Source organism: Zea mays, chromosome 7 (genome assembly GCF_902167145.1).
Source record: "Zea mays cultivar B73 chromosome 7, Zm-B73-REFERENCE-NAM-5.0, whole genome shotgun sequence".
NCBI lineage: Eukaryota > Viridiplantae > Streptophyta > Magnoliopsida > Poales > Poaceae > Zea > Zea mays.
The window spans coordinates 125,415,703-125,487,791 of record NC_050102.1 but is presented as its reverse complement, the minus strand read 5'-3'; the positions used below and the strand labels follow the sequence as shown (position 1 = coordinate 125,487,791).

The 72,089-nt window shown below is 46.7% G+C and overlaps 2 protein-coding genes across 2 annotated transcripts; one reads left to right on the top strand and one right to left on the bottom strand.

Moving 5' to 3' along the window:
- The first annotated feature begins 48,730 nt into the window (after positions 1–48,730).
- On the top strand, positions 48,731–56,727 carry LOC100279908 (uncharacterized). Its single transcript, NM_001358052.1, has 16 exons — positions 48,731–49,611; positions 49,697–49,949; positions 50,036–50,227; positions 50,759–50,812; positions 51,374–51,462; positions 51,543–51,795; positions 51,886–51,942; positions 53,099–53,130; positions 53,498–53,633; positions 53,710–53,880; positions 54,697–55,293; positions 55,389–55,526; positions 55,619–55,717; positions 55,807–55,907; positions 55,990–56,080; positions 56,161–56,727. The coding sequence occupies exons 2-16, from the start codon at positions 49,785–49,787 to the stop codon at positions 56,290–56,292; spliced, it is 2,307 nt and encodes a 768-aa protein (NP_001344981.1). The 5' UTR covers positions 48,731–49,611; positions 49,697–49,784; the 3' UTR covers positions 56,293–56,727.
- A 1,742-nt stretch (positions 56,728–58,469) lies between these two features.
- On the bottom strand, positions 58,470–59,441 carry gz27 (glutelin). The gene has a single exon (NM_001350323.1). It carries the CDS (start codon positions 59,285–59,287, stop codon positions 58,616–58,618), a length of 672 nt encoding a protein of 223 aa, NP_001337252.1. The 5' UTR covers positions 59,288–59,441; the 3' UTR covers positions 58,470–58,615.
- Between the last annotated feature and the right edge of the window lie 12,648 nt (positions 59,442–72,089).

Below are 72,089 nucleotides of genomic sequence, written 5' to 3'. Positions count from 1 at the left end.
CTGAGCAACTTTGTCGTAGAGGTGCTGAAAATATTCGAAGTCTATCTTCACCAACTTACCCCCGAAGCAATCATAAGGCTGAATATCTTCGTGTGGGCCGTGAGAAGCCAAGGTCTGGAACCTGATGCGAAAAGTTTCTGCAATATACACGAATTATCATACGAGACAAAACCTTGGGGTAAGGAACAATATCACAATAATTTTGGCTGCTACAGTTTCGTTTCTCGGTCTGGGTCAAGCTGTCCCGTGCCAACCTTTCGAAAGAGATGGCCCGGAGACTGGATGACAGAATGGTTTTATGTGAAGAATGACCTGAAAATACGGGAAGACATCAAAGGTATAATTATGCGCCCTATTTGGCAAAGCTTCGGCCTGCGGAGGCCGAAGGTTGAAATGAATGAAGCTGCCGAAGAATGCCAGAGAGCCTTCGGTGTTATTTGTTCTTTTATTGGAACGAGAGATTTGGTACAAGAGCATATTGCCTTCAGAGTATGGCCGCTCGCGGAGAAATGGGAAATGCCGCAAGAAACCATAAAGAAGGCTGACGAAAGTGGACTTATCAGGCTGAAGTATACTTTCAAATTCGGAGATAAATTCGTTGAGCCAGATGATGACTGGCTTAAGAGCATTGAAAATTTAAGTGATGAACTGCTTGGGGCTTACTCGAAGGCCGAAGATACTGCACTGTCAGCAGCCTTCGGAGGCCGAAAAAAGAAAAGACTGAACCGGGTGTTTGACGCAATCGGGTTCGTCTACCCTGATTATCGTTATCCTATTCGAGGGCAGAAAAGAAAAAACACATCCTCTGCGAAAGAAGGAGCTACAACTGCTCCTAGTGAGCCAGCACTGGAAAGAAAAAGGATAAAGGTCCTCACACATCGGCCACGCTATATTGAACCAGCCCCGGTGCCTGAGTTCACCGGAGAGACCTCTTCGGCCACCGAAGCTGAAAAGCCAACCAAGCCAACCTTGCTGCCAGAAGTCGCAGGAATGGCCGAAGCGCCAACAAGGATAGAATTGGAAAAACCAAAGATTTTGTTACCAGAAACCAAAGAAATGGCCGAAGCGCCATTAACAGAAAAAATGGAAGAAGTAAAAGGATCAACCGAGGGATAAAAAATATCAGAAACTTTAAGTCCTTCAGCAAATGTTGAGACAATAAAAAATCAAAAGGCGCCAGCGGTGACTCCGAAAAGAAAGAGAATGGTCAATGTGTTAGACGTTCTGGAAACAATTAAGTCCTCAAGCACAACTCCGAAGAAGACTGTTGCAACTTCCGAAGCAAAAACTGAAATTTCTGACACTAAGGCTCCAGAGCAAGAAACTGAAGCTGAAGCTGGGCCCTCAGAGCCCACGAAAGTAAAATCCTTGGATACCGAGGAAGAAAAAATAACGGGGCCGATTCTTGTTGAAGAAATCAGTGCTATTGCCCCCGAAGCATCCCCCAAAATCCTTGATTATATTGTTCGCCATGCTTCGGGGAAAAGATTATCAGAAAAAGAGAAGCAAGAGGCCCAGCATTACGCCCAAAAACTGAAGTATCCAAAGGGGGTGTTAATATTCAACGGCAGTGGAGAAGAAGACTTTTTGTATTGTCTTCCTGACAGCAAGGAGACTTCTGTTTGTCGGGAGATAAGCAAGAGCTTCGGATTCCCAACACTTGAAGACGGGCTCTCGGTGTTGTCAAAAAACGAACTGGCCGACAGCCTGGCATACAATAGCTTAAAGGTGCAGAAAATGAGATCTTTGTATTTTTTGTTGAAACCAAATTTTTCGTTTGCTTAAATCTATTGACGCACACACATTTCTCTTTGCAGGGCCTTATACTTAGCAATGCCCTCAGGGCTCAAAAAGATGCCGAAGACGAAGGGTGCGCTATAGCTCTGAGCAACCTTCGTTCCGAAGTGATTGAACTGAGGAACGAAGGTCTCGAAAAAGATAAAATATTGCATTCATTGATAAGCAGAATAAAAGAAGACGAAGCTATTTTTAAAGGTCAAGCTGAGGCTCAGAAGCGTGAAATTGAAGATCTTCGAAAACAACTGGCCAGAGCCAAAGAGGAGCGCATACTTGAAGAAACAAAGCGAGAACTTAGCGACTAATGGGCAAATCATTTAGAGGGAACTGTTGAAGAGCTTCGCTCATCCAGGAAAAAATGCTATAACAAATCTATGGAGTGTGTTAAGAAGTTGAAATCTAGCTTCGCCAGTGTCGGCGCGTTCTCGAGCGAAGAGAACTTTACAAGAGGCAACCCCGAAGGTCCCATCGAATGGATTACTCACGAAGCTGAGGCCTTCGAGGAAATTTTAAATAGCCGCGGAGACATATGTGCTTTCTCGGGTGCCAGGGGAATTGCCACCATTTTGGAGAAAAAGGGCTGCGAACATGTGAAGATTTTAGCGCAATCCGAAGCTACCTTGTCCTTTGAAGATGCAAGAGAGCCCTCGGCCGAAGCTAGCATGGTTGGTGGAAAATTTTTCACCGATGTCTGGGATAATGGTGGTCGAGAAATGGCTCGAGAAATTGTTCAAAAAAGCGAGAAAGGCATTCACGATGCTAGAGAAGTGGCTAAGGCTGCTGAGAAGAGCGCAGAGCCTGAAGGGCAAATAGGTATTAACTAATGGTTTTTATTGTGTTGTAATTTTTAGTTTTAAACTTCGTTCGCAATTTGTAACAGCAATGTAGTCGTATCCTGTCCTCCTTCAGATCCTGCTAAAGCGTCTCCGGGCCCTCAGCCGAAAGGAGACGACGAAATTAAAAAGATGGCTGAAGCTATCATGGATGAAGTTGTTGATCGGCTTCTGAACGAAGCTGCGGAAGTTGTTCTGAGAGAAGATTAAGTACTATTGTAAAAACTTCTGAAATGTAACATGTGTAACATCTTGTAGCTCTAAATATAATATACCTGTTTTTTTATTGTTCAATTCTTTACGATGCATGAAATTATACGTACCGTTTTTGAGTCTTTGACGAAAAAACACCTTCCCTTCTTTTCATGCTTCGTGAAGAAGAATTTTTATTTATCACAACAATATCCGTAGTGTTCTGATGAATAATATCCAAGCTTCGTGAAGATATTTTCCGAAGCTACACTTCCGAAGATCAATAGTGTATCTCCTTACGACTTAGCATGATTTTCTCCTTTTTCAAAACATTCTTCTGAAGATCAATGTTGTGTCCCTTCTTGTGCCATATGCAGCATGATGTATGATGCTTATGCTATGCGAAATGATGTAATGATGTTATGCTATGTAAAATGGTATTTATTCCGAAGACACACGCACATTCCGAAGACACACGCACATCTTTTTGAATCAGAGTTGACTTTTTGCTATAAGCCTCCCTTAGGAGCTTCTTCGCCTTTTACTTCAGCGGAATCAACGTTTATTTTTCGCTGTAAGCCTCCCTTAGGAGCTTCTTCGCCTTTTACTTTCAGCGGTATTCGTGTTGACTTTTCGCGCTTCGCCTTTTACTTTAGGCGGTATCAGCGTTGACTTTTCGCTGTAAGCTCTGCATTCCCTTTGGAACGACTTTGGAGCAGAAAACTTACACTGCGCTCCCTTTGGAACGGCTTTTTATGACTTCAGCAAACTTACTCTGCGTTCCTTAGAACGACTTTTTGTTGCTTCGAAGAATTTTTGATAACTCGAAGGTCCTCCTTGTTATCACAAATCTTTAAACTTTAACAACTTGGCCTGTGAAGAAAGTATATTTTCCTTGTGGCAAACAACGAAACTATTACATGAAATCTAAAAAATGTCCTTTATTACACAGAAAATAAAACTGAATGAAAAAGACTGCCATCAAGGTAGGATATTCGTCAATAGATGTGCTTTGACTCTGGCACAGTGCTGTTGACTGTGCGAGCTTCGGACTGTTCTCTGAAGTCCCTTTGGTGTGGAGCATATTGGCTCCCTTCTGGCTGTTGGCCTTGTTGCAGCGGTGGTGGAGGCGGAGGCTGTTGCCAGGAAGCTTGAGGTTGACTCGCCGAAGCAACAGAAACTGCAGGGTGGTTGCCTACATATTCTGGGATGTACGGCGAATGATACGAAGCAGTGTGCATGACCTGCTTTGGCTGGGCCTGTTGTGCTGCAGCTTCGGCTATTTCCTTTTGCTTCTGGATAGTAACATGGCACATCCTGGTGGTATGGCCTTTGTTCTCACCACAGAACAAGCAAAAAATTCTTCTTGGTTGGTCTCCAAATCTTCCGCCGAAGCCCCTGGCGCCTCTGCCTCTCGGAGCTGGTGGTCGGAAGGAGCCCTGTTGTTGCCCCGAAGCCTGTGAGGAGCACTGTGGCCTTTGCTGCTGGCTCCCCCTATCATCATTTTGAGTAGAGTTATGGATTGACCTGACGTGCCTCGGATAGAATCTTCCTCCGAAGCCCCTGGTCATTTCAGAAAACCTGAAAGCCTCCTCCCTTCTTTGACGAAAATCATTATCGGCCCGAATATACTCGTCCATCTTCTGGAGCAGCTTCTCCAAAGTTTGAGAAGGTTTCCTAGCGAAGTACTGAGCTGAAGGTCCTGGCCGAAGCCCCTTGATCATGGCCTCAATGACAATTTCGTTGGGCACTGTTGGAGATGTGCCCTCAAACGCAAGAACCTCCGGACGTACGCCTGAAGGTATTCTTCGTGATCCTGGGTACACTGGAATAGAGCTTGAGCAGTGACCGGCTTCGTCTGAAACCCTTGGAAGCTGGTTAACAACAAGTCCTTCAGCTTTTGCCATGAAGTGATCGTTCCTGGTCGAAGGGAGGAATACCAGGTTTGAGCAACACTCCTGACAGCCATAACAAAAGATTTGGCCATGACTGCAGCATTGCCACCATACGAAGATACTGTTGCTTCGTAGCTCATCAAAAACTGCTTTGGGTCTGAGTGGCCATCGAATATGGGAAGCTGAGGCGGCTTGTAGGACAGAGGCCAAGGTGTAGCCTGCAGCTCAGCGGACAGAGGAGAAGCATCATCAAAAACAAAATTCCCATGATGGAAATTGTCATACCAGTCATCTTCGTTGAGGAAACCCTCCTGATGAAGGTCTTGGTGCTGAGGCCTTCGGTGTTGCTCATCCTGAGTGAGATGACGAACTTCTTCAGAGGCTTCGTCTATCTGCCTTTGCAGTTCAGCTAGCCTGGCCATCTTTTCCTTCTTCCTCTGCACCTGTTGATGAAGCATCTCCATGTCTCTGATTTCTTGGTCTATCTCATCCTCTGGCGGTGTCGGGCTAACAGCCTTCCTTTTCTGACTTCGGGCCTCCCGAAGAGAGACGGTCTCCTGATTGTGGTCCAGTGGTTGCAGAGCTGCAGCCCCAGTTGCTGAAGCTTTCTTCGGCGCCATAGGAAAGTTTATGATCGCCGAAGGTGTTCAAAACTCAAAAAGTGGAAGTGAGTTCACCGGAGGTGGGCGCCAATGTTGGGGACTTGTTCTCAAATGCTATGAGTTAAGAACAAGGCAACACAGAAAATGTTAATCGATAAATTCCTTCGTCCTTCGAAGCATTGTTTCCCTTAGGATATAATGATTTTTGGACGAAGGTTATGAAGGGCACACCTTCATAAATGTAGCATACGATGACGAAGAATGAATTACGAGGAATATAAACGATAACATAGACAATTATATGTTATTGTTAACTTATTTTAGCATTTATTATTACGAAGAAACAAGAATGATACAGAATTACAAATGTACCTTCAGCTTGAAAGGAGATGAAAAGTACAGGTGTGACGCAAAAGCAGGTGCCAAATCAGTGTCTCCAGTACGGGGGTACTGTTCACCTATTTATAGGCACGGGACACATCTCATATAAAATTACATTCATGCCCTTTACATTTGGTAGTAATTCTATAGTAATCTACCGAGGCCTGAATAGCCTTTTCATCTTTAAGTCGGTTTCTTTTTCTGCTATTACGCTGAAGCTTTCCTGCTCACAGCTTCGGTGCTGTGTAGACCTTCGTATTCTTTGGGCTTCTCCCACTGAGGTACCGATTCGAGTCCGAAGATACCTATTCACACATTATACTCCAAAAACACTATTAAATCTTGTTTTTGAGGACCTTCGGAAGCCGAAGGCCCCCAACACCGGCTGACCTGGTCTTCTTTTCGAGCCAACTCTGCCTTTGTTCGCGCTGACACCGCTACCCCTGGCCTCGGCTCATCGAAGAGCGGCCGAGGGGTTCCTCTAACTAAAGCAAGGGAAGCCTCGGACAACAAGGCTGACCGAGCCGAGGGACTCCTACGCCTCCGGGATACGGATACCTCACTCGTCACCTTTACACGAGGCGACTCACGCTTGGTGAAGCGGTTCAGACAACCAACAGGCGAGTCTTAGTGCTCGAAAGTGAGGAAACAACACGGCTCCGTGCCGAAAATTACATACATGTTCAGGCCTCGACAGCCACAATGAACAAAAACACTGGCATTCGAAGTGCCATTACAAACGGAACTCTGGTTCCGTCCCCACGGGTATGAACAACCTCCACTCCGGGGAGCCTGCGGGGCGACGAGCTCCGGGTGACCCGCCAGCGACCTCTGCAGCAGCAGCCATGGCCCCAGGGCGGACGTGGCCGCCGGAAGGCTCTCGTTCGTGTTCCCGCTCAAGGGACGCAAACCAGCCATCAAAGCCAAAGAGCGGGCCGCTCCAAAGCGCACCGGCAGGTCCTCGTTCCCGTCCTCGCCACGAAAGCAAGGAAGAAGGCGGAATGTTGCATCCTAGCTGGGCAGCAACAGTTCGCCTTCCCCGGCATGGCTGGAGGACGCCTCCTACGCAGAGCTGGAGGATGGTCGCTGAAAGTCGCCTAGAGGGGGGGGGTGAATAGGGCGAAACTGAAATTTACAAATATAAACACAACTACAAGCCGGGTTAGCGTTAGAAATATAAACGAGTCCGCGAGAGAGGGAGCAAAACAAATCGCAAGCAAATGAAGAGTGTGACACGCGGATTTGTTTTACCGAGGTTCGGTTCTTGCAAACCTACTCCCCGTTGAGGAGGCCACAAAGGCCGGGTCTCTTTCAACCCTTCCCTCTCTCAAACGGTCCCTCGGACCGAGTGAGCTTTCTCTTCTCAATCACTTGGAACACAAAGTTCCCACAAGGACCACCACAAATTTGGTGTCTCTTGCCTCAGTTACAAATGAGTTTGATCGCAAGAAAGAATGAGAAAGAAAGCACGATTGCAAAAAGGCCAAGCGACAAGAGCGACAAATAACACACGGATCACTTTCTCTCTCAAGTCACTAATCACTAATGATCTCTTTTCTCAATTGTGAAACTTGGAGAGATGGAGGCTTTGAATGTGTCTTGGAATGGATTGCTAGCTCTTGTATTGAATGTTGAAGGTTGGAATGCTTGGATGTATTGAATGGAGGTGGTTGGGGTTGTATTTATAGCCACCAACCACTTCCTAGCCGTTGGGCCATTCTGCTGAGCGCGGACGGTCCGCCCTCCTGGTGCGGACGGTCCGCCCCTGTAGATCAACGGCTGAAAATGCAACGGTCACCAGTAACGGCTATATCAACGGCTATATTGCATTTAATGCGTTGTCAGATGTCAGACAGAGCCAGTCGCGGACGGTCCGGTCGTGTACCCCGGACGGTCCGCGAGGCCCCCTATAATTCATTTCTCCGAACCCGTTACCTTCGGGTTTTCGGTTTCTTACCGACCGGACGGTCCGCGCCTGAGGCCGGACGGTCCGCACGAGGGCTCGGACGGTCTTGCTTTTCCTCCGGACAGTCTGTAGTGGAAACTTGTGTTTTTGCATTGGTTCTGCCCGAAGGGTATCCCGGTGTCGCGGACGGTCCGCCGCAAGGGCCCGGACGGTCCGCGCTTGGCCTGTTTTTCCAAAAAACTTCTCCTGTCCGGAATAATCTACGGTATTCCGGACAGTCGATTTAGTATAGTTATAGATGAACCTTTGGCACCTGTAGAACATATAATCTAGAGCAAACTAGTTAGTCCAATTGTTTGTGTTGGGCGATTCAACCACCAAAACAATTTAGGAACTAGGTGTAAGCCTAATTCCCTTTCAATCTCCCCCTTTTTGGTGATTGATGCCAACACAAACCAAAGCAAATATAAAAATGCATAATTGAACTAGTTTGCATAATGTGAGTGCAAAGGTTGCTTGGAATTGAGCCAATATAAATACTTTACCAGATATGCATGGATTGTTTCTTTCTTATTTAACATTTTGGACCACGCTTGCACCACATGTTTTGTTTTTGCAAACTCTTTTGTAAATTCTTTTCAAAGTTCTTTTGCAAATAGTCAAGGGTAAATGAGTAAGATTTTGCAAAGCATTTTCAAGATTTGAAATTTTCTCCCCCTGTTTCGAATGCTTTTCCTTTGACTAAACAAAACTCCCCCTAAATGAAATCATCCTCTTAGTGTTCAAGAGGGTTTTGATGATTCAAATTGAAATACTATTTTCTCCCCTTTTTGGACACAATAGAATATCAATTGAAAAATACTCTTGGAAAACACCAAGTTTTTGAAATTGGTGGGGTGGTGCGGTCCTTTTGCTTTGGGCTCATAATCTCTCCCCCTTTGGCATGAATCGCCAAAAACGGAATCATTAGAGCCCTTTGAAGTGCTTTACTTCCCCTTTGGTCATAAATAAATGAGTTAAGATTATACCACAGATGAAGTCCTTTTGCTTTGAATTCTCCCCTAAAGATGGAGAGAAGCTTGGAGCGACGGTGAAGGGTGAGTTACGGAGTGGAAGCCTTTGTCTTTGCCGAAGACTCCAATTCCATTTCAATACACCTATGACTTGGTTTGAAATAGACTTGAAAACACATTAGTCATAGCATATAAAAGAGATATGATCAAAAGTATATAAATGAGCTATGTGTGCAATCTAGCAAAAGAAGTTGCGTGAATCAAGAATATTGAGCTCATGCCTAAGTTTGGTAAAAGTTTGTTCATCAAGAGGCTTGGTAAAGATATCGGCTAATTGATCTTTAGTGTTAATGTAAGAAATCTCGATATCCCCCTTTTGTTGGTGATCCCTAAGAAAATGATACCGGATGGCTATGTGTTTAGTGCGGCTATGCTCGACAGGATTGTCGGCCATTTTGATTGCACTCTCATTATCACATAGTAAAGGGACTTTGGTTAATTTGTAACCGTAGTCCCGCAGGGTTTGCCTCATCCAAAGTAGTTGCGCGCAACAATGACCTGCGGCAATGTACTCGGCTTCGGCGGTGGAAAGAGCGACCGAATTTTGCTTCTTTGAAGCCCAAGACACCAAAGACCTTCCCAAGAACTGGCAAGTCCCCGATGTGCTCTTTCTATTGATTTTGCACCCCGCCCAATCGGCATCCGAATAACCAATCAAATCAAATGTGGATCCCCGAGGGTACCAAAGCCCAAACTTAGGAGTATAAGCCAAATATCTCAAGATTCGTTTTACGGCCGTAAGGTGGGATTCCTTAGGGTCGGATTGGAATCTTGCACACATGCAAACGGAAAGCATAATGTCCGGTCGTGATGCACATAAATAAAGTAATGATCCTATCATCGACCGGTATACCTTTTGATCCACGGACTTACCTCCCGTGTCGAGGTCGAGATGCCCATTGGTTCCCATGGGTGTCTTGATGGGTTTGGCATCCTTCATTCCAAACTTGGTTAGAATGTCTTGAGTGTACTTCGTTTGGCTAATGAAGGTGCCCTCTTGGAGTTGCTTGACTTGGAATCCTAGAAAATACTTCAACTCCCCCATCATAGACATCTCGAATTTCTGTGTCATGATCCTACTAAATTCTTCACAAGTAGATTCGTTAGTAGACCCAAATATGATATCATCAACATAGATTTGGCATACAAACAAATCATTGTCAAGAGTTTTAGTGAATAAAGTAGGATCGGCCTTGCCGACTTTGAAGCCATTAGCAATAAGAAAATCTCTAAGGCATTCATACCATGCTCTTGGGGCTTGCTTGAGCCCATAAAGCGCCTTAGAGAGCTTATAGACATGGTTAGGGTACTCACTATCTTCAAAGCCGGGAGGTTGCTCAACATAGACCTCTTCCTTGATAGGTCCATTGAGGAAGGCACTTTTCACGTCCATTTGATAAAGCTTAAAACCATGGTAAGTAGCATAGGCCAATAATATGCGAATTGACTCAAGCCTAGCTACGGGTGCATAGGTTTCACCGAAATCCAAACCTTCGACTTGAGAGTATCCCTTGGCCACAAGTCGAGCTTTGTTCCTTGTCACCACACCATGCTCATCTTGCTTGTTGCGGAAGACCCATTTGGTTCCTACAACATTTTGGTTAGGACGTGGAACTAAATGCCATACCTCATTCCTAGTGAAGTTGTTGAGCTCCTCTTGCATTGCCACCACCCAATCCGAATCTTGAAGTGCTTCCTCTACCCTGTGTGGCTCAATAGAGGAAACAAAAGAGTAATGCTCACAAAAATGTGCAACACGAGATCTAGTGGTTACCCCCTTATGAATGTCGCCGAGGATGGTGTCGACGGGGTGATCTCGTTGAATTGCTTGGTGGACTCTTGGGTGTGGCGGCCTTTGTTCCTCATCCTCCTTGTCTTCCTCATTCGCATCTCCCCCTTGATCATTGCCATAGTCTTGAGGTGGCTCATTTGCTTGATCTTCTACTTCATCAACTTGAGCCTCATCCTCATTTTGAGTTGGTGGAGATGCTTGTGTGGAGGAGGATGGTTGATCTTGTGCATTTGGAGGCTCTTCGGATTCCTTAGGACACACATCCCCAATGGACATGTTCCTTAGCGCGATGCACGGAGCCTCTTCAATACCTATCTCATCAAGATCAACTTGCTCTACTTGAGAGCCGTTAGTCTCATCAAACACAACGTCACATGAGACTTCAACTAGTCCAGTGGACTTGTTAAAGACCCTATATGCCCTTGTGTTTGAGTCATAACCAAGTAAAAAACCTTCTATAGTTTTAGGAGCAAATTTTGATTTTCTACCTCTTTTAACAAGAATAAAGCATTTGCTACCAAAAACTCTAAAATATGAAATGTTGGGCTTTTTACCGGTTAGGAGTTCATAGGATGTCTTCTTGAGGATTCGGTGAAGATATAACCGGTTGATGGCGTAGCAAGCGGTGTTGACCGCCTCTGCCCAAAACTGATCCGAAGTCTTGTACTCATCAAGCATGGTCCTTGCCATGTCCAATAGAGTTCGATTCTTCCTCTCTACTACACCATTTTGTTGAGGGGTGTAGGGAGAAGAGAACTCATGCTTGATGCCCTCCTCCTCAAGAAAGCCTTCGATTTGAGAGTTCTTGAACTCCGTCCCGTTATCGCTTCTTATTTTCTTGATCCTTAAGCCGAACTCATTTTGAGCCTGTCTCAAGAATCCCTTTAAGGTCTCTTGGGTTTGAGATTTTTCCTGTAAAAAGAATACCCAAGTGAAGCGAGAATAATCATCCACAATAACTAGACAGTACTTACTCCCGCCGATGCTTATGTAAGCAATCGGGCCGAATAGATCCATGTGTAGGAGCTCCAGTGGCCTGTCGGTCGTCATGATGTTCTTGTGTGGATGATGGGTGCCAACTTGCTTCCCTGCCTGGCATGCGCTACAAATCCTGTCTTTCTCAAAATGAACATTTGTTAATCCTAAAATGTGTTCTCCCTTTAGAAGCTTATGAAGATTCTTCATTCCAACATGGGCTAGTCGGCGGTGCCAGAGCCAACCCAAGTTAGTCTTAGCGATTAAGCAAGTGTCGAGTTCAGCTCTATCAAAATCTACCAAGTATAGCTGACCCTCTAACACTCCCTTAAATGCTATTGAATCATCACTTCTTCTAAAGACAGTGACACCTACATCAGTGAATAGACAGTTGTAGCCCATTTGACATAATTGTGAAACGGAAAGCAAATTGTAATCTAAAGAATCTACAAGAAAAACATTGGAAATAGAATGGTCAGGAGATATAGCAATTTTACCAAGACCTTTGACCAAACCTTGATTTCCATCCCCAAATGTGATAGCTCGTTGGGAATCTTGGTTTTTCTCGTAGGAGGAGAACATTTTCTTCTCCCCTGTCATGTGGTTTGTGCACCCGCTGTCGAGTATCCAACTTGAGCCCCCGGATGCATAAACCTACAAAACAAGTTTAGTTCTTGATTTTAGGTACCCAAATGGTTTTGGGTCCTTTGGCATTAGACACAAGAACTTTGGGTACCCAAACACAAGTCTTTGACCCCTTGTGCTTGCCCCCAACATATTTGGCAACTACCTTGCCGGATTTGTTAGTAAGCACATAAGAAGCATCAAAAGTTTTAAATGAAATAGCATGATCATTTGATGCAATAGGAATTTTCTTCTTAGGCAACTTAGCATGGGTTGGTTGCCTAGAACTAGATGTCTCACTCTTATACATAAAAGCATGGTTAGAACCAGAGTGAGACTTCCTAGAATGAATTTTCCTAATTTTGTCCTCGGGATAACCGGCAGGGTATAAAATGTAACCCTCGTTATCCTGAGGCACGGGAGCCTTGCCCTTAACAAAATTTGACAATCTTTTAGGAGGGGCACTAATTTTGACATTGTCTCCCCTTTGGAAGCCAATGCCATCCTTAATGCCAGGGCGTCTCCCATTATAAAGCATGCTACGAGCAAATTTAAATTTCTCATTTTCTAAGTTGTGCTCGGCAATTTTAGCATCTAGTTTAGCTATATGATCATTTTGTTGCTTAATTAAAATCATGTGATCATGAATAGCATCAACATCAATATCTCTACATCTAGTACAAATAGTAACACGCTCAATGGTAGATGTAGAGGGTTTGCAAGAATTAAGTTCAACAATCTTAGCATGTAGTATGTCATTCATATCTCTAAGATCGGAAATAGTAATATTGCAAGCATCAAAATCTTTAGCCTTAGCAGTCAAATTTTCATTTTCTACTCTAAGGCTAGCAAGAGAAATGTTCAATTCTTCAATCCTAGCAAGCAAATCATCATTATTATCTCTAGGGTTGGGAATTGAAACATTGCAAACATGAGAATCAACCTTAGTATTTAAACTCGCATTTTCATTCCTAAGGTTGTCAATCATCTCATGACAAGTGCTTAGCTCACTAGATAATTTTTCACATTTCTTAATTTCTAGAGCATAAGCATTCTTAACCTTAACATGTTTCTTATTTTCCTTGATTAGGAAGTCCTCTTGGGAGTCCAAGAGATCATCCTTTTCATGGATGGCACTAATTAGCTCATTTAATTTTTCCTTTTGTTCCATGTTAAGATTGGCAAAAAGGATACGCAAATTATCTTCCTCACCACTAGCATTATCATCACTAGAAGATTCATATTTAGTGGAGGAGTTAGATTTGACCTTCTTCCTTTTGCCGTCCTTTGCCATGAGGCACTTGTGGCCGACGTTGGGGAAGAGGAGTCCCTTGGTGACGGCGATGTTGGCGGCGTCCTCGTCGTCGGAGGAGTCGCTTGAGCTTTCATTGGAGTCCCACTCCCGACAAACATGGGCATCGCCGCCCTTCTTCTTGTAGTACCTCTTCTTCTCCTTTCTTCTCCCCTTCTTGTCGTCGCCTCGGTCACTATCACTAGATATAGGACATTTAGCAATAAAGTGACCGGGCTTACCACACTTGTAGCAAACCTTCTTGGAGCGGGACTTGTAGTCTTTCCCTCTCCTTTGCTTGAGGATTTGGCGGAAGCTCTTGATGACGAGCGCCATTTCCTCATTGTCGAGTTTGGAGGCGTCTATTGGTTGTCGACTTGGTGTAGCCTCCTCTTTCTTTTCCTCCGTCGCCTTGAATGCGACGGGTTGAGCTTCGGAGGTGGTGGAATCATCGAGCTCGTTGATCTTCCTCGAGCCTTCGATCATGCACTCAAAACTTACAAAATTCCCGATAACTTCCTCGGGGGTCATTTTAGTATATCTAGGATTACCACGAATTAATTGAACTTGAGTGGGGTTAAGGAAAATAAGAGATCTTAGAATAACCTTAACCATCTCGTGGTCATCCCATTTTACGCTCCCGAGGTTACGTACTTGATTCACCAGGGTCTTGAGCCGGTTATACATGTGTTGTGGCTCCTCCCCTTTGCGAAGCCGGAACCGACCGAGCTCTCCCTCGATCGTTTCCCGCTTGGTGATCTTTGTGAGCTCATCTCCCTCGTGCGCGGTCTTGAGCACATCCCAAACCTCCTTGGCGCTCTTCAACCCTTGAACTTTGTTATACTCCTCTCTGCTCAAGGAGGCGAGGAGTATTGTTGTTGCTTGAGAGTTGAAGTGCTCGATTTGGGCCACCTCATCCTCATCATAGTCTTTATCCCCTATGGATGGTACCTGTGCACCAAACTCAACAACATCCCATATACTTTTGTGGAGTGAGGTTAGATGAAATTTCATTAAATCACTCCACCTAGCATAATCTTCACCGTCAAAGGTTGGCGGTTTGCCTAATGGAACGGAGAGCAATGGAGTATGTCTAGATCTACGAGGATAGTGTAAGGGGATCTTACTAAACTTCTTACGCTCTTGACATTTAGAAGTTACGGAGGGGGCATCGGAGTCGGAGGTAGAAGTTGATGAAGTGTCGGTCTCATAGTAGACCACCTTCCTCATCCTCTTGTGCTTGTCGCCTTTCTGATGCGGCTTGTGGGAAGAAGATTTTTCCTTCTTCTCTTTGTGGTGAGAAGAAGTTTTCTTCTCCTTCCCTTTGTTGGAGGAGCTCTTCTTCTTCTCCTTCCTCTTGGTGCGGGACTCTTCCGATGAAGTGCTCCCGTGGCTTGTAGTGGGCTTTTCGCCGGTCTCCATCTCCTTCTTGGCGTGATCTCCCGACATCACTTCGAGCGGTTAGGCTCTAATGAAGCACCGGGCTCCGATACCAATTGAAAGTCGCCTAGAGGGGGGGGTGAATAGGGCGAAACTGAAATTTACAAATATAAACACAACTACAAGCCGGGTTAGCGTTAGAAATATAAACGAGTCCGCGAGAGAGGGAGCAAAACAAATCGCAAGCAAATGAAGAGTGTGACACGCGGATTTGTTTTACCGAGGTTCGGTTCTTGCAAACCTACTCCCCGTTGAGGAGGCCACAAAGGCCGGGTCTCTTTCAACCCTTCCCTCTCTCAAACGGTCCCTCGGACCGAGTGAGCTTTCTCTTCTCAATCACTTAGAACACAAAGTTCCCACAAGGACCACCACAAATTTGGTGTCTCTTGCCTCAGTTACAAATGAGTTTGATCGCAAGAAAGAATGAGAAAGAAAGCACGATTGCAAAAAGGCCAAGCGACAAGAGCGACAAATAACACACGGATCACTTTCTCTCTCAAGTCACTAATCACTAATGATCTCTTTTCTCAATTGTGAAACTTGGAGAGATGGAGGCTTTGAATGTGTCTTGGAATGGATTGCTAGCTCTTGTATTGAATGTTGAAGGTTGGAATGCTTGGATGTATTGAATGGAGGTGGTTGGGGTTGTATTTATAGCCACCAACCACTTCCTAGCCGTTGGGCCATTCTGCTGAGCGCGGACGGTCCGCCCTCCTGGTGCGGACGGTCCGCCCCTGTAGATCAACGGCTGAAAATGCAACGGTCAGCAGTAACGGCTATATCAACGGCTATATTGCATTTAATGCGTTGTCAGATGTCAGACAGAGCCAGTCGCGGACGGTCCGGTCGTGTACCCCGGACGGTCCGCGAGGCCCCCTATAATTCATTTCTCCGAACCCGTTACCTTCGGGTTTTCGGTTTCTTACCGACCGGACGGTCCGCGCCTGAGGCCGGACGGTCCGCACGAGGGCTCGGACGGTCTTGCTTTTCCTCCGGACAGTCTGTAGTGGAAACTTGTGTTTTTGCATTGGTTCTGCCCGAAGGGTATCCCGGTGTCGCGGACGGTCCGCCGCAAGGGCCCGGACGGTCCGCGCTTGGCCTGTTTTTCCAAAAAACTTCTCCTGTCCGGAATAATCTACGGTATTCCGGACAGTCGATTTAGTATAGTTATAGATGAACCTTTGGCACCTGTAGAACATATAATCTAGAGCAAACTAGTTAGTCCAATTGTTTGTGTTGGGCGATTCAACCACCAAAACAATTTAGGAACTAGGTGTAAGCCTAATTCCCTTTCAGTCGCCACCACCAGAAGCTGGAAGAAGAGGTGGCCAGCCAGCCCACGCGGGAGGTAGAGCCCCGGCTCGCCTCGCTCCCCGCCCCAGCGAGGATGATGAACATCCTTGAGGCTGAGGGCGGGACCAAGATCGCAGCTCGGCTTGCCTCTCCCCATCCAGGGGCTGGAGGTCACCGTCTTGGGTGACCGCCGGCGGAGGGGTGCAGCCGGGCTGCATGATGAAAATCCTTGAAGCCGAACGACGGCTGAAAGGTACCAACTCCCGCAGAGTTGTGTTCCTCCAACGACGAAGCGGAAAGACGGCGGATATCCCCCATCCGGGGGCTTGGAAGGTGGAAAGACACGATGCATAAGGGAGCGCGAAGACACGGTCGCCTTCCAAGAGGGTTACCCTCCTTTTAAAGGCGACTCTCCCTACTTGCGTCCCCAGCCGTCATGGGCTGAGTCTTCTCCAACACGCTCCAAGGTCCTCCCCCTACGGCGCGGGGGCTGGGTCCCACACGTCATGCAAGCCGGCCCAGAGCAGAAGAAGCCAAACCGCCGTGCGCGGTGCGTGCAACCGCCCAGCGGTTACAAGCGGCTCTCCACTTTTGCCTAGACCAGCGGGCAAAAGGGCGGACAGCCGTGCAGGCGGCATGCAACCACGCCAAGTGGGCGCGCTTCTCCGACTCCCAACACGCCTGGCATGGAGGCCCAGACCCACGCGTCACGTAACCGGCGCGCCGAATGCTTCGTGCCTGCAGCTGCACCGCCACCTGCGCCACCACCGCGCCTCCTCGACTGCGGAACCAATACCGCGACTCGAGGCGACCCAGCGCACGACCCAACTGCTCCGGCCTGGCGCGACGGTCAATGCAGCCGAAAACGGGCCGACAGTAATGGCGGTGGCAGGCGGGCAGGAGCAGCGGTCACGTCGTCAGCCAAGCTTACGTCCCATCCGGGGGCAGCGAGAGAACCCTCTCTCACGGCGTGAAGACAACGCGCCCGTGTTCCGTTCCTCGAACGGCTCGCGCACGCGCAACGGCTGCCCTGCGAACCACTCGCCCCGTCGCATTAACTCCACGGCAGGACAGGCGGTGCCTCTGGCAGGAGAAGCGAGCGACGCTTCGCCTTCGCCATAATGACCGCGTCAAAAAAGGTACGCCGCGTCGTTCGATTTCATATCCTTTTCCTTTTTTCCTCTTTCTCCCTCTTGCAACAGGGACCGGGAAAGGGGGATACCCCGAAAAGGACCCTTCCCCATGAAGGAACCAGGCTCCGAGCCTCCCTACTGATTAGAGGTTCGAAGGCTGGCCCCTCGGAAGGGTTCAACAGCCGCCTCAGAGCACGTGGGCTCCACACCCACTACTGGTCAGAGGTTCGAAGGCCGGCCCCTCGGAAGGGTTCAACGGCCGCCTCAGGCTACTCGGGCTCCGCGCCCACTACTGATCAGGGGTTCGAAGGCTGGCCCCCTGAAAGGGAATTAGGCTTACACCTAGTTCCTAAATTGTTTTGGTGGTTGAATCGCCCAACACAAACAATTGGACTAACTAGTTTGCTCTAGATTATATGTTCTACAGGTGCCAAAGGTTCATCTATAACTATACTAAATCGACTGTCCAGAATACCGTAGATTATTCCGGACAGGAGAAGTTTTTTGGAAAAACAGGCCAAGCGCGGACCGTCCGGGCCCTTGCGGCGGACCGTCCGCGACACCGGGATACCCTTCGGGCAGAACCAATGCAAAAACACAAGTTTCCACTATAGACTGTCCGGAGGAAAAGCAAGACCGTCCGAGCCCTCGTGCGGACCATCCGGTTTCAGGCGCGGACCGTCCGATCGGTAAGAAACCGAAAACCCGAAGGTAACGGGTTCGGAGAAATGAATTATAGGGGGCCTCGCGGACCGTCCGGGGTACACGACCGGACCGTCCGCGACTGGCTCTATTTGACATCTGACAACGCATTAAATGCAATATAGCCGTTGATATAGCCGTTACTGCTGACCGTTGCATTTTCAGCCGTTGATCTACAGGGGCGGACCGTCCGCACCAGGAGGGCGGACCGTCCGCGCTCAGCAGAATGGCCCAACGGCTAGGAAGTGGTTGGTGGCTATAAATACAACCCCAACCACCTCCATTCAATACATCCAAGCATTCCAACCTTCAACATTCAATACAAGAGCTAGCAATCCATTCCAAGACACATTCAAAGCCTCCATCTCTCCAAGTTTCACAATTGAGAAAAGAGATCATTAGTGATTAGTGACTTGAGAGAGAAAGTGATCCGTGTGTTATTTGTCGCTCTTGTCGCTTGGCTTTTTGCAATCGTGCTTTCTTTCTCATTCTTTCTTGCGATCAAACTCATTTGTAACTGAGGCAAGAGACACCAAATTTGTGGTGGTCCTTGTGGGAACTTTGTGTTCCAAGTGATTGAGAAGAGAAAGCTCACTCGGTCCGAGGGACCGTTTGAGAGAGGGAAGGGTTGAAAGAGACCCGGCCTTTGTGGCCTCCTCAACGGGGAGTAGGTTTGCAAGAACCGAACCTCGGTAAAACAAATCCGCGTGTCACACTCTTCATTTGCTTGCGATTTGTTTTGCTCCCTCTCTCGCGGACTCGTTTATATTTCTAACGCTAACCCGACTTGTAGTTGTGTTTATATTTGTAAATTTCAGTTTCGCCCTATTCACCCCCCCTCTAGGCGACTTTCAATTGGTATCGGAGCCCGGTGCTTCATTAGAGCCTAACCGCTCGAAGTGATGTCGGGAGATCACGCCAAGAAGGAGATGGAGACCGGCGAAAAGCCCACTACAAGCCACGGGAGCACTTCATCGGAAGAGTCCCACACCAAGAGGAAGGAGAAGAAGAAGAGCTCCTCCAACAAAGGGAAGGAGAAGAAATCTTCTTCTCATCACAAAGAGAAGAAGGAAAAATCTTCTTCCCACAAGTCGCATCGGAAAGGCGACAAGCACAAGAGGATGAGGAAGGTGGTCTACTACGAGACCGACACTTCATCAACTTCTACCTCCGACTCCGATGCGCCCTCCGTAACTTCTAAACGCCAAGAGCGTAAGAAGTTTAGTAAGATCCCCTTACACTATCCTCGTACATCTAGACATACTCCATTGCTTTCCGTTCCATTAGGCAAACCGCCAACCTTTGACGGTGAAGATTATGCTAGGTGGAGTGATTTAATGAAATTTCATCTAACCTCACTCCACAAAAGTATATGGAATGTTGTTGAGTTTGGAGCACAGGTACCATCAATAGGGGATAAGGATTATGATGAGGATGAGGTGGCCCAAATCGAGCACTTCAACTCTCAAGCAACAACAATACTCCTCGCCTCTTTAAGTAGAGAGGAGTATAACAAAGTTCAAGGGTTGAAGAGCGCCAAGGAGGTTTGGGATGTGCTCAAAACCGCTCACGAAGGAGATGAGCTCACCAAGATCACCAAGCGGGAAACGATCGAGGGGGAGCTCGGTCGGTTTCGGCTTCGCAAAGGGGAGGAGCCACAACACATGTACAACCGGCTCAAGACCTTGGTGAATCAAGTGCGCAACCTCGGGAGCGTAAAGTGGGATGACCACGAGATGGTTAAGGTTATTCTAAGATCTCTTATTTTCCTTAACCCCACTCAAGTTCAATTAATTCGTGGTAATCCTAGATATACTAAAATGACCCCCGAGGAAGTTATCGGGAATTTTGTAAGTTTTGAGTGCATGATCGAAGGCTCGAGGAAAATCAACGAGCTCGATGATTCCACCACCTCCGAAGCTCAACCCGTCGCATTCAAGGCGACGGAGGAAAAGAAAGAGGAGGCTACACCAAGTCGACAACCAATAGACGCCTCCAAGCTCGACAATGAGGAAATGGCGCTCGTCATCAAGAGCTTCCGCCAAATCCTCAAGCAAAGGAGAGGGAAAGACTACAAGTCCCGCTCCAAGAAGGTTTGCTACAAGTGTGGTAAGCCCGGTCACTTTATTGCTAAATGTCCATTATCAAGTGATAGTGACAGGGGCGACGACAAGAAGGGGAGAAGAAAGGAGAAGAAGAGGTACTACAAGAAGAAGGGCGGCGATGCCCATGTTTGTTGGGAGTGGGACTCCGACGAAAGCTCAAGCGACTCCTCCGACGACGAGGACGCCGCCAACATCGCCGTCACCAAGGGACTCCTCTTCCCCAACGTCGGCCACAAGTGCCTCATGGCAAAGGACGGCAAAAGGAAGAAGGTCAAATCTAACTCCTCCACTAAATATGAATCTTCTAGTGATGATAATGCTAGTGGTGAGGAAGATAATTTGCGTATCCTTTTTGCCAATCTTAACATGGAACAAAAGGAAAAATTAAATGAGCTAATTAGTGCCATCCATGAAAAGGATGATCTCTTGGACTCCCAAGAGGACTTCCTAATCAAGGAAAATAAGAAACATGTTAAGGTTAAGAATGCTTATGCTCTAGAAATTAAGAAATGTGAAAAATTATCTAGTGAGCTAAGCACTTGTCGTGAGATGATTGACAACCTTAGGAATGAAAATGCGAGTTTAAATACTAAGGTTGATTCTCATGTTTGCAATGTTTCAATTCCCAACCCTAGAGATAATAATGATGATTTGCTTGCTAGGATTGAAGAATTGAACATTTCTCTTGCTAACCTTAGAGTAGAAAATGAAAATTTGACTGCTAAGGCTAAAGATTTTGATGCTTGCAATATTACTATTTCCGATCTTAGAGATATGAATGACATACTACATGCTAAGATTGTTGAACTTAATTCTTGCAAACCCTCTACATCTACCATTGAGCGTGTTACTATTTGTACTAGATGTAGAGATATTGATGTTGATGCTATTCATGATCACATGATTTTAATTAAGCAACAAAATGATCATATAGCTAAACTAGATGCTAAAATTGCCGAGCACAACTTAGAAAATGAGAAATTTAAATTTGCTCGTAGCATGCTTTATAATGGGAGACGCCCTGGCATTAAGGATGGCATTGGCTTCCAAAGGGGAGACAATATCAAAATTAGTGCCCCTCCTAAAAGATTGTCAAATTTTGTTAAGGGCAAGGCTCCCATGCCTCAGGATAACGAGGGTTACATTTTATACCCTGCCGGTTATCCCGAGGACAAAATTAGGAAAATTCATTCTAGGAAGTCTCACTCTGGCCCTAATCATGCTTTTATGTATAAGGGTGAGACATCTAGCTCTAGGCAACCAACCCGTGCTAAGTTGCCTAAGAAGAAAGTTCCTAATGCATCAAATGAACATGCCATTTCATTTAAGACTTTTGATGCATCTTATGTACTTACTAACAAATCCGGCAAGGTAGTTGCCAAATATGTTGGGGGCAAGCACAAGGGGTCAAAGACTTGTGTTTGGGTACCCAAAGTTCTTGTGTCTAATGCCAAAGGACCCAAAACCATTTGGGTACCTAAAATCAAGAACTAAACTTGTTTTGTAGGTTTATGCATCCGGGGGCTCAAGTTGGATACTCGACAGCGGGTGCACAAACCACATGACAGGGGAGAAGAAAATGTTCTCCTCCTACGAGAAAAACCAAGATTCCCAACGAGCTATCACATTTGGGGATGGAAATCAAGGTTTGGTCAAAGGTCTTGGTAAAATTGCTATATCTCCTGACCATTCTATTTCCAATGTTTTTCTTGTAGATTCTTTAGATTACAATTTGCTTTCCGTTTCACAATTATGTCAAATGGGCTACAACTGTCTATTCACTGATGTAGGTGTCACTGTCTTTAGAAGAAGTGATGATTCAATAGCATTTAAGGGAGTGTTAGAGGGTCAGCTATACTTGGTAGATTTTGATAGAGCTGAACTCGACACTTGCTTAATCGCTAAGACTAACTTGGGTTGGCTCTGGCACCGCCGACTAGCCCATGTTGGAATGAAGAATCTTCATAAGCTTCTAAAGGGAGAACACATTTTAGGATTAACAAATGTTCATTTTGAGAAAGATAGGATTTGTAGCGCATGCCAGGCAGGGAAGCAAGTTGGCACCCATCATCCACACAAGAACATCATGACGACCGACAGGCCACTAGAGCTCCTACACATGGATCTATTCGGCTCGATTGCTTACATAAGCATCGGCGGGAGTAAGTACTGTCTAGTTATTGTGGATGATTATTCTCGCTTCACTTGGGTATTCTTTTTACAGGAAAAATCTCAAACCCAAGAGACCTTAAAGGGATTCTTGAGACTGAAAGGGAAATGTGCCCTTGGGCCATTTCTAAGTATTTTGGTGATTGAGTGCCAACACAAGTGCTTAAATGTGAATCTATGCCCATGAATGGACAAAGTGCAAATCAAGAGCAAAGGTATGTTTCTATGTCTTAGTACATTGGTTTTGTGTACTAATATACTTGTCTAAGTATCAGAAACAGGAAGAAGAAGAAAAGAGGGGAGTTGGCTGTGTTCAGCCAAGAGGCTGTTTCGGTCTGGAGCACCGGACTGTCCGGTGGTGCACCGGACAGTGTCCGGTGCGCCAGGCTGCCTCGAGCGAAGTGGTCGCTCTCGGGAATTCACCGACGGCGTACGGCTAAAATTCACCGGACTGTCCGGTGTGCACCGGACTGTCCGGTGAGCCAACGGTCGGCCGGGCCAACGGTCGGCCGCGGAATCCGTGCGCGACACGTGGCCGAGCCAACGGTCGGAAGGGGGCACCGGACTGTCCGGTGTGCACCGGACATGTCTGGTGCGCCAACGGCTCCTAGATCTGCAACGGTCGACTGCGTTGTTTAAGGAAGGAAATCGGGCACCGGACAGTGTCCGGTGTGCACCGGACTGTCCGGTGCGCCCGATGACAGAAGGCAAGATCAGCCTTCCAGAATTGCTCTCAACGGCTCCTAGCTGCCTTGGGGCTATAAAAGGGACCCCTAGGCGCATGGAGGAGAACACCAAGCATTCCTACAACATTCCTAAGCACCAAGACATCGATCTCGCGCATTCGTTTCATTGTGATAGCATATAGAGCTCTTGTGGAGTTGTGAACTCTTTGAGTTGTGTTGCGAGCTCTTGTTGCGACTTGTGTGCGTGTTGTTGCTCTGATCTTTTGAAGTCTTGTGTGCGTTGCTCATTCCCCCTTGCTCTGTGTTTCTTTGTGAACTTCAATTGTAAGGGCGAGAGGCTCCAAGTTGTGGAGATTCCTCGCAAACGGGATTGAGAAAAAGCAAGCAAAACACCATGGTATTCAAGTGGGTCTTTGGACCGCTTGAGAGGGGTTGATTGCAACCCTCGTCCGTTGGGACGCCACAACGTGGAGTAGGCAAGCGTTGGTCTTGGCCGAACCACGGGATAAACCACTGTGTCATCTCTGTGTTTGATTTCTTGGGGTATTGTGTTTTGTTGAGACTCCTCTCTAGCCACTTAGCGATTATTGTGCTAACACTTAACAAGTTTTTGTGGCGATAAGTTTAAGTTTCACAGGATCACCTATTCACCCCCCCTCTAGGTGCTCTCAATTGGTATCAGAGCCGTTCTCCTCAAGAAAGGGACTAACCGCCCGAAGAGATGGATCCTAAGGGGAAGGGAATCGTGATCAACGATAAGGAGAAGGAGTCCTTCGTCAACGAGCCCAAAGATGACAAGCCTACCGACACCGGCTCGGGCCATAGACGGAAGGAAGGGAAGAAGAAGAAGACAAGGCGCATCAAGGAGATCGTCTACTACGACGACAGCGACGAATCTTCCTCTTCCCAAAAGGACAACGACGACAACGACTATGATAAACAAAAGACGGTTAACTCAAACTTTTCTTTTGATTATTCGCGCATTCCGCATAGCTCAAATGCTCATTTGCTCCCCATTCCACTTGGCAAGCCTCCTCACTTTGATGGAGAGGACTACGGATTTTGGAGTCACAAAATGCGTACTCACCTATTTTCTCTCCATCCAAGCATTTGGGAGATTGTGGAAAGTGGAATGAAATTTGATAGCTCAGATAGCCCTTTGTTTATTAATGAACAGATCCATAAAAATGCACAAGCTACTACTGTGTTGCTAGCCTCTTTGTGCAGGGACGAGTATCACAAGGTGAGCGGCTTGGACAATGCCAAGCAGATTTGGGACACCCTCAAGATCTCTCATGAGGGGAATGATGTCACCTTACTCACCAAGATGGAGTTGGTGGAGGGCGAGCTCGGACGATTCGCGATGATAAGGGGCGAGGAGCCGACACAAACATACAACCGGCTCAAGATCCTTATCAACACAATAAGGAGCTACGGAAGCACGCGATGGACGGATCACGACGTCGTCCGCCTAATGCTAAGGTCATTTACCGTTCTTGATCCTCACTTGGTAAACAATATTCGTGAAAATCCTAGGTACATCAAGATGTCGCCCGAAGAAATTCTTGGAAAATTTGTAAGCGGGCGAATGATGATCAAAGAAGCAAGGTACGTGGACGACGCGTTGAATGGCCCAATCCATGAGCCTCAACCCATTGCTCTCAAGGCAACAAGGAGCAGGGAGGCGCTACCCAGCAAGGTGGCGCAAATTGAGGCGGGCGGTCTTAATGATGAAGAGATGGCCCTCATCATCAAAAGATTCAAGACGGCGCTAAAGGGTCGCAAGGGACAGCCAAGCAAGACTAAGACCAAGGGAAAGCGATCATGCTTCAAATGCGGTAAGCTTGGTCATTTTATTGCTAACTGTCCCGACAATGATAGTGACCAGGAACACGGGAGCAAGAGGGAAAAGAAGAAGCATTACAAGAAGGCCAAGGGCGAGGCACATATCGGAAAGGAGTGGGATTCGGATTGCTCCTCCTCCGACTCCGACAATGAAGGACTCGCCGCCACTGCCTTCAACAAGTCATCTCTCTTCCCCAACGAGCGTCACACATGCCTTATGGCAAGGGAGAAGAAGGTATGTAATCAAAACAATGTCACTTATGATTCTTCCAGTGATGATGAGTCTAGTGATGATGAAATAGATTACTCTAGTTTGTTCAAAGGATTGGATAGAACTAAAATAGATAAAATTAATGAATTGATTGATGCCTTGAATGAAAAAGATAGACTCTTAGAAAAACAAGAGGACCTTTTGTATGAAGAGCATGACAAATTTGTAGAGGCACAAAAATCTTATGCTTTAGAAGTTAAAAGAAATGAAGTGCTTTCTAGTGAACTATCTTCTTGTCATGAAACCATTGCTACTTTAAAGAATGTTAATGATGACTTAAATGCTAAACTAGAAGTAGCCAGTAAATCTAATTCTTGTGTAGAACATGTTGAGATTTGCACTAGGTGTAAAGATTTCGCTGTTGATGCTTGTAGCGATCATTTAGTTTCAATTTCCAAATTAACTGAGGAATTGGCTAGTCTTAATGCCCAACTTAAGACTAGCAAGAATGAATTTGATAAACTAAAATTTGCAAGGGATGCCTACACGATCGGTAGACACCCCTCAATTAAGGATGGACTTGGCTTCAAGAGGGAAGCCAAGAACTTAACAAGCCATAAGGCTCCCATTCCCGCTAAAGAGAAAGGGAAGGCCCCTATGGCTACTAGTGCTAAAAAGAACCATGCCTTTTTGTATCATGATAGGAGACAAACTAGAAATGCCTATAGGAGTTATAATGCTTACGATGATTTTTCTCATGCTATGTTTGCTCCTAGTTCTTCATATGTGCATGATAGAAATGTTGTTAGAAGGAATGTTGTTCATAATATGCCTAGGAGAGATGTTGTTAATGTTCCTAGGAAAGTAAATGAACCTTCTACAATATATCATGCTTTGAATGCTTCCTTTGCAATTTGTAGAAAGGATAGAAAGGTGATTGCTAGGAAGTTAGGGGCAAAATGCAAGGGTGATAAAACTTGCATTTGGATCCCTAAGGAAATTGTGACTAACCTTGTAGGACCCAACAAGAGTTGGGTACCTAAGTCCCAAGCCTAAATTTGCCTTGCAGGTTTATGCATCCGGGGGTTCAAGCTGGATTATTGATAGCGGATGCACAAACCATATGACGGGGGAGAAGAAGATGTTCACCTCCTACGTCAAGAATAAGGATTCCCATGATTCAATTATATTCGGTGATGGGAATCAAGGCAAGGTAAAAGGGTTAGGTAAAATTGCAATTTCTAATGAGCACTCTATCTCTAATGTGTTTTTAGTAGAGTCTCTTGGATATAATTTGCTATCTGTTAGTCAATTATGCAACATGGGGTATAACTGTCTATTTACAAATGTAGATGTGTCTGTCTTTAGAAGAAGTGATGGTTCACTAGCTTTTAAGGGTGTATTAGACGGCAAACTTTATTTAGTTGATTTTGCAAAAGAAGAGGCCGGTCTAGATGCATGCTTAATAGCTAAGACTAGCATGGGCTGGCTGTGGCATCGCCGCTTAGCACATGTGGGGATGAAGAACCTTCACAAGCTTCTAAAGGGAGAACACGTGATAGGTTTGACTAACGTGCAATTCGAAAAAGATAGACCTTGTGCAGCTTGTCAGGCAGGTAAACAGGTGGGAGGAACGCATCACAGCAAGAATGTGATGACCACATCAAGACCCCTGGAGCTGCTACATATGGATCTCTTCGGACCCGTCGCCTATCTAAGCATAGGGGGAAGTAAGTATGGTTTAGTTATTGTTGATGACTTTTCCCGCTTCACTTGGGTATTCTTTTTGCAGGATAAGTCTGAAACCCAAGGGACCCTCAAGCGCTTCCTCAGGAGAGCTCAAAATGAGTTTGAGCTCAAGGTGAAGAAGATAAGGAGCGACAACGGGTCCGAGTTCAAGAACCTTCAAGTGGAGGAGTTCCTTGAAGAGGAAGGGATCAAGCATGAGCTCTCCGCTCCCTACACACCACAGCAAAATGGTGTGGTAGAGAGGAAGAACAGGATGCTCATCGACATGGCGAGGACGATGCTAGGAGAGTTCAAGACCCCCGAGTACTTTTGGACGGAAGCCGTGAATACGGCTTGCCACGCCATCAACAGGGTCTACCTTCATCGCCTCCTCAAGAAGACGTCGTATGAGCTACTAACCGGTAACAAACCCAATGTATCTTACTTTCGTGTATTTGGGAGCAAGTGCTACATTCTAGTGAAGAAGGGTAGAAATTCTAAATTTGCTCCCAAAGCTGTAGAAGGGTTTTTGTTAGGTTATGACTCAAATACAAAGGCGTATAGAGTCTTCAACAAATCATCAGGTTTGGTTGAAGTCTCTAGCGACGTTGTATTTGATGAGACTAATGGCTCTCCAAGAGAGCAAGTTTTTGATTGTGATGATGTAGATGAAGAAGATGTTCCGACGGCCGCTATACGAACCATGGCGATTGGAGAAGTACGGCCACAGGAACAAGATGAACGAGATCACCCTTCTTCCTCAACTATGGTGCATCCCCCAACTCAAGACGATGAACAGGTTCATCAACAGGAGACGTGTGATCAAGGGGGAGCACAAGATGATCATGTGATGGAGGAAGAATCGGAACCGGCACCTCCAACCCAAGTTCGAGCGATGATTCAAAGGGATCATCCCGTCGACCAAATTCTGGGTGATATTAGCAAGGGAGTAACTACTCGGTCTAGATTAGTTAATTTTTGTGAACATTACTCCTTTGTCTCTTCTATTGAGCCTTTCAGGGTAGAGGAGGCCTTGCTAGATCCGGACTGGGTGTTGGCCATGCAGGAGGAGCTCAACAACTTCAAGAGGAATGAAGTTTGGACGTTGGTGCCTCGTCCTAAGCAAAATGTTGTGGGAACCAAGTGGGTGTTCCGCAACAAACAAGACGAGCACGGAGTGGTGACAAGGAACAAGGCTCGACTTGTGGCAAAAGGTTATGCCCAAGTCGCAGGTTTGGACTTTGAGGAGACTTTTGCTCCTGTGGCTAGGCTAGAGTCCATTCGTATCTTGCTAGCATATGCCGCTCACCATTCTTTCAGGTTGTACCAAATGGATGTGAAGAGCGCTTTCCTCAACGGGCCAATAAAGGAGGAGGTGTACGTGGAGCAACCCCCTGGCTTCGAGGATGAACGGTACCCCGACCACGTGTGTAAGCTCTCTAAGGCGCTCTATGGACTTAAGCAAGCCCCAAGAGCATGGTATGAATGCCTTAGAGATTTCTTAATTGCTAATGCTTTCAAGGTTGGGAAAGCCGATCCAACTCTTTTCACTAAGACATGTGATGGTGATTTGTTTGTGTGCCAAATTTATGTCGATGACATAATATTTGGTTCTACTAATAAAAAGTCTTGTGAAGAGTTTAGCAGGGTGATGACGCAGAAATTCGAGATGTCAATGATGGGCGAGTTGAACTACTTCCTTGGGTTCCAAGTGAAGCAACTCAAGGATGGCACCTTCATCTCCCAAACGAAGTACACTCAAGATCTGCTAAAGCGGTTTGGGATGAAGGACGCCAAGCCCGCAAAGACTCCAATGGGAACCGACGGACACACCGACCTCAACAAAGGAGGTAAGTCCGTTGATCAAAAAGCATACCGGTCCATGATAGGTTCTTTGCTTTATTTATGTGCTAGTAGACCGGATATTATGCTTAGCGTATGCATGTGTGCTAGATTTCAATCCGATCCTAAGGAGTGTCACTTAGTGGCGGTGAAGCGAATCCTTAGATATCTAGTTGCTACGCCTTGCTTCGGGCTCTGGTATCCAAAGGGGTCTACCTTTGACACTATTGGATATTCAGATTCCGATTATGCTGGATGTAAGGTCGATAGGAAGAGTACATCGGGGACGTGCCAATTCTTAGGAAGGTCCCTGGTGTCGTGGAAATCTAAGAAACAAACCTCCGTTGCCCTATCCACCGTTGAGGCCGAGTATGTTGCCGCAGGACAGTGTTGCGCGCAACTACTTTGGATGAGGCAAACCCTCAGGGACTTTGGCTACAATCTGAGCAAAGTCCCACTCCTATGTGATAATGAGAGTGCTATCCGCATGGCGGAAAATCCTGTTGAACACAGCCGCACAAAGCACATAGACATCCGGCATCACTTTTTGAGAGACCACCAGCAAAAGGGGGATATCGAAGTGTTTCATGTTAGCACCGAGAACCAGCTAGCCGATATCTTTACCAAGCCTCTAGATGAGAAGACCTTTTGCAGGTTGCGTAGTGAGCTAAATGTCTTAGATTCGCGGAACTTGGATTGAATTGTAGCATACATGTGTTTATGCCTTTGATCATGTTCATTCTGCATTTTGTTGCTTATTGTGGTGCTCAAGTTGTACAAACACTCCCTGGACCTCACAAGTCCGTTGCAAAGTGATGCACATATTAAGGGGGAGATGTGTTACAACTTGACCCTTTGAGACTAACCATATGCTTGAGGTTGCTTGATTTAGTCTCGAAGGAGATTTGAAAGGGAAAAAGTGGACTTGGACCATGAAAGACTTCCACTGCACTCCGATGAGAGGGTAACTTATTCCAAGTTCATCTCATGAACTCTTATTGCCATTTGCTCTTAATTGAAGATTTTGGTGAGGCAATGGGGTTAAAGGGCCAAGATTGATCCCATTTTGGTGCTTGATGCCAAAGGGGGAGAAAATAAAGGCGGCCAAAGCAATAGATGGATCAGCTACCACTTGAGAAACTTTGAAAATAGTAGAATAGAGCTTTTGGTTTGTCAAAACTCTTGCATTGTCTCTTTTGTCAAAAGTTGGTTTCTTGTGGGGAGAAGTAGTGATTATGGGAAAAAAGGGGGAGTTTTTGAAATCTTTGATCTCAATCTCTTTTGGAATGACTCTCTTTATGCTTCAACATGTGTGTTTGACTTAGAGATAGAGATTTGAGTTTGATTTGCAAAAACAAACCAAGTGGTGGCAAAGGATGATCCATATATGCCAAAATCAAATAAAACTCAAATTTATTTTTATTTGAAGTGATATTGCACTTGTTCTAGTTGCTTTGTGTTGTGTTGGCATAAATCACCAAAAAGGGGGAGATTGAAAGGGAAATGTGCCCTTGGGCCATTTCTAAGTATTTTGGTGATTGAGTGCCAACACAAGTGCTTAAATGTGAATCTATGCCCATGAATGGACAAAGTGCAAATCAAGAGCAAAGGTATGTTTCTATGTCTTAGTACATTGGTTTTGGGTACTAATATACTTGTCTAAGTATCAGAAACAGGAAGAAGAAGAAAAAAGGGGAGTTGGCTGTGTTCAGCCAAGAGGCTGTTTCGGTCTGGAGCACCGGACTGTCCGGTGGTGCACCGGACAGTGTCCGGTGCGCCAGGCTGCCTCGAGCGAAGTGGTCGCTCTCGGGAATTCACCGACGGCGTACGGCTAAAATTCACCGGACTGTCCGGTGTGCACCGGACTGTCCGGTGAGCCAACGGTCGGCCGGGCCAACGGTCGGCCGCAGAATCCGTGCGCGACACGTGGCCGAGCCAACGGTCGGAAGGGGGCACCAGACTGTCCGGTGTGCACCGGACATGTCCGGTGCGCCAACGGCTCCTAGATCTGCAACGGTCGACTGCGTTGTTTAAGGAAGGAAATCGGGCACCGGACAGTGTCCGGTGTGCACCGGACTGTCCGGTGCGCCCGATGACAGAAGGCAAGATCAGCCTTCCAGAATTGCTCTCAACGGCTCCTAGCTGCCTTGGGGCTATAAAAGGGACCCCTAGGCGCATGGAGGAGAACACCAAGCATTCCTACAACATTCCTAAGCACCAAGACATCGATCTCGCGCATTCGTTTCATTGTGATAGCATATAGAGCTCTTGTGGAGTTGTGAACTCTTTGAGTTGTGTTGCGAGCTCTTGTTGCGACTTGTGTGCGTGTTGTTGCTCTGATCTTTTGAAGTCTTGTGTGTGTTGCTCATTCCCCCTTGCTCTGTGTTTCTTTGTGAACTTCAATTGTAAGGGCGAGAGGCTCCAAGTTGTGGAGATTCCTCGCAAACGGGATTGAGAAAAAGCAAGCAAAACACAGTGGTATTCAAGTGGGTCTTTGGACCGCTTGAGAGGGGTTGATTGCAACCCTCGTCCGTTGGGACGCCACAACGTGGAGTAGGCAAGCGTTGGTCTTGGCCGAACCACGGGATAAACCACTGTGTCATCTCTGTGTTTGATTTCTTGGGGTATTGTGTTTTGTTGAGACTCCTCTCTAGCCACTTAGCGATTATTGTGCTAACACTTAACAAGTTTTTGTGGCGATAAGTTTAAGTTTCACAGGATCACCTATTCACCCCCCCTCTAGGTGCTCTCAGAGACAGGCTCAAAATGAGTTCGGCTTAAGGATCAAGAAAATAAGAAGCGATAACGGGATGGAGTTCAAGAACTCTCAAATCGAAGGCTTTCTTGAGGAGGAGGGCATCAAGCATGAGTTCTCTTCTCCCTACACCCCCTCAACAAAATGGTGTAGTAGAGAGGAAGAATCGAACTCTATTGGACATGGCAAGGACCATGCTTGATGAGTACAAGACTTCGGATCGGTTTTGGGCAGAGGCGGTCAACACCGCTTGCTACGCCATCAACCGGGTATATCTTCACCGAATCCTCAAGAAGACATCCTATGAACTCCTAACCGGTAAAAAGCCCAACATTTCATATTTTAGAGTTTTTGGTAGCAAATGCTTTATTCTTGTTAAAAGAGGTAGAAAATCAAAATTTGCTCCTAAAACTGTAGAAGGTTTTTTACTTGGTTATGACTCAAACACAAGGGCATATAGGGTCTTTAACAAGTCCACTGGACTAGTTGAAGTCTCATGTGACGTTGTGTTTGATGAGACTAACGGCTCTCAAGTAGAGCAAGTTGATCTTGATGAGATAGGTATTGAAGAGGCTCCGTGCATCGCGCTAAGGAACATGTCCATTGGGGATGTGTGTCCTAAGGAATCCGAAGAGCCTCCAAATGCACAAGATCAACCATCCTCCTCCACACAAGCATCTCCACCAACTCAAAATGAGGATGAGGCTCAAGTTGATGAAGTAGAAGATCAAGCAAATGAGCCACCTCAAGACTATGGCAATGATCAAGGGGGAGATGTGAATGAGGAAGACAAGGAGGATGAGGAACAAAGGCCGCCACACCCAAGAGTCCACCAAGCAATTCAACGAGATCACCCCGTCGACACCATCCTCGGCGACATTCATAAGGGGGTAACCACTAGATCTCGTGTTGCACATTTTTGTGAGCATTACTCTTTTGTTTCCTCTATTGAGCCACACAGGGTAGAGGAAGCACTTCAAGATTCGGATTGGGTGGTGGCAATGCAAGAGGAGCTCAACAACTTCACTAGGAATGAGGTATGGCATTTAGTTCCACGTCCTAACCAAAATGTTGTAGGAACCAAATGGGTCTTCCGCAACAAGCAAGATGAGCATGGTGTGGTGACAAGGAACAAAGCTCGACTTGTGGCCAAGGGATACTCTCAAGTCGAAGGTTTGGATTTCGGTGAAACCTATGCACCCGTAGCTAGGCTTGAGTCAATTCGCATATTATTGGCCTATGCTACTTACCATGGTTTTAAGCTTTATCAAATGGACGTGAAAAGTGCCTTCCTCAATGGACCTATCAAGGAAGAGGTCTATGTTGAGCAACCTCCCGGCTTTGAAGATAGTGAGTACCCTAACCATGTCTATAAGCTCTCTAAGGCGCTTTATGGGCTCAAGCAAGCCCCAAGAGCATGGTATGAATGCCTTAGAGATTTTCTTATTGCTAATGGCTTCAAAGTCGGCAAGGCCGATCCTACTTTATTCACTAAAACTCTTGACAATGATTTGTTTGTATGCCAAATCTATGTTGATGATATCATATTTGGGTCTACTAACGAATCTACTTGTGAAGAATTTAGTAGGATCATGACACAGAAATTCGAGATGTCTATGATGGGGGAGTTGAAGTATTTTCTAGGATTCCAAGTCAAGCAACTCCAAGAGGGCACCTTCATTAGCCAAACGAAGTACACTCAAGACATTCTAACCAAGTTTGGAATGAAGGATGCCAAACCCATCAAGACACCCATGGGAACCAATGGGCATCTCGACCTCGACACGGGAGGTAAGTCCGTGGATCAAAAGGTATACCGGTCGATGATAGGATCATTACTTTATTTATGTGCATCACGACCGGACATTATGCTTTCCGTTTGCATGTGTGCAAGATTCCAATCCGACCCTAAGGAATCCCACCTTACGGCCGTAAAACGAATCTTGAGATATTTGGCTTATACTCCTAAGTTTGGGCTTTGGTACCCTCGAGGATCCACATTAGATTTGATTGGTTATTCGGATGCCGATTGGGCGGGGTGCAAAATCAATAGAAAGAGCACATCGGGGACTTGCCAGTTCTTGGGAAGGTCTTTGGTGTCTTGGGCTTCAAAGAAGCAAAATTCGGTCGCTCTTTCCACCGCCGAAGCCGAGTACATTGCCGCAGGTCATTGTTGCGCGCAACTACTTTGGATGAGGCAAACCCTGCGGGACTACGGTTACAAATTAACCAAAGTCCCTTTACTATGTGATAATGAGAGTGCAATCAAAATGGCCGACAATCCTGTCGAGCATAGCCGCACTAAACACATAGCCATCTGGTATCATTTTCTTAGGGATCACCAACAAAAGGGGGATATCGAGATTTCTTACATTAACACTAAAGATCAATTAGCCGATATCTTTACCAAGCCTCTTGATGAACAAACTTTTACCAAACTTAGGCATGAGCTCAATATTCTTGATTCACGCAACTTCTTTTGCTAGATTGCACACATAGCTCATTTATATACTTTTGATCATATCTCTTTTATATGCTATGACTAATGTGTTTTCAAGTCTATTTCAAACCAAGTCATAGGTGTATTGAAATGGAATTGGAGTCTTCGGCAAAGACAAAGGCTTCCACTCCGTAACTCACCCTTCGCCGTCGCTCCAAGCTTCTCTCCATCTTTAGGGGAGAATTCAAAGCAAAAGGACTTCATCTGTGGTATAATCTTAACTCATTTATTTGTGACCAAAGGGGAAGTAAAGCACTTCAAAGGGCTCTAATGATTCCGTTTTTGGCGATTCATGCCAAAGGGGGAGAGATTATGAGCCCAAAGCAAAAGGACCGCACCACCCCACCAATTTCAAAAACTTAGTGTTTTCCAAGAGTATTTTTCAATTGATATCCTATTGTGTCCAAAAAGGGGAGAAAATAGTATTTCAATTTGAATCATCAAAACCCTCTTGAACACTAAGAGGATGATTTCATTTAGGGGGAGTTTTGTTTAGTCAAAGGAAAAGCATTCGAAACAGGGGGAGAAAATTTCAAATCTTGAAAATGCTTTGCAAAATCTTACTCATTTACCCTTGACTATTTGCAAAAGAACTTTGAAAAGAATTTACAAAAGAGTTTGCAAAAACAAAACATGTGGTGCAAGCGTGGTCCAAAATGTTAAATAAGAAAGAAACAATCCATGCATATCTGGTAAAGTATTTATATTGGCTCAATTCCAAGCAACCTTTGCACTCACATTATGCAAACTAGTTCAATTATGCATTTTTATATTTGCTTTGGTTTGTGTTGGCATCAATCACCAAAAAGGGGGAGATTGAAAGGGAATTAGGCTTACACCTAGTTCCTAAATTGTTTTGGTGGTTGAATCGCCCAACACAAACAATTGGACTAACTAGTTTGCTCTAGATTATATGTTCTACAGGTGCCAAAGGTTCATCTATAACTATACTAAATCGACTGTCCGGAATACCGTAGATTATTCCGGACAGGAGAAGTTTTTTGGAAAAACAGGCCAAGCGCGGACCGTCCGGGCCCTTGCGGCGGACCGTCCGCGACACCGGGATACCCTTCGGGCAGAACCAATGCAAAAACACAAGTTTCCACTACAGACTGTCCGGAGGAAAAGCAAGACCGTCCGAGCCCTCGTGCGGACCGTCCGGCCTCAGGCGCGGACCGTCCGGTCGGTAAGAAACTGAAAACCCGAAGGTAACGGGTTCAGAGAAATGAATTATAGGGGGCCTCGCGGACCGTCCGGGGTACACGACCGGACCGTCCGCGACTGGCTCTGTCTGACATCTGACAACGCATTAAATGCAATATAGCCGTTGATATAGCCGTTACTGCTGACCGTTGCATTTTCAGCCGTTGATCTACAGGGGCGGACCGTCCGCACCAGGAGGGCGGACCGTCCGCGCTCAGCAGAATGGCCCAACGGCTAGGAAGTGGTTGGTGGCTATAAATACAACCCCAACCACCTCCATTCAATACATCCAAGCATTCCAACCTTCAACATTCAATACAAGAGCTAGCAATCCATTCCAAGACACATTCAAAGCCTCCATCTCTCCAAGTTTCACAATTGAGAAAAGAGATCATTAGTGATTAGTGACTTGAGAGAGAAAGTGATCCGTGTGTTATTTGTCGCTCTTGTCGCTTGGCTTTTTGCAATCGTGCTTTCTTTCTCATTCTTTCTTGCGATCAAACTCATTTGTAACTGAGGCAAGAGACACCAAATTTGTGGTGGTCCTTGTGGGAACTTTGTGTTCCAAGTGATTGAGAAGAGAAAGCTCACTCGGTCCGAGGGACCGTTTGAGAGAGGGAAGGGTTGAAAGAGACCCGACCTTTGTGGCCTCCTCAACGGGGAGTAGGTTTGCAAGAACCGAACCTCGGTAAAACAAATCCGCGTGTCACACTCTTCATTTGCTTGCGATTTGTTTTGCTCCCTCTCTCGCGGACTCGTTTATATTTCTAACGCTAACCCGGCTTGTAGTTGTGTTTATATTTGTAAATTTCAGTTTCGCCCTATTCACCCCCCCTCTAGGCGACTTTCACCCCCGAAGGGTTCACAACCGCCTCAGACACAGAGCGAGGGATGACCATGGGTACGTTCGATACATAACCAAGGCTCGGGCTGCGCTCCCGAGGTACCCTAGGACATTTCCGAGACCAACGGGAACGATCTTGTAACGGAATCCCATCAGAGGGAGGCATCGAGCCCTCGGACCCCGTCGCCAGGGGACTAGGTCCGGCAGATCACCCGCAGGTACTTTTGGGCGCGCCTTTGGGCCTCTAGCCGACCCCTAACGAATGGGGCACGGACGTCCGCTCGGATCACCCGCCTGCAGCTCACCGGAGACACCATGTTCGGCGCCCACCGAGGGCAACATGGCGCTCTCCCCCCCTCCTCCTTGCGGAAAGGCGACGCAGGGGCGTATGTAAAAAAGTCGAGTCTGTCCCTGATCGCCCTCTCGCCCTGTGCAGAGGCTCGGGGGCTGCTCTCGCAAACCCGGCTCCGGCCAAACCGTTGATAGCGTCAACATACTAGCCCGAGAACTTGGGTCCCGACCATACACCCGGGCTACGGCCAGCTCGCATGAGGGAACGACCAGACCAGCCGAAGCATTGCGCGAGGCATTAAGACCTCGGAGGAGTCAAACCACTCCTCCGAGGCTTCGGGGGCTACACCCGGCGGGTGCGCTCGCGCGCACCCACCGGAACAAAACGCAACCGAGAAAGGCTGGTCCCCTTGCAAAAAAGTGCGACGAAAGCCTCCAAGCGAGTGCTAACACTCCCTTTGAGGCTCGGGGGCTACTGTCGGGGGCCATAATTAGGGGTACCCTCAAGGCTCCTAATTCTCAGCTGGTAACCCCCATCAGCATAAAGCTGCAAAGGCCTGATGGGTGCGATCAAGTCAGGGATCAGTCCATTCGAGGGACTCGATCACGCCTCGCCCGAGCCTAGCCTCGGACAAGGGCAGCCGACCCCGGAGGATCTCCGCCTCGCCCGAGGCCCCCCTCCAGCGGCGAACACGTTCCCGGCTCGCCCGAGGCCCTGTCTTCGCCAAGAAGCAACCCCGACCAAATCGCAGGAGCATTTAATGCAAAGGTGGCCTGACACCTTTATCCTGACGCGCGCCCCTCAGCTGACAGAGCTGAAGTGACCGCCGTCACTTCGCCGCTCCACTGACCGGTCTGACAGAAAGACAGTGCCGCCTGCGCCGCTCCGACTGCGGTGCCACTTGACAGAGTGAGGCTGACAGGCAGTCAGGCCCGGTCGCCCGCACCATAGGAAACTCCGCTCCGCTCGACCCAGGGCTCGGACTCGGGCTAAGCCCCGGAAGACGGCGAACTCCGCTCTGCCTGACCCAGGGCTCGGACTCGGGCTAAGCCCCGGAAGACGGCGAACTCCGCTCCGCCCGACCTAGGGCTCGGACTCGGGCTCAGCCCCGGAAGACGGCGAACTCCGCTCTGCCCGACCCAGGGCTCGGACTCGGGCTAAGCCCCGGAAGACGGCGAACTCCGCTCCGCCCGACCCAGGGCTCGGACTTGGGCTCAGCCCCGGAAGACGGCGAACTCCGCTCCGCCCAACCCAGGGCTCGGACTTGGGCTCAGCCCCAGAAGACGACGAACTCTGCTTCACCCGACCCCAGGACTCAAATTCCGCCCTGGCCTCAGCCAACAGCCTCCGCCTCGCCCGACCTAGGGGCTCGGACTCGGCCTCGGCCACGGAAGACGGACTCGACCTCAACCTCGGAGGAGCCTCCACCTCGCCCAACCTAGGGCGCGGACCGGCCATGTCAACAGGAGGTGCCATCATTACCCTACTCCAAGCTGACTCAGGCTACGGGGAACAAGACCGGCGTCCCATCTGGCTCGCTCCGCCAGATAGGCGATGATGGCGGCCCGCACGCTCCCTGCCGATGGCGGCTCTCGGCCCCCTTACGGAAGCAAGAGGACGTCAGCAAGAACTCGACGGCCCCGACAGCTGTCCCTCCGCCAGGCTCCAGCGCTCCTCCGACGGCCACAACATCACACAAACCGGGCGCCAAAATCTCTCCGGTTGCCACGATGGCGTGTACTTAGGGCGCCAGCTCTCCTCCGCTAGACACGTAGCACTCTGCTACACCCCCGTTGTACACCTGGACCCTCTCCTTACGCCTATAAAAGGAAGGACCAGGGCCCTCTTAGAGAGGGTTGGTCGCACGGGGACGAGGACGAGACGGGCGCTCGCGTGAAGGCCGCTCGCTCCTTCCCCCGTGTGGACGCTTGTAACCCCCTACTGCAAGCGCACCCGACCTGGGCGCGGGACGAACACGAAGGCCGCGGGATTTCCACCTCTCTCACGCCCATCTCTGGCCACCTCACTTCCCCCCTTCACGCTCGGCCTCGCGTCGACCCATCTAGGCTGGGGCACGCGGCGACACTTCACTCGTCGGCTCAGGGACCCCCCCGGTCTCGAAACGCCGACAATCATGTTCCTTATGCATTTTGTAATTTACTTGTGGTGCTCAAGTTGTACAAACACTCCCCGGACCTCACAAGTCCGTTTGCAAGTGATGCACATATTTAGGGGGAGATGTGCTACAACTTGACACTTTGAGACTAACCGTGTGCTTGAGTTTGCTTGTTTTAGTCTCAAAGGAGGTTTGAAAGGGAAAAGGTGGACTTGGACCATGAAAGACTTCCACTGCACTCCGATGAGAGGGTAACTTATTCCAAGTTCATCTCATGTACTCCTATTGCCTTTGTATTCTTATTTGGAGATTTTGGTGAGGCAATGGGGTTAAAGGGCCAAGATTGATCCCGTTTTGGTGCTTGATGCCAAAGGGGGAGAAAATAAAGCCAAAGCAATAAATGGATCAGCTACCACTTGAGAAATTTTGAAAATAGTAGTATAGAGCTTTTGGTTTGTCAAAACTCTTTTATTGTCTCTTTTGTTAAAAGATGGCCTCTTGTGGGGAGAATAAGTGATTATGGGAAAAAGGGGGAGTTTTTGAAATCTTGAATCAATTTCTCTTAGAACGACTCTCTTTATGTCTTAACAAGTGTGTTTGACTTAGAGATAGAAATTTGAGGTTGATTTGCAAAAACAAACCAAGTGGTGGCAAATAGTGATCCATATATGCCAAAATTGAATCAAAACAATTTTGAGTGTTCATTTGCATTGATATTGCACTTGTTCTAGTTGCTTTTTGTTGTGTTGGCATAAATCACCAAAAAGGGGGAGATTGAAAGGGAAATGTGCCCTTGGGCCATTTCTAAGTATTTTGGTGATTGAGTGCCAACACAAGTGCTTTTGTGTTAATCTATGCAAAGTGGTGGACAAAGTGCAAATCATGTCAAAAGGTATGTTTCTAGACTTAGTACATTGTTTTATGGACTAATGTATTGTGTCTAAGTGCTGGAAACAGGAAAAATCAAATTGGAAAAGAGATGGCTATGTTCAGCCAAAGTCAGCTCGGTCTGAGTGCACCGGACTGTCCGGTGGTGCACCGGACAGTGTCCGGTGTGCCAGGCTGACTCGGGCGAACTTGCTGCTCTCGGGACTTCGACGGCGGTGTACGGTTATAATTCACCGGACTGTCCGGTGGTGCACCGGACTGTCCGGTGAGCCGTTCACAGGCGAACTCGTCGCTCTCGGGAGTTGTTTAACGGCGTACGGCTAAAATTCACCGGACTGTCCGGTGGTGCACCGGACTGTCCGGTGAGCCAATGGTCAGCCGGGGCAACGGTCGGCCGAGGATTCCGTGCGTGATGCGTGGCCGAGCCAACGGTCACATTGGTGCACCGGACTGTTCGGTGTGCACCGGACAGTGTCCGGTGTGCCAACGGCTCTCAATCTGCAACGGTCGGCTTCGCCAAATAAGGAAACAAATCCGCACCGGACAGTGTCCGGTGGTGCACTGGACTGTCCGGTGCGCCAGGTGACAGAAGGCAAGATCAGCCTTCCTGGAATGCTCTCAACGGCTCCTAGCTGCCTTGGGGCTATAAAAGGGACCCCTAGGCGTATGGAGGAGCACATCAAGCATACTCAAAGCATTCCTAAGCACCAAGACTTCGATTCCACATATTTGTTTCTTCGTGATAGCATCTAGAGCTCTAGTTGAGTTGTGAACTCGTCGGGTTGTGTTGCGAGCTCTTGTTGCAACTTGTGTGCGTGTTGTTTGTGATTTTGTGTCTTGTGTGCGTTGCTCATCCCTCCCTTACTCCGTGCTTCTTTGTGAACTTCAAGTGTAAGGGCGAGAGACTCCAAGTTGTGGAGATTCCTCGCGAACGGGATAAAGAAAAGCAAAGCAAAACACCGTGGTATTCAAGTGGGTCTTTGGACCGCTTGAGAGGGGTTGATTGCAACCCTCGTCCGTTGGGACGCCACAACGTGGAGTAGGCAAGCGTTGGTCTTGGCCGAACCACGGGATAAACCACTGTGCTATCTCTGTGATTGATCTCTTGTGGTTATTGTCTTTTGTTGAGACTCCTCTCTAGCCACTTGGCGATTATTGTGCTAACGCTTAACCAAGTTTTTGTGGCTTAAGTTTCAAGTTTTACAGGATCACCTATTCACCCCCCCTCTAGGTGCTCGCAGTTTTGAACCCTTTCTTTTGACTTTGTATTGGTTTGTTGTGAACCTTTGGCACCTGTAGAACTCATAATCTAGAGCAAACTAGTTAGTCCAATAATTTGTGTTGGGCAATTCAACCACCAAAATTCATATGGGAAAAGTTTTGATCCTATTTCTCTTTCAAGTACACATCAACATACTCAGCAAGTGTCCTGTTGGGCTGTAGTGGACTAGCTTTATGTGGGGGGTAAGTCAAGCAGTTGCTTTTAGTTAGTCAGATTATTATTACTAGTAAAGAGAGTCAAGTTTTAGTATTAACCCACGTTATTAACCCAAACGTACCCTTTCCAAATGGAAAGAATACCACTTACCATCACCAGAGTCAATACCAAAACCATCATTCTCATTGCCACCTGTAATCCGAACATCTCTGATCAAGTATCACTAATCGCTGGAGCTCCCTTGGCCGCTCATAACCGCGAGCACGACTGATATATCAGTTTTCAAACACTCTGCAGAGGTTGCGCAGTTTAGCCATAAGCTGTGATTCATTTTCTGCCCGGAGATCATGACTCTCCATTGATCACTACCAAGGTGACCCAGCAGGGTATCACTACGTAGCCTTTACAAAGATTTCCCAGGGCTGTAGCCGCTCGTTAGGTTTCCTAAATGTACCGCACTCCTCCCCAAGGGGCAAACCAACCTTGGCAGAGCGAGCCGCATACACCGAGCCCCATTAACGGCACAACGACGAAGCGAACTACATCCCGGTTCCTCTAATTATTCAGCTAAGGGCGTCCCATTCCACCCTCATGGTTGCACTGTTTTCCCGGGCGGTCATCCAACGAACAGGTCCTTACGGAGAGGCACTCGAGAAATCGCTCGAGCCCCCTTGAATGCCACAAGTATATCATCATAAATAAGAAGGAAAACAACATATCATAGATAAATCTCATCATGTTCGTTGATTAATGTTAAGCACTAGCATAAAGCTAAACCATAATAATCCAACCTAAATAGGTAAACAAGGACATGGATAACAAAAGCTACTCAATCCTTAGGTATAACTGTGTAAATGCGGGAAGTGAATTATATAATGTATGGGACAAAGATAGGTCAAGGAACACTTGCCTCCACCAACCAGCTGCTGCTCAGGGGCTTCTCCTGCGAGTTCTTCGGGCTCCTCAACCAGATCATTCTCTATACGAGTTCAAACATACATTCCACACATTTAATACAAAAGAATAGTACACCATACAATGAAATGCAATAATCAAATAGACATTCAACGCGGGGCTCACAATTACGGTTAAGCGAGAAAGAGGAACTGACGGTCGAGCCTACGGTCGAGAAGCGATCACGTTACACAATTATAGATAAAACTACTCATTTAAACAGAAGGATATTACTTTGGCCATTGCGTTTAGCATAAAGTAAGGTCATGTTCCACATTTAATCATTATAATTAGGTAAAGATGAATGAAAGAGAGTGGTCGCACGACGAGACGCGCGACACGACATTTAAATTGAATTAAGAAATAAACGACTCGCCGCGCGACAGAGCGCGCAACGAGAATCTTGCATTAATTATGGATAAACGTTAAGCGTTGCGCGACGAAACGCACGACAGCTTACGTCAATAGAACTGCATTTAAAACGAATCGTCGCGCGACGAAGCGCGCGACGTAGCGCCTTAATAAATATAAATTTAAAATAAACCATCGCGCGACAAAGCGCGCGACGCAGCACATTAATAAAGACGAATTTAGAATGAACCGTCACGCAGCGAAGCGCGCGACGCAGCACATCGACTAAACTAAAATTAAAATGGATTAAGACGAGAGTTGAACACTGCGCGACTACGGTCGCACGCGCGAGAGCACGCTGCGCGTGCCGAGGGCATGCGAACCATGCAGGCGCGCGGGGCGCAAGGCTGCCGGGGCACGGGCTCGGGCAGGGGCACGCGGCCAGGGCGTAGCCGAGCGCGGCTAGGGCGCGGGGCATGGGGCGCGGCCACCGGCGCACGGCCAGGGCGCGAGGGCCGGGCTCGCCGGGGAGGGGGCATGATGGGGTGGGGCCGAGGTGGGGAGGGGGCGCGACGGGGCGGGCTCGCCGGGGAGGGGGCGCGGCGGGGGAGGGGCTCACCGGGGAGGGGGCGCGACGGGGGAGGGGAGGGCGCGCGGCGCGGGAGGGCGTGTGGCCAGGGCAGGGGAGGGCGCGCGGGCAGGGGAGGGAGAGAGGGAGGGGGAGGGATAGAGAGAGGGAGAGGGAGAGGGAAGGAGAAACTCACCTTGGGGATCCAAACTCCGGTGATCACCATCTCCAAACCCTAGGGCACCACGGGGGGAGAGAGAGAGGTGGGAGAGGGAGAGGGAGGTTGCTGCGCGGGAGAAATCAAATGAGAGGAAGAGACCAGGGGTGCGCGCATAAGGCAGGGGCGCGCGGGCCGGACTGGGCCGGACCGGGCCGGGCTGGGCCACACCGCGGGCCAAAACCTACGACACGCACGACCACCAATCGGAATCCGATCGCGAACCGAAATCCGAAACGGGACGAACACGCGACTAACCACGACATCCAACAAAGAAAAAATGCTTCAGCATGATGCAACACCCATGACACTTAGGTTTTGTTTACACATGACACGGACACCCGTTACTATATTGCTTTGAAATTGGGAAGAAGGAGTGAAACGAGAAAAGGAAAGAGAGTAACGCCTGAATTTGGTGAGTAAAAAGAAGAAAAAAAATCTACCCCCAAATTCAGGGCGTTACAGTTAGGTCACTGAACCGGTCACTCGATGGTCCAAGGAGCTAGCGAGTCCTGGGTGGGCTTGCGATAGGGAAGATAATCAAATGACTCGGGTGGGGAGTGGGCTGAGTAGTAGAGCGCCAAAAAAGTTAGATCAAATCCTAGTTTTCGTTAAATTTAGTCTGACCTACTATATAAAAATTTATTTATTTCATTGTATATCTAAGTCTCGGTATAAGAGATTATAAAAATTGAGGTGGGGTCGTGGCCCGTTGCCTTCACCAATCGGTCCTAAAGTTTATAGAAACGACCTCAAGCTTCAAAATATTAGGAACCACTATCTTTTTTAAGATAAATATATAAAATAAACTGGAAATCGTATAAAATATGTGAAAGTTATTTTAAAACATAAAATTATATTAAATAGCCTAGAATCTTATAAAATGTATATCTTCTCCGTTATAACTTCGATTTAGTAGTTCTCGAACCTACGGATTCATATCAACGAGTAAAATATTGTCACGCGGTTTGTTTTCATGTTTGGTGTAATGTTATTTTTAATTATTATTTGCCTGTTTATTTGTATTGTTGCGATTAGACGGGCAAGTGTACGTGGATCTGAAGCTCGACATGTTTGAAAATTATGATCAGCGGGTTATTGCAAGTAAAAGGCGAGTTGTGTCCTTAATCACATTCTTTGACCTAACAATATTTATGATTCTATCCTCACCGCTGCACAGTTAGGTTAAATTGTTGGGCAACCTAATAGGTTACATAGTTTTGTTTACCCTACACATTGCATATAAATGAATTATTGGATATACTTGTTATTGCTCTACTTGATTTTGGATTTAATACTACACATGAATCATGATCATGCTTTACTATTATTGTTGGCTTAATTATTGTTCATGATAAGATCACTTTGTTAATTGGAACATGGAGAACCACCCCAGGAAAACAGTGCTATCACATGGGTGGAATAGGACGCCCTTGGCCAATTAATTAAGAAAGCTAGTGTGTGAGAATCCTTACCCGAGAGGGGCAAGCGGGAAGTGAGTCGTGCAAGCATAGTGCTGGCTCTAATTACTACGACGTGTTACAGACCGTGAAAAAGGCATATGCTTCCTTGTACTTGATTTCATAGCGGATTTTTTCGTGCTAGTGTAACTTTGTAAAAGCCTCATAGTGAAACCTTGTCTCGCCTCCTCGGAAGAGGTGTATGGGATTCATGACTCCGTGACAGATGGGTGTCACGACTTGTGGGTAAAGATGCACAATTTTTGCAGAGTGTAAAACTAGTATATCAGTCGTGCTCACAGTCAAGAGCGACTCAGGCACTCACATGAGTAAATGATGGAATTAAATTAATTTGACATGCATTTGCATTGTGGGATTTTGATATTGATTATTTATTTAATTGGGTTGGTATTCACTTATACTTAGTATCTGCTAATAAAATTTTGACCAACAAAATTAAAAGCAATGCTCAGCCTCAACCACATTCCTTCGTAAGCCTTACACTATACCTTTTACTCATACTTGTTGTGCGACGACCTTATGGGATCTCACCCTTGCTATAACCATGCCAGGTCAAGAGCAGGTACCGCCAAGAGGAGGATCTCCATGAAGAGTTTGGAGAGGTCAAGGCCATCGTCTTCCAGTCAGCTATGGTTGTGGAGGATCGTTGTCGTCATATAGTGTATTTTAATTATTTATTTTGTATAAAAACTCCTATTATATAATAAATATGTGACATTGATTCCTATACCTTGAGTAATCATGTGTGAGACTTAAACCTGGCACACATGTGAGAAGTATATGAATTTGTCCTTAAATCCGGGTGTGACACTAAAAGACCCTGGGGCTAGAGGGAGGGGTCAGGCGAACTGTAAGGAGGCCACTTGAGTGGATCTTGTATCTAACCCACAGAGTGCCCTCGTCATTATTGATTGACTGCATTAAATATGCCTAGCGCCTCATCGCAGTAGAGAGTCGTACCTCATTCCACTCATGACCTGTGCACCCAGGCCAGAGCCCCACTCATGACCTATGTATTGTAGACCTGCGGCTCACTCATAGCGTATCGAGCCCTAGGCCTAAGTTCCGTGATGGTCTGCGGAGCCCACAACACGACGAGGAGTGCCAAGGCTCAAGCTACGAAGGCCAGGGATCGCCATGGAACAGGAGGAGTAATGATGACGCTTGGGTCCCTCTCGCTCATATACGTCATCCCAACTGACTTAAAGGAGCATGACCAGAGAGCTCAGACGACGAGAGTGAATACCGACTAACGAATTTCTACCGAGGGTAGAACGCCTCATTGTACCACGACACAACAATTCTTTCCACGAGAGACCATTTGTAACTGGTACCCTCTAGTCTATAAAAGGAGGAGGGTCGGCCCAACCCAAAAGGGAGAACGCAGAGCAACGATACTCGACGACTGAGCCAGATAGTCGATAGGTAGTCCCTTAGAACCAATATCACATAGAAACTTGGGATCCTTCCCTCTCTCGCCCGCTTGTAATCCCTATTACGAGTAATCAACAACAAGGTGCCGGTAGCGCGAGCCACCGAAGATTGGAAGTAGGGATGTTCTGCCTGAACCAGTATAAATCTTGCGTCCACTGAATACACCATCCAGATCTAGAACACGCATACACAAATTCACTTGTCGGTGTTGGTTTGAAACTTCGACACCTCTCTATCAAACCGTTTATCTTATTCTTTATTTCAAACTATACTCTATATGGCCATCTCTAGCAGAGCGTGTATATGGATGTGTAAAATACTATTTTGTATTAGCACTATATATCATATTGTTCATAGAGTGAAGTTTAAACTATAAAGTGAGATAGAAGGTGAGACAAGGAGTTAGCAGATCCCCTACCTCACCCCCTATCTCATCCCACATTTCAATCTCCACTTTGTAAATAGTGCCATCTATAGTTCTGTGCCCATAGTTTCCACGATCCACCGAAGACAGCAAACAAAGCGTGTGTGTGGGCGTGTAAAACACTGTTTGCAATGTATATTGCACTATTTATAGACTAAAATTTGAAATAGAGAGTAAGATAGGGATAGGATAGGGAGGCTGCTAGACAGTGGCGGAGGACGGAGCAAAATCAAGATGTTGCTAATACAACACAACACAAATTTTGCTAGTTGACTTTGGTTGTACTACAAAAATTTGCTAGTTGAATTATTCTTAAAGAATAATGGGAACCGTGACACCCTTTGTTGGTGACTACTCATTCAAGCCAGACAACAAATTGTTCCTTGGGCTGATTACCACCGACATTGGACATCTCAACGAGGAAGGAGACGATTAATCATCAAACATATTGAAGCCAAGTTTACGAACTCCAGCATCCTCATATGGCACCCCTACACCACCGGACAAGCGGGCACCATTATAGATGGCTAAATGGACCATGCCTGGTGGGCTGGCCCGAGGCACGACCCATTTAATAGTGTTCAAGCATGACCCGACACATAGAAAATGGGCCTATGTTGGCTCGTCACGAGAGCCGTGCCGTGCTTGGCCCGCATCCTCGGCACACAGTGTCGGACCGGCCCGACCCGATTATATTTTTTATTTTAGAATTATTGCTATACATATATATACGAAACCTATCTTCAATATGACACCGATCAACAAGGGCCGTACTGGCTAGCACAGCACACCTTGTGGTCATAGCTGGGCGGGGCACGGTTTGAGGCCCCCTCCATGTCCCTTTTTACCTATTTACACCATTTATTCAATAGGTACGTAGTGTAAACGGGCCGACCCGACATGGTTAGTGGGTTGTTGTGTCATGCTTGAGCCGCGGCTTTGGCACGGGCTGGCTCGACACGACCTAATTACCTAACTATGAGCTCGAAGGTATATCCCGACGATGCGACAGCGGGGTTCGCCGTCAGCGTGCAGAGGTCCACCAGCGGGTTGGTCGTGAACGACGACAGCGGGAGGGGAATCATAGGGCAGAGGGAGGCACCGCGGGAATCACCGATACCCACCACACGGCTACTGCTGCTACGTGCGTTTTAAGGACATCCCAATTCATGTTTATTGGGAGATATATTTTTAGGATATGTTGGAGATGCTCTAAGGGGCACCAGTGGGCGACGACCATGAGGCACATGTAGGCGTCACCGCCGCGGGCATGAAGCATCAGCTACAAGTCACCAGCGAGCACCAGCAAGGTCATGAACTCACGATTAGGGCTAGGGCTTGGTGGGCAATGACGCCCCACGGTCACAGGCACTAGCGAGCAGTAGGGCGTACTGGCTAGCAGAGCACGCCTTGTGTTCGTAGCTGGGTGGACACGGTTCAAGCCCCTCCATATCCTTTTTTTACCTATTTACACCATTTATTCAATAGGTACACAATGCAAATGACCCGGCTCGACATAGTTAGTGGGCTACCGTGTCGTGCTTGCCCCGTGGCTTTGGCACGTGGGCCGGCTCGGCACGACCCGATTACCTAACCGTGCTAGGGCGTGTTGGGCCACGCCGCCCGTTTGGCCAACTATAGGCACCGGCGCAGCCGCGTATGGCGAAGGAGCCTTTGGCCACCTAATGGTTGGGTGGTTATAGCCAACTGGTACCGTCCGATCGGTGTCCGGACTTCGACGGACACAGTTGTAAGGGGCATCGATGGGCGATGGGGCATGAGGTACATGTAGGCGTCGCGGGGCGCGGGTATGAAGCACCAGCTACGAGTCACCAGCGAGCACCGGCAAGGTCGCGACCTCGCGATTAGGGCTAGGTGGGCAATGACAGCCGATCATAGGCACCAGCGAGTAGTGGCGAAGGACACAGTTGGAGGAGTGCATCTACGCCTGCGCGGACGGGGGTTGGGTGGGTGGGTGGGAGGTGAGAGGAGTATGTTGTTTGCGTTGCGCTAGGGATAGGATATATATTGGCCAAACAATACCGGGCCATATAAGGGTGGACACATTTTTTTTACCATAAATCGAAAATCGAACCGAAATTTCGGTATTTTCAGTAGTTTGGTTCGTTTTCGGTATCGTAATCGATTTTCACCGTATACCGAACCGAAATACCAAACTTTATCATTTCTAAAATTTGACCATTCGATTATGTGAACTAAATGTGTGATGCAATGAAATTGTTATTCACTTATTTTTATGTGATGTATGATGTATCTTTAAATATTTGTACATATATAATTTTTATTTTTTAAAGTTATATGTAATCTATCATATAAACTTATTTTATGTGTTGTGTTGAGTATTAGTTTAGTATTCAGTTTTTACTGAAAAACCGAAACCAAACTCCTCGATTTTTCATTTTCTATAAAATCGATCAGTTTCTGATGTCTCGAGAACCGAAGTGTTTTAAAATAAAAAACCGAAACAAAGTTCTAAAAAAACCAGATGCCTTAGGACCATATTAGTCCCTCCCTCCCTGCTGATAGAGATAGTAAACAAATTATTTTGCACATCCATTATCCATGTAGCCGCCGCGACCGCGAGCTGCGGTACCCGATGCACGCATCCGAATTCCGACGCACAACAACTCTGGCACCCTGCAGTCTCGAACCGCGCCAGCGCCAAGCCGGATCCCCGATCACAACCCCTACACCACACCACAAGTCCACAGGCCACACCGAATCGATCTGCACCAACACCAACCGAACACATACATGCACACCAAAAGCAGTCGCAGCATCCGATATTCCGATCCCGGCAAAAACAATTCTCCCAGAAAGAGATTATTTCGCCCCCTCACCAATCCTGCTCCCGAAATTCCTAATCTTTTAATCCGCGTTTTTCCTCCGTCCGTCCCCCGGCTTGCAGCAGTAATGAAGCGGAGGAGGAAAAGGAGAAAACGAAAAAGCGCAGGGAAAACAACACACCAGCACCCGCAGAGAGCAGGCACACATCAACTCATCAAGCTGAGCGATGCGTGTGATTGCGAGCATGTGAGCAGGCAGGCGGGCAGGGCGAAAATCCGAGGAGGAAAAGTCCGCGAGAATCTCCGGACTGGCCTCCCCACACATCGTCAAAAATCCAATCTTGACGCCTCCCTGGTCGAGCCGAGACTGTTCCAAAGTTTCTGCCTCTGTGATGCGTGCGGGATTGTTGCCAGTTGGTTGGTTGCCGCTGCTAATGAGGCCCGCCCGCCCGATCCCCGTGGTCGCCGTCTCCGGTTAATCCCGCTTCAGTTCTTGTACCGGTTCTTGGAGAGAGATTTTTTTCCGCCTCTCCCCCCCTGTGGATTGCGCCGTGTGTGTTTGTCTGGATCGTGATGGGGGCGTGGGCCGATTCGCCACCACCACAAGCACGACTCCTCTTTTTTATTGCCTCCGCACTGGGATTTGCTTTCGCGTTGTTGCAGTAGCTATTTCCGCGAATCGTCTTCTAGGGCTCCGTGTGTTCTCGCGCACTTTACCCTCTGTTTTCCCCATTCACCCGCACCGAATCCACCCCCTTCCCGGTCGCGTCCGGCCGTCGATTGAGGCCGTGCCGCCGCCGATTACGCCGCAAAATCGCGTCTTGGTAAGGCCGCCCGCTCATATTCGTGGGTTTCGCTGCGGATTTGGTCGGATTTTGGGGGATTCCTGATCCAGTTTTTGTGTCGCAGGGTTTGGTGCATGAAGAAGTGGGGTTGATTTCGAGGGGAGGTTTTTCTCCTGCTTGGCTGCCGTCGGGAAGGCTCCGGCCGGCCAGTCATGTCTCAAATCCAAAGCTTCTCGAGGAACAACTGTGCGCTCCTCGCGGTGCTGTGTGGGAAGTATGCTGAGAACCGCACACCAGCAGCGAGGTCTGGGCTGGAGGCGAAGCGGCCGCGGCCGGCTTACCCGTTCCCGGAGCTCAGCTCGGCTGGGCGATTGGAGGTCAACTGTGTGCTCCTTGCTTGAGTGCGTTCATTGCTGTTTCTCGCCTTTCTTTGTTAGCTGAATGAAGGGGCTTCTGAATGCAGGTCCACACCCTGTTCAATCCTACACCAGAGCAGTTCCTCGAGGCGCAGCGGGTGGTGCAACCTAACTTCTTGTACATCCAGGGCCAGCAGCTCGAGGATGAGAAGGAGATTGGCTCACTTGTATGGGGGGACGCCGATGTCTCTGATCCGCAGGCATTTAGCACTCTTATCAGCCCACCATTCCCAACAATAGTAAGCTCTACTATAGTGTGTGTAAATGGCTAAATGCTGTATTACTTGTTAGTCAATATGCTAGCTTGCAGTGCATTTAGCTGCTAATTAAACCACAAATACCAGGATGTGATATCAGCATCAGTTTCTAGCTGCATCACGATATGAACATTGGGATTACTTGTACAACAACATATGATGTTTTGTTAAATTCTATTGTATGAACCTGAAGTCTCTATGCTAGTGTGTTTGTTTAGTGATTGTCTCGTCTTATATGTTACAAATGAAGCAACTACTTGAATAGGTTAAGTACTAGCGCTGAATCCAGTTCTGAATAGCTCAATACAAAAAAGAGTACCTGACTGTCCCATGTATCCTATCTTATACATAAAATGTTCTGTTTAGATCATGTAAATTTATACGGAAAGCAATGTTCCTACAAAAGAGTTTTGCTTCATTTAGGAATGCATATGGAATATCTTGACTGTACTGCCACATGGGTCCAACTCTTTAACACTTTTACAATTGCCGATAACCATACTCTGAATACAGGTATATCTGGAAGTTCCTATTGGTGAAAAACTTGCTCAAGCAGTTCACTCAAAGGTAGATAGTTTCCCTGTCCAGTAACTGCATCTCTTCAAATAACCAGAGTATTACTATTTGCACACTAGATCATGTTTTCTTGGAGATGGCTGCATAGAAAAGTAGCTATATTTTCTTCGGATTGTTCATTTTTGTCTGCTTCTCCTAGTTCAGCAACAAATTCATGCTGTTGTTAGGCCCTGTTTGGATCTCTTAAAAATGAGAATTAGATTCAAACACTCAGATTCTATAATGAGATTACTAGAATCTAACTACGTACCCAAAACCCTGCTAGTTGGAGATTCTCACTATGAAAAAAATAATAATCCGAGATCCAAACACCCCTCATTTTTTTTATCTAAAATCCAGATTCTACGTTACTATCTAGAATATGAAAATGAGATCCAAACATGGCCTTACGTGTTAGCTTATTTGTACAAATCTATTGAACTGTTTTCCCTCTATATCAAAACCAACTGTTATATGTAATGTTCTTACTTTATATTGCTTTAAGTGTTAGGCAGCCAATTTTATTGTTTTGGAATTGGGAATTTTACTAATACTAATATTAATTTATTTCAGGGGATCCCATATGTAATATACTGGAGAAATTCATTCTCGTCTTATGCAGCATCTCATTTTCGCCATGCGTTGATGTCAGCAATTCAAAGGTATTCATTCACCCTCCCTCTTCCAGTTCGATCTAAATGAAACAGTTATTTATAATAAATGTGTTTCTGGTTGGATACAGTTCAGTGAGCCATACTTGGGATGCTTTTCAGCTTGCTCATGCATCCTTCCGTCTATATTGTGTAAGAAACAATCATGTGCAAAGTGTTAAGCTTGGTCCGCGTCTCCTTGGGGATGCTCCAAAAATAAATATAAGCCCACCTGAGACAGAAATGGTTGATGAAGAAGGTTCATCTGAAGTGACCCCGGCTATAAAAATATATGATGAAGAAATCAACATGAAATTACTCTTATGTGGAGTGCCATGCACCTTGGTAAATAAAAGCTTTAATATTTATGTCTAATAAAGATTAGTTATATTATTCTGATGCAAACTAACATTTCTCTTTTTTACTCTCCCACAGGATCCTTGTTTATTGGGCTCTTTAGAGGACGGTCTGAATGCACTTCTGAATATTGAAGTATGAATGAAAGATTCTAGCTATGCAGTACCTTTCTATCTGAACTACTTTTTATATAATAAACTCGTTGTTTTGAAAATCATTGGTCACTAGAAATGATTAAAAACATTTTGTTTTTTAGTGTATGTAATAGTAATTCAGACATATGGCAATGTTACATCTATGCTCTGAATCATGGATGTTCTCTGTGAGGATCATAGAACAAAATTGAACTAGATGTGCAGCACACTTGCATATAGAGAAATACTAGATCAGCAGCGATGGTGATATCCTTAAAATCCTAGGATATCATCAACGATATCCGTTGTTTCATTACTTTGTCTATTTCTATTAATCACGCCACATTTCTAGATAGCTTATTATCGTGGGGCGATAATTGTATGCCTCCCATGGAGGCTGGTGCCCTCGACATCCAGGTCGTTGCCTGCGATCGCTTTGATTTGTTTTAATGGAAGTCTTCATGCTTGTATGGTACATGAAAGCAAGAAATTATGCTGCTATAGTGTAGACACTATTAGCTACTTTATTCTGCATCAGAAGTATTGACATTTGGTGAGAAGTTTCGTACTGAATGACTGGAACTTCAGTTCCCGTTAGTCTCAGTCTGTCCTGGGACCTTTTTGCTTGAGCTTCTGGGCAGCTTCTCAGCGTGAAAAGCCAGAAGCTCTAACAAACAACTAGTTTTTTGATTTAGCGTCCGGAAAGCCAAAATCTCAAAAATGCTGAGTTCATATGTGAAGCTGAAAAGACTTTTTTTGGGGCTTTCGGTAGCTTCCTGAGTTTAGGAAGCTAATAACATCATAAAAAATCTATCATTGGCTTCTTAGGACCAAAACCCCAATACCAACTTTTCAGAGAAGCTCCAAAAGCTGCAGCTCAAACAAATAGGCCCTTAGGTTGTTCGGGCCGACAAAAATGGATAGTCCAGACATCCACGCCCCCTCCCTTCCCTTGTGTGCACACAAAAACTGCTCTCTAGCATGGGGTGTGATTAAACCTGTGAGCTGGCTATCCTTTTGTCTCGTTTAAAGAATGCTGACACATAAAGCAACGGTGCAAATGTTTAATGATTGATTATTTAAGTTATTACAAACTTTATGACCTTCTATTTTCCTATACTGGAATTGCTATAAAAGAGCTCATGTTTTTTTGACAGATTCGTGGGAGCAAACTGCAGAATCGAATCAGGTACCTTGGATTGCTTTCTAATTTCTTTAGTTCTACTTACCTTCTACATTTTTACCTTTGTAACCATTTGATGAGTCCATGAATTACTAATCATTTTTTTACATGTTCTCATGCACGATTATGTTGGTTGATCATGCTTACTCTGTAGTGTATCATTCTTCTCAATTCATGAAAACAAAATATCAACCGTACTTCTAGAAGGAGATAATTGGGGGGAATAAAATGAACAAGTGATCTTCATTTATTTATTAAGGAGGGAGCCTTCATATGTACAGAGATTGTTGTTTATTGCCAATGTGCCTTTGGCATAGATCATTATTGTTTTTGTAAGTAGAAAACTGATTTGTTGTTCCCTTCTGTCTGACAGTGCTTCTCCACCACCTCTTGAAGCTGCATCTCTACCACGTGGGATGGTTACTATGCGCTGTGATATCAGTACTTGCAGTTCTTCCCATGTGTCACTCCTCGTTTCTGGTAGCGCACAAACTTGTTTTGATGACCAGGTATATATTCCTTTGACCTTGGATACTTTTTTGGTCTTGCTGTGTAAAGTCACATGGTGTTCACCTGTCTGTGCAGCTTCTAGAGAGCCACATCAAGAATGAAATTATTGAGAAGAGCCAGTTAGTCCGTGCTCTATCAAATAGTGAGGACAAGTTACCATCAAGCGAGCCTTTAACTTCCATGTCCACGGCTTGTGGGGCTTCTACCTTTGAAGTTTGGATGTCCCTTCCTAAGTGGGCAGCACAGGTCTGTTTCTGACATTGTTTGCATATAATATGCACTCACACGAATTCGTGGTTGTTAAGCGCTAAGGCGCTGGAGGTCGGACGCCTTACCATCTGGGCTTATGGCGTCTATGGCGTCCACGGTGGCGTCCACGGCGACGTCTTAGCGCTTGTCGTGGACGCATAGGAACGGGGTGCCCGTCCGCCACGCTGCGCCACCCACCCGGCGCTTTGCCTGCCCGCCGCGCCATCCGCTCGCCCTGCCCGCTGTGCCGAGGTGCTTGACTGGGGATGTGGAAGAAAATCAGCAGCTTAGGTTCTATGGTTACCCGAGGTGGATGCCTGAACGGGGATATGTTGGCGTGGTGGATTAGGCCTGTGTGCCGAGTGGAGGTCATGGGCTATCGTAACCTGGTTGTTGGCCCTTCATAATTTTTCAGATTAGCAGGTCTATTTGTTAGTTTATGAAGTTATGAACTATGCATTGTGAACTTGTTAGTTCTTATGAACTGTCAACTATGTTATTTTGCAAACTATGCTATGTATTAGGACTTGTATGTCCTATAATATCTATGGTCTATCTATTTACTTATGCATTTTTTGTTATTATTTGCCTTATATGTCTATGAAGTCGCCTTGCGTCGTGCCTTAGGTGCTTAAAAGGAAAAAAGGTTGTAGACCGCCGTAGGTTGCCTCACTGCCTTAACAATCATGCTAGAATTTTATGCTGCTTTGATATGATCTTGTATAATATTTTTTTCCCACTTATGCACTTCTAACCTTACATATTGAACCAGTAATGTTCATCTTGAACTAACATTCTTCTTTGAATTTTTAGGTTCTGAAGCATCTAGCGCCAGATATATCATACAGGAGCTTGGTTGCACTTGGTATTGGTTGTATAAATGGTACTCCTGTTGCTTCATTTGAGAGGCGGGATGCAGACCGTCTATTATTCTTTTGCACAAGTCAGTGCAAAGATTTGGCTAATGAAAATGGTCCATATTTTCATCTTCCAAGATGGTCAGCCTCCCTTACCAAGGACAGAACAAAGGTGGGTTCAGAATCAAAACAAAATCTGTTGGGTGCAAATGGAGTTTTGGAAGACAAGAAGCATATGATGGAAGGGCCTTCCTCATGGTCAGCCGTCAAGGCTAAATTAAAGCCTGCAACTATGAGGCCCATTCCTCACTCTCGAAAGCAACAAATGCATCCATTTATGGGTTTTCCTGAAACTTCCCTTCACGAAACTAGTATTGTGAAGCCAAGCTTGCCAGCTGCACCAACTGTGAAGCACAATTCAGTTTCTTCTGCCACAACCACGCACAGAAAATCAACATCAGGGCCGTCTCATACTCCCTCAGTCATTCAGTTAAATCCTCTGCCAATGAAGAAACACGGATGTGATAGGTTGCCTATCCAAGTGTGCTCTGAGGTACACTTTAACCTCCATGAGTCATGATGATGATATGGTTGTTTTCCATACATAATCAGTTTAGAAACTGAGCTGTTCTTTTCATTTTTTTGTAGGAGGATTTTTTGAAGGATGTCATGCAGTTTTTAATCCAGAGGGGCCACAATCGACTTGTACCTCACGGAGGACTAGCTGAATTTCCTGATGCAATCCTTAACGCCAAGCGCCTTGATCTTTATAACCTGTACAAAGAGGTAATTCTTTGCACTAGTTTACTTATGAGAACTAAGGTCTAGTGACATGTACTATCAATCTGTTTCCTGATAAATGTTTTCTTTACTTTTAGGTGGTGTCTAGAGGTGGATTTTATGTGGGTAATGGCATAAACTGGAAGGGTCAAGTTTTTTCAAAGATGCGTAACCATACCGCAACAAACAGAATGACTGTATGACATTTATTTCAGTTTTCTGATACGATTTCTGGTCCTGCTAAATGCGATGTTCTAATTCTGTGCACTTCTCTGTATATATTTAGGGTGTAGGTAACACGTTGAAAAGACATTACGAGACATACTTGTTGGAATATGAGTTGGCACATGATGACGTGGATGGCGAATGCTGCTTACTTTGTCACAGGTTTGAGGGCATCTTCCTTCAAATCTCTGCCTAAATACTAATATCATGTTAATATCTAACAGCTCCTTTTATGTAATTTCAGTAGCGCACCTGGAGATTGGGTGAACTGCGGTTTATGTGGTGAATGGGCTCACTTTGGTTGCGACAGACGACAAGGACTAGGCACTTTCAAGGTAAACAAGAAGATGGGTTGTGTTGATCTCACCCTTGCCGGAAATCAGTTACTTGATGCCATCATGTGCTTTACTTGCAGGATTACGCTAAGACAGATGGTTTGGAATACATCTGCCCCCACTGTAGCTTAGCAAACTACAAGAAGAAGCCACCACCACCAAAAGCAGCTAACGGTTTTTCAAATACAGCATCTGTACCACGAAATGCTTAATTTTCTTGTTTTTTTTTTCTTTTCCTTTGGTCCCATGTTTATGGGAAGAATCATTAGAGTAGATAATAGGCTGATGGAAAGATGGGCAAGGCCTTCCAGGTATGTAGTAGTATTCGAATGTATCATCTCGTTAATTTAGTGGTTATTATGAGGCTTATATAACATGTAACAACTGATAACACAGACAAGCTCCTACAGTAGTTGGTTAGATGCTGGTGTAAGCTTCTTGTTTATATTAATCTCAATTGTGTTTTTAGTTTCCCTTGTCTGGATCAATCAAACATTTGATGCAACAGCACGGAAGTGTGAGGCCCTGAAGCTGCTGGCGCAATAATGCTTCTCTTTTTCATGTGACTTGCGGACCAAATTGTAATGCATCGGGCATTGGATATAATTGAACTAAGAGTATGACTATCTTCGTCATCGTACTTATCTTCATATTCGAACTCCACTATACAAATAGTGCAGTCAATAGTGAATTGCTGGATATGGTTTAAGAGATCATATACAAATAGTGCAGTCAATAGTGAATTGCTGGATATTGTTTAAGAGATCATATCTAACAGTGTCAAGTGTGTGTTTGATTTGATTTTTGGCTTTGACTTTTGCTCCAAAAAGTCAAACCAAACAGTTGTATATAGGAAACAACTTTCCCTAGAAGTTGACTTACTGGCAGTGTAAAACTGAAAGCACCTCTAAACCTGTTTTTATTGGCTTTTGTCTCTAAAAATCAAAAGTCAAACCAAACTGTTGGAATTAATAATCATTTTTTCTTTATCTATAAGCTGACTTTCTCGCAGTGTAAAACTGAAATCACATCTGAACATGTTTTTAACGGCTTTCAGATATAACTATGGAAGAATTTTTAGCAACTTTTAGTGGTTTCCACTAAACAATTTTTATCTTTTTAACAACTCACAGTTTATAGTAGCTTTTTTCGTAGTCACAGTCCAACCAAATAGACCTAGACTTGTTCGGTAGATATCGATGGCAACAATTACTATACAAACAACTATTAGGTGCAAGTGTGTAAGCGAGTTTTTGGTCCACTGTAGATCATATTTAGCACTTAAACTCTTCCACTGGCATCTCATATGGCTTTATAAAAATTCCTCTAACAAATGACAATTGCATCTACGGTTAGATCCATCTAAGAGACCAATGACACGCTTACCTATTTGTACCTATTGACTGTTTGTATAGTAGTAATCGTTGCCGGATACCGACTGATGCGGTCGGATCGGCGATCCGGTGTCAACGTTGGCCTGTTGATTGGTGGGCTTGCTGACCGGTGGATCGGTATCCATTATGTTGGAGCCGGCGATGGTTGAACAAGAGGTAATTAGATACCGATCGCTGGTAATTGTTGGAGCCAACGTGTTAGACGGTCGGTTAGGTCGATAGTTGCTGACTTTAGCGACATGACATATTCTAATCTATATACATATATCATGTTAGCTAGTTTTTAACCGTTTAAAGGCTACAAATTATATTTTTTATTTTTTTAATTTTTTAGAATATGGCTGGCCTTTAAGTTGAGAAGATGTTTGGATTCATTCGCACCTATCACTCTCTATTTTGCTTACACCACTTTTATTTTACTCATCCCACTCTTCTTTTACTCTATGAAATCACACTCACTATGTACTCGAGCTCCGACGATGTTGACCCAACACAAAGTGCTTAATATGCTACATTAAACTGACGGATACAACGATGAAGCTTAGCTTCGAGTCTTTAACTAAGGGAGGCGAAGGACATAGCAGCGAAGCTATATATAGACCAGGAATTGTGGATATCGGACTGCCATAAGTTGGGCCTAACGCCTCATCCACAACCCATTTTTTTTGAGTCGACTCGCTTCCGTTGACTTTCTGATAGTCGATCAAAATTGTTGGGTACGCCTACGCGCAACAAATGTGAATACACGTATCACTGATACATTAACTGGACACGTGTGATGTCGGTGATATTACGAGGGATCTCATCGACATTATCCCAATATATACTCCCTTCATTTCAAATTAGCATTTGTTTTAGTTCTTAGATTTTTTTTGTCTATATCTAAATGGATGATAACAAATTAGACATATACAGAAAACATATATCAATTATTGTATAAACCTATTAAAAGGTTAAAACCAATTTTAATTTGGAACAGATGGAGTACTTTTTTTCTTTTCATTTCAATTGTTCATTCAGGTCATTGCTCACACTGACACTGCCACCCATGGTGATGCGTGACACATTATTACTCAATCATCGCCGCTAAATGACTCAACTAGCTAGCTAGCCAGCGGCTATACTACAGCACATAGTTTCTTCAGTGGGGGACACCGCCGGCAGCAGCGTAGGGGCATGGAGTCGGCTGCTGCAGGCCGCACATCGCCGTCAGTTGCTGCGCTATCTGCGCCGCCAACAGCCCCGCGACCTGGCCGCTTTGCGGCTGCTGCTGCAGGATGGACTGGAGGACCAAGCCGAAGATCGCCTGGTACCGGTGCTGCGGCTCCACCTGCCTGAGCTGCTGGCAACACTGCTGCCGCAACGACTGGCACTGAGGCGAGCAGTAGGGCGTCGCCGTCGGGCTGCACTGATGCCTCAGGAACTCGACGCACTGGCCCAGGATCGGGGTGCTGCCAACGCCGCAGGTTCCCTGCAGCTGGCACGGGCTTGGATGCGGCTGTTGGCACGGGCATGGGTGTGGCTGGGGATGAGGCTGAGGCCGGGGCGGTTGAGTAGGGTAGTGGCATGGTGGCGGCGGCAGATGAACCGGCGGCGGCACATGGACCGGCGGTGGCAGGTGGACCGGCGGCGGCAGGTGGACCGGCGGTGGGAGATGCACCGGAGGTGGCAGGTGAACCGGAGGTGGCAGATGCACCGGCGGCGGTAGATGAACCGGCGGCGGTGGCTGGCAGCCGCAGCCGCCGCTTGTATGCGTGGAGGTGGCGCTCGCAGCGAGAGCCAGGAGAGCGAGGGCAACGAGCAACACCCTCATGGTGTCGATCGGGTTCTTCTGCGCTCTGGAGTAGATAAAGCTAATGGTCTGAAGACCCAGTGGTGGTGATGGAGAAGTGCACAGGCATGCGAGCGTTATTTATAGCTTTGATTAATTAACACAATTTCTTGTGTTCTTATGCCACCGAGACGGCTGTAGGCAGCTTCATGGTTTCTTGCCAAATGTATATGACTCGTCACTCTCTTTACGTAGCACGTCGATGGTTCATCTGGAATCATTCTGTACTTCTGCGTGGCTCAGTTTTGTTGCCTTCTACAGGTTGTTGATCTACGTAAAACGAATTAGATTTAGCTTGACATATGGCTTTTTTTTGTTGTAAATTTACTTTACACGTCAAGGATTTTTGTCCTGTCCGGCCTATTTTATTTTTCATGAAACGATCTTTGTAATGCAATATGAGTTGTTTGTAATGTCTTGTGAGCTGTAAGCATGTATATCAGATGAGTATGATCTCGGCATGACTCACCGTGTTTCTTTGCACACAGAGAGGATTTGTTTGATTGTTTCTTACCCAATACCCTTGACGTGCAATTTTGGTTGATGTTCTGTGAGTTGTTAAGGATACAACAAATTCTTGGAGCTTTACATGCCAATGCATGGTTGTTTCGTGTTCCTCACCACTTTAGGACTTATACGGTTGCACCTGGATGATCGAAAGGGATTGGGAGAGATTAAATCTCCTTCTATTCAATTTTGACTAGGAAGAGATTTAATCGTTTCCAACCCCTTTCGATCCAGACGTAAGCGAACAAGTTTTTTATTTGGATACCCTCTTATTCATCTTAATACACACATGTATTAAGTTGCACTAGTTATATGCCCGTGCATTGCTACGGTTTATATATATATATATATATATATATATATATATATATATATATATATATATATATATATATATATATATATATATGATATATGATAAATTTTGTTTTAATAAAACATATGTTTTCTATTGATTAGGTTGTGTGAATATGGAGCCAACAACCAATATCCAGAACACTTATACATAATTTCACCTTATTTTGTACATAAACTCTCTTATTATAGTAGTAGAGAAGAGATTATAAGAGTGCGGGTTGATTATAAAGAAATGTAGGAGTTTTTTAATAATATTGACGCGGGACGATCGTTGAAACTGGTGCTTTAATATAGTAAAGATTGGCTTAGTGTGTAAGTTAGTTTAATTTCTATCCAAATTCACCTCAATATAAGTAGTTTGTTTGGATGCACATGAGTATTGTACTCAATCCATATATGTTGGAGTGAATTAAGATAAAATTTAAACTTATTTTTTACTCTAACTTATATGGATTGAGAACCATACATATGCATCCAAATAAGACTGTAATTAAACTGAGCTAAATGTAAGTTTATACATAAACCTTTATGTGTGGAGATTGCGTGAATATGCTTCCAACAAGAAACATGCAATTCCGTGCGACGCAAGTGGACGTTCGAAACCCGTGACTTATTTCAGATAGGTGATACGATAGTGCTTTAGGGCCGGGTTGTTTCAGCTTATAAATTATATAATCTAGATTATAATTTAAATTATATAATCCAGATTATAATCTAGATGTAGTTGTTTGGTAGTTTAGATTATACAAATGTAGATTATTCATAAAGACAACAATACCCTTATTTGTTTATTTAAGGTGAGAAAAAAGATGATATATATTATAATTTCTATTTACATAACCATGGGTAGTGGGTCTTTTGCCAAAATAATCTCCAATAAGCTACTCTTGAGGAGATTATGAGATTATCATAATCTGGGGTTTAGATTATATAATCTGAACCCATAATCTAGTTGTTTGTTTACCTACTGTATTATTTGCGCTGGATTATATAATCCGGACAGATTATAATCTGAAATAAACCGGGTCTTAGATCAACTCTAATAGACTCTCTATACCTATCCCCACCCTTTTTTTTAGTAATATGCACTATTTATGAATCCAGCGTGCAAATTGCAAGCCGCTTCATCCGCTCTTTAGGCTATGCGCAACATTGCCCCCTTCCCTTGCATGCGGCGTGTAGGGGGTACTCTACAGCCGCAGCAGTGCCCCTACGGCGCCCCCTACGCGCCGGCCTCTTTCTCTCTCCCCCCAGATATAGCGTGTCACTGTTCATCTCCTAAACACTGTGCTGTGGGTCCACGAGTAATTGTTAGTAGATAAAAAATTGATAGTTGGTATAAAAAATAATATTTTATAGTGGTAGTGAGATATAGGGGGAGTATTTAGGAGAAACCGTTGCGGGAGATGAAAAAATAGGGGGGAAAATATGGGGAAAAAATGATATAGAGGGAAAAATTTAGAGGTAACGGTTGCAGATAGTCTTATAATGACGCGGTCTCTCTCCTCCCTACAGCGCAACCACTGCCCCCTCAGCTCCCTCCATTTTTTATTCTATTCTTCGTTCAGGTGAGTTGGTGGAGGGCGACAGCGATGCAGGTGTCCATCCAGGAGGACGCCACGACAGGGCTGCGCGGGATGGAGTGTCTCATCTTGCAGCTCTCCCAAGACAGCGTCAGGGAGCGCTCATCGTCCCCACACGCGGTACAGGCGCAACGTCGACGTCTGGAGCAAATCCAGCATGAGGTTGATTGCCGGGCGCTGCGGAGGTTCGTCGAGGGCATTGTAGTTGCAGTTTTTTTTTAGCAAGCAAGGGCGGTGGAGGAGACATGAGTACGTGAATGAAGCGATGGGGTTGACAACTAATTTTGGGGTGGCCGGTGGCTTGTTCTTGTTCCTTCGGCAACAGGGGTGACGTGTGGACTGGGATTCCTATCTCGGACCAACAGTCCGTGCCCACTGCCCAGGAGCCCCTCCACCGAGTCCACCAGCGCCGGGAGCTCACGTCCACCGCCGGGAGCATGAGTTCACCAGCAACGGCACCATCTCGCGTCATGTCCCGACTTAGGCCAAGAAAGAAGCCGACTGCAGTGGCCGCTCCATCGCTCGCTCGTGAGCGCCTTTTTTTGTCGGACGTGGCTCTGGCGGCGTAGTGCGTGACGGACGTGGCGACGGATGCTGGTAGCGACAACCGTGGCCAACTATTGCTCTTCGTCTGGTGGCACGCAAGCCAATCATCGCTCGATACGGAGAGGGATGCGAGTCGCTGCTGGAAGGAGGAGAAGGATGAACATACTGTTGTTGCGAATGGATGGATTGATTTACGGATGGAGAGGGTAAACTACCGGAGCTGGTCTTAGACAGGTCACAATGCGCGTGAAAGTCCCGAGGTAGAGTAAATAGGTGAAACTTAAAATTTTAAACTTAAAACACAAGCTTCAACTCCGGATTAGCGCTAGAACGAAAATAAGAACGATTGGAGTGCGGGAGAGAGAGTTCTTAGGCAAGTTGCTCAAATGATTGCAGATTACTTTGAAAGCAACTTAGTTGATACGAAATCAAAAGCAAGCAAGAGAACTAAAGAGAAGGGAGAGGAAGAAACAAATCACAACCAAGAATCAAATACAAAGAACACGTGCGATTTGTTTTCCGAGGTTCGGTTACGAATAACCTACTCCCCATTAAGGAGTCCACCAGGGACGGGACTCTTTTAACCCTTTCCCTCTCTTAAATGACCACTTAGACCGGTTGAGTGTTCTTCTCAATCTCGAAGGTCAGTTAGATCCTGCAAGGATCACCACACACTTAGGTCTCTTGCTAGCTTTATGTCACACCCGAATTTAAGGTCAAATCCGAGCGCGAATCAAATATGTGTTAGGATCAAGTATCACACATATGATGACTCATGGTACAGAAAGCAATGCCACATCTTTATTACTTAATAGGATTTCTGTATAAAATAACTAAATAATTATATCATATAACGACAACGATCCTTCGCAATCATAGTTGTCTGGGAGACGACGACCTAGACTTCTCACGAACTTATCGCAGGATCCTTCATGCTCCTTATCTTACGGTACTATTCTTGACCTAGGGGTATGAGTACAGCAAGGTGAGCTCACATACATTCATCGCTCAACAAGTTGTGGGAAATAATGTGCATGAGCTCACTTACGGTGTGGGCTCATGTGAAGTGTAACACTTACCAAAGAAGATGGTTAAGGCTGCACATTGATTTTAATAAGTTGCTCAAAGTTTTATTAGCAGTTACTAAGTACAAGTAGATACCAGCCCAATTAAATAAGAATTCACAATTAATAATAGATCCCACAATGCAATGCAAATGATAAATTAAGTTAAATTTCATAAGTTACTCATGTGAGTGTCTGAGCTGCTCTTGACCGTGAGCACAACTGATATACCGGTTTTACACTCTGCAGAGGTTGTGCATCTTTACCCACAAATCGTGTTACCCATTTGCTAGGGTCATGAATCCCATACATCTATACCGAGGAGACGAGGCAGGGTAGCACTATGAGGTCTTTACAAAGTTCCACTAGCTTTAGAAAACCCGATATGGTTTTTGAGAAGGGAGATATAGGAATCCATCGTCCAAAAAGTCATAGTCGTATGATCGATCCGAGAACCTCCCTATATCGGCAGCTCCTCTACCTCCCTTGCCCCTTTCGAGTAAGGTAGTCCTAGACTAGCTTTCCTAATTGGTCAGCCAAGAGTGTCCCATACCACCCTTGTGGTAGCACTGTTTTCCCGGGTGGTTCTCCATGTTCCAATTAACACAATGAAAGTCGCCTAGAGGGGGGGTGAATAGGCGAAACCTGAAATTTATAAACTTAAACACACACTAAGGTCGGGGGTTAGCATTAGAATTAAATTCAAGTCCAAAAAAATATCTCTCTTGCTAGGAGTTGCTCAAGGATTGCAGATGACTTATGGGAGCCAACTCAAATTCACACTAGCAAGGAAACGTTAGAGACGGGAAAACAAATCAAACAAGAATCAAGGAGAGTGAACATGGTGATTTGTTTTACTGAGGTTCGGTTCCAAAAAACCTAGTCCCCATTGAGGAGGTCACAAAGACCGGGTCTATTTCAACCATTTCCCTCTCTCAAACGGTCACTTAGACCGAGTGAGCCTTTTCCTTAATCTCTCGGGTCACTTAGACCCCGCAAGGACCACTACATACTTAGGTGTCTCTTGCTTCGATTACAAGTCACTTGAGAAATAAAAGGGAAAAGAAAAGGCCAATCCAAGTGACAAGAGCAACAAAAGAACACAAAACACCCTCTCTCAAGTCCCTAATGAAACTGAGTTGATTTGATGGCTTGGAGATGATTTGATCTATTGAATGTGCCTAGGTGTGGGGGATAGATATCCCCCCGGGTCCACTAAAAGAGTAAAAGACCTCACGAAAGGCCCAAGGGCCCAATAAATCGTAAGGTCATTCTTTCGTGGGCCTGGGGAGAGACAACCAGCAGAGCAGATCGACATGAGGCCGGATTGGTGCAAACCCGGACGACCCACAACGTCGAGCGAGTGACCACAACAGAGGTCCGACTCTCCCGCGCTGGAGCCCCCATGCAACGGAGCCATGCGAGGATAAGTCAGCAGGATTACATGGAGATAAACTCAAGCAGTTCACTATCTTCTAGCTACTCGTTGTTATCATATCCACATGTATTGCCCCACGGTCGAGTATATAAGGCCTAGGGGGCACCCCTTCAGAACGATCGACCCTATTACTTAGCCACCCACGTCAACTCTCTGTATTCTCAATCCAGAGAGCTCTCTTGTAACCACATTCACCAAGCATACTCACCAGGACGTAGGGTGTTACGCATCTCTAAGCGGCCCGAACCTGTAAACCTTGTCCACTGTTCCTCGTGCAATCGGCACGAACCATTTTGCTACAGTTGTCGACATCGTCCTACTCCTAAAAACACCTTGAGGGGCAACCCCGGGTGTGCGGTCGGACCCAAAACACCGACAGCTGGCGCGCCAGGTAGGGGGTGTGTCGACGATCCAAGCTAGCTCAATGGCCGTCACCTTCTACAGCAAGATCACCCTGCGTCCCGGATCCGTATTCTGCTTCGGAACAATCTCATCTGTAGCGGATGAAGAGGGAATTCTACACCGTATCGCAGATCCGCCGGAAAAGAAGTCTCCTCCAACGAACTCCGAAAATGCCGGAGAAGCGCAACCTCCAGCTCTCCGGAAAAAGATCGTCTCCGGAAAGTCGGGGGCCGAGGACTCGCTGACCCGGAGAACTCCACCGTCTACTTCTCCGACAAAAGAATGGACACAGATCGCGAAGAAGAAGGAGACCAGGGAGAAGCAAGTTGTTCTTTCCGTTCCTCCGGCCTCAAAGGAGAATGGAAAGAAGGTCGCCACGACAGCAGCGCCATTCTACCCCGATGTCCTCTTCATCGGGAGGGTGGAGTCGCCTACCGTCTCCGACGACGAGCCAACCGCACCTGGAGAAGAACCGCCTCAACGAGAATCCCGCCGACGGAGGAATCGGCGCAGGAACGTTCGACGACATCACGCGGCCGGAGAACGGGATCCGGAGCAGCCTGTCTCGCGAGACGAGGTCTCGGAGATAAGAGAAACTCCGGAAGAACGCGTCTTCAGAGAACGAAGGAACTCCCGACGACGTGATCGCCGACGGGCTCAGGAACAAGCTGAGCAAGATGCAAGGCAACGCCGGGAGAATCCATTCTTCGGGCGCAACTTGAATCCCGACTTCGCCCGAGCTATGAACACGCCGAGCGAAGTCGGAGGGGTACTAGCTCGGATAGCTGATGGACTTCCTCGGACTCCCGACGCTGAGGGCTACCGACGACTGTTCACCCAGGCGACCAACCATCTTCTGCCGCTTGCTCACCCACCTATACATGTACATGTGGGCCGGCCTGGCCTGGCACGGCACAGGCCCATAAAAGCACGGCCCACAAAGGCACGGCCCACAAAAGCACATATCCAATTATGGGCCGTGCCGTGCCAGCACGTGTGCCCAGTCATCGGCCCACGGCATGGCCCACAATTAGTTATGTGTGCCAGGCCGGCCCAAATAGCCCAAAATGTCTTAATGTGCCAGACCGGCCCATATACATACAACAGTAATACATCAACAAAAAGTATAATATATATATAACCAAAATAAAACTAAGATGTTTTGTGGATGCACATTATAAACCTTTGGTCAGAAAGAAAAAAAATTACAACTAGCTCACAAATAATATTCAGTTCACTGTTTAGTGTTTAATTGAGTACTATACATCCATACAGAATACATATACAATGATCATCATCACTATTCACTATCCATATATAGGTATTGGTTCTCGATGGCTTATTGAAGCTCTAGATTCTCCAAGTTATGCTAGTTATGTGGGATTTGATGGACCTTAGTTAAATACTGAGTCTATATTTAGTGGGCCTCAGTGGGCCTTAGTTAAATGGGCCGTGCCAGGCCGGCCCGTGGGCTTGACTTGAGGCCCAGGCACGGCCCACAATGTGGGCCGTGCCGTCCCAGGCCCACAATTAGGTTGGGCCGTGCCAGATATAGGCCGTGCCAAAAATTGTGTGCTTTGGGCCGGCCTATTAGGCACATCACAAATGTACACCTATACACCCACCGAACGATCTATGACACGCCATCAACAGCCGCCGAGACGCGCGAAGCTCCATCAATGCTTCATGCGAACAGCGGCATGAGAACGAGATTCGCCGCCGAGAGGAATACGACAGGGATCATGGCATCCCGGCTCAGAGCCAGGCCACCAGAACTGAGTCGGCAACAGCCTCAACTGGCGGTACCACCCGGGGACGGTCGAGGAACCATAACCGTAACTCCCCTCCCCGGGACAGACATCATCTCCGACGACAGGAGGACACGTGCGGAGTGTCCGCTCTCACTCCGCGCCTTAGGGCCATCCAATGGCCTCCCAACTTCAAGATATCCAATGTCGACAAATATGAACCTAAGAAGGATCCAGGGGGTTGGCTAGCCGTCTACACCACCGCTGCTCGAGCTGCCGGGGCGTCCGAAGATGTGATGACCGCGTATTTACCCATCGTCCTTGGGCAAGACGCGCTGCAATGGCTGCGACATCTACCCCGACACTGCATCGACGACTGGGGGGACTTCAGTCGACGCTTCACCGCCAACTTCCAGTCCCTCTCCGACAAGCCGGCACAACCGTGGGACCTCAAATCCATCAAGCGCCGGGGGGATGAGACTCTCCGGTCGTACCTCAAAAGGTTCCAGACCATGAGAAATCGTATCCCCGAGGTCACGGAGGCGGCCGTGATCGAGGACTTCTACAGAGGATCCAACGACTCGGCTTTCGTCCGAGCCATACTACAGAAGGCGCCGACTACTTCCGAGGAGCTGTTCCGGGAAGCCGACCTCTACATCACCGCCGACGAGCGGGCCCAGGACCTCATCGGAGGGACAAAGCCCGCACCGGTAGCCCCACGACGCGACGCGAACCAGCAACCCGACAAACGATGGGAGAAGAGGCCTCGCGAAGATGTACATGCCGCCGGACCACCTGCCTCTCGCGCCCGAGGAGGACCTTGTGGAGGCGAACGCACGCTGGACGACATCCTCGACGCCCAGTGCCCGTACCACAAGGACATGCGCCACACTCTTCGTAACTGTCGGGACTTCAAGCATTCCGTCGGACACGACCGACCCTTCCAACCTCTACCTCCTCCTCCGCCGAGGGGAGGACCAGATGAGCCACGACAACCCCATCAGCAGGAGGAGGGAGGAGGAGGAGCTTTCCCATGCGTCGACAGGGAGGTCAACGTCATCTTCGGTGGACATGGGTCGCAGGAGAACAAAAGACAACAAAAGCTCAACGACCGCCAGATACTGGTGGTGACCACCGGTCCTCCCGCCCCATACCGGTGGTCGGAACACCCGATCACTTTCACTCGGGAGGATCAATGGCTCAACTTCGACCATCCAGGCAAATACCCGCTCCTCGTCGATCCGGTGATCCGAGAGAGCCGGGTAAAGAAGGTGCTAGTGGACGGGGGGAGCAGCATCAACGTCACCTTCCCCCGGACACTCCAAGGCTTGGGAGTTCACCTCAAAGAGCTCCACGAGTCAGACACTCCTTTCTTCGGCATCGTGCCGACGGAAGGGGAATACCCGCTGGGCCACATCTACATGCCAGTCACCTTCGGAACTCCGGAGAACTACAGAACCGAGTTCCTGAGGTTCGAAGTGGCGAACTTCGACTGCGGGTACAACGCCATCATCGGAAGACCAGGATTGACCAAATTCATGGCCATTCCGCATTACACATACATGATACTGAAGATGCCAGGACCGCAAGGAATCATAACTGTGCGCGCCGACTTCCAAGGTGCCGCAGAGTGTTTCCGAGGGGCCATCCAAGCAGCCCTCACCACCAAGCCGTCGACGGTTCCTTCTACACTGGCGAACTCTAAGCCTGAGGAGGACCTCGCAGTACCGGCAAACGAAGCTCAGGCCGTGACCTCTATGCGGCCGACTGAAGAAACCAAGAGAATCAACCTGGGGTTCGCTGATGAGCGCAAGACGGCTATCATCAGCTCCAGCTTGGACGACAAATAGGAAAGCGCGCTCGTCCAGTTTCTGCAAGATAACCGAGATGTATTCGCATGGCAACCTGCGGATATGCCGGGAGTCCCAAGAGAACTGCCCGAGCACAAACTGAAGGTCTATCCCCAGGCGAGGCCGATTCGGCAAAAGCTACGTCGTTTCACGCCCGACAAGAGAGAGGCCATTCGTGCCGAGTTAGCTCGCTTGGTCGCGGCTGGATTTATTAGAGAAGTATTACACCCCGAGTGGTTAGCCAACCCTGTTCTTGTACTCAAAAAGAATAAAGTGGATTGGCGCATGTGCGTCGACTATACTGATCTCAACAAACACTGTCCGAAGGATCCCTTCGGGCTCCCAAGGATAGATCAGGTGGTGGACTCCACCGCTGGATGTTCTGTGCTGTCTTTCTTAGATTGCTATTCCGGGTATCATCAGATTAGTTTGGCGAAGGAAGACGAGGAAAAAACGGCGTTCATCACTCCGTTTGGTGCTTTTTGTTATACCTCCATGCCGTTCGGCCTCAAAAACGCTGGAGCGACTTATCAGAGAGCCATTCAAACATGCTTAGCCAATCACTGGGGCAAGCGTGTGGAGGCCTACGTAGATGATGTGGTAATAAAAATGGAGAATTCGGAAAACTTCATCGAAGACTTACAGCTGGTTTTCAATAGCCTGAGACGATATAGATGGAAGCTTAATCCCGAAAAATGTGTTTTCGGGGTACCAACAGGAAAGTTGCTCGGGTTATCGTCAGCCACCGAGGAATTGAGGCTAATCCGGATAAGATTGAGGCTATCATGAAAATGGAAGCTCCTCGATCACAAAAGAAGGTTCAGCGACTTACTGGATGTATGGCAGCTCTGAGCAGATTTATATCCAGGCTGGGGGAAAAAGGTTTGCCATTTTACAAGCTACTCAAGAGGGTGGATAAGTTTCAATGGACTTCAGAAGCACAAGAAGCTTTAGATGCACTGAAAAAATTCTTGACAACACCACCAGTACTGAAGCCACCTCGGCGAGCTATGTCAACTCAACCAGCTGAAGATTTGCTACTGTATATCTCTTGCACGACTCACGTGGTAAGCACCGCGTTGGTAGTCGAGCGAGTAGAAGAAGGACATGCCTATCCAGTACAACATCCTGTTTACTTCATCAGTGAAGTTCTAGGCCCCTCAAAGAAAAAGTATCCTCAAGTTCAGAAGCTATTATACGCAGTACTTCTAACTGCCTGTAAGCTGCGTCACTACTTTGATGACCACAAAATCATAGTAGTCACTGGTTTTCCAATAGGGGATATTCTTCACAACAAGGAAGCCATTGGCCGAATAGCCAAGTGAGCTTGCGAGCTGGGATCTCATGACATCGAGTTCCGACCTCGCACTGCCATCAAAACTCAAGCACTGGTTGATTTCGTATCAGAGTGGACTGAACAGCAAGTACCAGATAACCCAGAGACTGCAGAAGTATGGCGAATGTATTTTGATGGCTCGCTGAAGCTGCAGGGAGCAGGAGCAGGGATTCTCTTCACCGCACCTGGAGGCGAACACCTCAAGTACGCCCTCCAGCTGCTATTTCCGGCCTCCAACAATGCAGCCGAATATGAAGCTCTGATCCATGGATTGAACATCGCCATATCATTGGGCGTCAAGAGATTGATGGTATATGGAGATTCTCTGGTAGTCATCAGCCAGATAAACAAGGAATGGGATTGTTCAAGCGATTCAATGGGAAGATACTGCGCTGCCGTCCGAAAGTTGGAAGATAAATTCGAGGGTCTGGAATTTCATCATGTAGAAAGAGATCGGAACACAGCAGCCGATGTACTGTCCAAGCTAGAATCCAGTCGAACTCAGGTCCCACCCGGAGTCTTTGTGCAAGAAATTCTACAGCCGAGTATCTCAATGGATCAAACAGAGGAATGCAACATCATAGATCAACCCGAGTCAGACTCTGATGACTGGAGAAGGCCGATCATTAAGTATATAAAGAACGAAGAAGAACCAGACGACAAGAACTCGACAGAACGCATTGCCAGACAGTCGGCTCACTATACACTCGTTGGGGAGACATTATACAGAAGGGGTGCATCAGGCGTCCTCATGAAGTGCATTCTCCCGTCCACTGGGAAGCAACTTCTAGAGGAGGTCCATGCTGGGCAATGTGGAATACATGCAGCCTCCAGAACACTAGTCGGGAAGGTCTTCAGATCAGGATTCTATTGGCCAACAGCAAGAACGATGCAACCGAGTTAGTTCAGAGGTGCGAAGCTTGCCAATACTTGTCAAAGCAACAACACATGCCAGCACAGCAACTGCAGACCATACCAGTAACTTGGCCTTTCGCATGCTGGGGACTGGATATGATTGGACCTTTCAAGAAAGCTCAAGGGGGATACACTCATGTATTGGTGGCGATCGACAAATTCACTAAATGGATAGAGTTCAAGCCCATTGCTTCTTTAACCTCTGCTAAGGCCGTGGAATTCATACAAGATATAATTTTCAGATTCGGGATACCAAACAGCATCATAACTGACTTAGGATCCAACTTCACAAGTTCAGAATTCTTCGACTTCTGCGAGCAAAAGAGCATTCAGATCAGGTATGCATCTGTAGCACATCCACGAGCCAACGGGCAGGTTGAGCGAGCCAACGGGATGATACTGGAGGCACTCAGGAAAAAGGTCTTCGACAAGAATGAAAAATTCGCAGGAAAGTGGATAAGGGAATTGCCCTATGTCGTTTGGAGCCTAAGAACCCAACCTAGCCGAGCCCTGCATGGAAACACTCCTTTCTTCATGGTCTATGGGTCGGAGGCAGTGCTACCCGCCGATCTCAAGTTTGGGGCGCCAAGGTTGATCTTCGAAAGCATAGCAGAAGCTGAGGCCACCAGGCTGGAGGACATTGATGTACTCGAAGAAGAACGACTTAACGCAGTAATCCAATCAGCACGGTACCAGCAGACTCTAAGGCGCTATCACGACAAGGCTGTGTGACAACGATTCTTCTCAGTAGGAGATCTCGTCCTTCGCCGAATTCTAACGGGGGAGGGTCGACACAAGTTATCACCCTTATGGGAAGGACCCTTCATGGTAGCAGAAGTCACTCAGCCCGGATCGTATCGTCTCACTCAGATGGATGGCACAGAAGTTGGGAACTCCTGAAACATAGAACACCTCAGAAAGTTTTATCCCTAGCTGTAATTCAAAACTGCTGGGACGACGATGTACTCTGTAAAGTGGAAATATATCATCAATAAAAAAGAGGTTTCAAAGATACTCAGTTCATTTACGATTGACTCG

What these genes read in the sequence shown, in the direction of transcription:
- LOC100279908 (NM_001358052.1), top strand. Translation starts at nt 49,785, where the DNA reads ATGTCTCAAATCCAAAGCTTCTCGAGGAACAACTGTGCGCTCCTCGCG. An exon ending in GCCCACCATTCCCAACAATA is followed by an intron (nt 50,228 to 50,758) that starts GTAAGCTCTACT and finishes CTCTGAATACAG; the next exon opens with GTATATCTGGAAGTTCCTAT. An exon ending in TGCTGCTTACTTTGTCACAG is followed by an intron (nt 55,908 to 55,989) that starts GTTTGAGGGCAT and finishes ATGTAATTTCAG; the next exon opens with TAGCGCACCTGGAGATTGGG.
- gz27 (NM_001350323.1), bottom strand. Translation starts at nt 59,287, where the DNA reads ATGAGGGTGTTGCTCGTTGCCCTCGCTCTCCTGGCTCTCGCTGCGAGC.